Genomic DNA, 72,089 nt, shown 5'->3' on the forward strand with positions numbered 1-72,089 from the left:
TTCGTGTTTCTCCGTTCCCTTGTGGATCGCCTTAAAGGCACTTGTGTTTGAGGTGGTTGAGGTACTTGTTCATCAATATGAGGCAATACTTCAATTTTAGTGGCAGGTTCCTCCAATTGCATTGGAGATATCATGGGAATATCTTGATGCACTACACTCACTAGATGTGTGATACCCATAATGTACGATATGGTAACCATACCGCTATCGATAACACTAGTAGTAACCACAGGAGGATCACCAATACTTTTCTCAAAAGATACTTTCCTAATTTTATTACTCCCACTGTCCTCAATGAACTTGGTATTTTCCATTTCAAAGAAGAATCTATTAGAGGGATCATAAAATGTATACCCTCTTGACTTCTTAGAGTATCCTACAAAATTACAGCTAATTGTTCTTGAGTCCAGTTTCCTTTCATTAGGCTTGTAAGGCCTAGCTTCAACTGGACAACTCCAGACGTGTAAGTGCCTAATGCTAGGCTTCTTACCCATCCACATCTCGAATGAGGTTTTAGTTACTGCCTTACTAGGAACTCTATTGAGTAAGTAAACTGCAGTCTTGAGTGTTTCACCCCACAAGGACTCTAGTAGAGAAGTGAAAGTCATCATACTTCTTACCATGTCTTTTAGGGTTCTATTGTGATGCTCAGCTACACCATTTTGACTAGGTGTACCAGGCATGGTATACTGAGGCACAATTCCACACTCAGCAATGTAATTCACAAAAGGTCCTGGGCGTTGTTCACTTGATCTATCATATTGACCATAATATTCACCTCCACGATCGGATCGGACAACTTTAATTTTCTTACCTAGTTAAAGTTCAACTTCAGCTTTAAAAATTTTGAACATGTCCAAAGATTATGATTTCTCATGAATAAGGTACAGAAAAAGCCAAATATGGAATAGTCGTCTATGAAGCTAATAAAATATGTGTGTCCATTCCAAGATGCCTTAGGGAATGATCCATAAATATCCGTATGTATTAGCTCCAAAACATCACTACAACGGCTAGCCCCCTTATTCCTTTTGTTAGTGGTCTTCCTCTTGATATACTCTATACATACATCAAAGTCTGACATGTCAAGGGAATCGAGAATTCCATGTGACATTAACCTTTCTAGGCGTTGCTTGGATATATATCCTAAACGACTATGCCACAACATGGAAGAATTCTCATTAGTCAATTTACGTTTTGCACCTATACTATGCGTTATCGCGTTGTCAATTGTAGGAGTAAAGATGTTCAATTTATAAAGCTTATCAACCAAGGAACCATTGTCAACCAACACTGAATTAAAGAAAATACAAAAAATTCCATTTCTAAATGAACAAGAATAACCTAATTTGTCCAAAGAAAAAATTAAAATTAAATTCCATCAAAAAGATGATACAATAAATGTATTTTCTAAATCCAAAAAAATATTGGTTCCTAAACAAAGCCTAAAAACACCAATCGACTTAATTTTAGCCTTCTTTCCATTTCCTGTATAGATGTATCTTTCACCATCAAGTGGAAGTCGGCTCCTGAGACAACCCTTCATTGTGACACTTATGTGACTAGTAGCACCAGTATCTATGCACCAAGTGTCAGCGGGTACAATAGCTAGATTGACTTCCGAACTAATAAAGTTGAGAAATCTCTCAGAATCTGTAGTTTATTTTTCTTTTCCTTTGTTATTGATCCTCTTTCATTTCTTGCTCGTACTTTGAGAACCAGATGCTAAGTAAGCACTCTCAGATGTCTCAATCTTTAGTCTCCCTTCCTCTTGCACGCATTGAGCTATAAGCTCATTCAATGTCCACTTTTTCTTTTGAGTATTATACGATATTTTAAAAGGAGTGAACCGTGTAGGCAGAGATATCAAGATGAAATACACTACATACCCTCAGACATATTGAATTTTAGTGCTTTTAAATTTATCGCTATATTGGACATCTCCATAATGTACTCCCTTATGTTTCCTTTATCATTATACTGTTAGGATATATACTAAAAGCCTTTATCCTAGCTTTTGTATGAATATTTATTTTGTAATAAGAATCACATTGGTTAAATATCTGTATTTAGTTAAATGCAGTTGTCTATTTAATTTATACTGTAGATAACATGGTGTGTGACGTCACACAGAAGATCATGTTATCAGTTCCTTATAAATTATAAATAGTAGCTCACAACCAAGATGGATTGGGACAAACCATTGGAATGGTTGTAGTGTAATTTGGTACTAGTTTATCTTGACTATAAAATTACACTAGTACACTATGTGTGTATTGAGCAGGACCATTTGAGGTTGTTCTTTTTATACTGACTACATAAAAGAACATAACCTTTGTTATTATGGATGTGCGTACTCTTAATCCCGATATAATAACAAGCACATATACTTAGTATTTATTTCTTTAATTTATCAATGGGTGAGATTTATTCGTTAAATCAATAGGCCCGATAAGTTGGAAAATAATATTATTTATATGGTGTGTTGTTGATTATAGAAGGAAACTATGTCCTAGTTATCTAGGTTGATGATGTCCCCTTGAGGAACTCATAAGGATTGTCATGTAAACCCTGCAGGTGGGCTTAGTCCGACATGATAATGAAGTTGAGTGGTACTACTCTTGGAGCTAGATATTAATTAAGTGAGTTGTCAGTAACTCATTTAATTAATGGACATTTGATATCTTAAACACAGGGAGACTAACGCACTCATGATAAGAAGGAGCCCATAATTTAATATTGGATTGGTGCGGTAGTTCAATAATGACTCTTTAGTGGTATGAGTTATTATTGATGAACTTGAGTTGGGTGTTTAGGTCAAACACAGGAAGCTCAAGTCCATCAGGAGGCCAAAACCAATTCCTCCTCTAGGTCCTTGTTGTAGCCTCTTATTAAAAGTCTTTTTATCCACACAAAGCCCAACTTCTTACCCAAGCTAGGGGTCAGCCACATCCTTGCTTGGTGCCCAAGCAAGGGGCCGGCCAAGCCCATCTTGGTGTCCAAGATGTGGCTGGCCAAGCCTTGCTTGGTGACCAAGCAAGGGGCCGACCACTAAAGAAATAAAAGAGATATTTTAATTTTTGTTAAAATCTTTCCTTTTATAGCTATTTACAAAGGATTAAAAGAGAGATTTTAATTTTAAAATCTTTCCTTTTTAGAAGTCATCCACATGGTTTTAAAAGAGAGTTCTAAATTTTAAAATCTTTCCTTTTTTGTTGCCATTTATATTGGTTTAAAAGGAGAAATTTTAATTTTGATAAAACTTTTCTTTTTTGTAACAATGATTTAAAAAAGAAGTTTAATTTTTAAACATTTCTTTTGTAGTCATCACAATAGGAAATTTAAAAGAGAGAGATTTTAATTATTATTAAAATTTCCTTTTTTGCTATGATTGGAATTAAAAGGAAGTTTTAATTATGTTTAAAATTTTCATTTTTAGCATTCACCAAGGATTATAAAAGAGAGGTAGATGGTACCTTATGGTACAACACAGCCTAAAGTTTCCTCTTATATTTTCCTTGGTGGCCGGCCCTTCTCTCTTTCCCTTCTCCCTTTGTTTTCTTCTCTAAAGGCCAGCGGCACATCAAGCTCCATCTTCTTGTGACCAGTTTGCTTGGAGGGGAAGAAGAAGAGAAGGAAGTTTCCTATTTTGGCATTCCTTGGGTGGCCGAAACTTGTAGGCAAAGAAGAAGGTTCGGGTGAATTTCATCTTGGTAGATCGTCGCCCACACGACGTCCAAGAGGAGAAGAGGAATACATCAGAAGATCAAGAGGTCTTTAGCTGCAAAGAAAGGTATAACTACGTATTTATTTCCGCTGTATAATTAGTTTGTGTCCTTTCTATGGATCCTGAAATACCAACACAAGAGGCTATCGATTTTGTGTTTCGATTTTGTGTTTTTATTGTGCTCTCTATAGTTAAACCTAGTAAGAAGATTAAATATTCAATTTCTTTGAAATGCTTTGTTTAGGAAGTGGTGGATGATCTCATACCCAAGAATGTCGAGTGTCTCACCATATTTAACCTGGAAGCCAATCTTTGAAATAGATATTTAATCAACTTCTGTAATATGGTTTAACTTCTAAAGAACACATGGGTTGAACTTGGAGTAAAAATGTTAAGTTCCATTTGCAATCCAAGTTTAACTTCTGAAGAACAACTTGGATTAATAATGTTAAGTTTCATTTGCAATCCAAGTTTAACTTCTGTAGAGCACATGGGTTGCTAGGAAAAGTTCTGTTCTTGTACAAATTTTTGAACAAGGGAAACATATCGGAATTCCAAGTAGCACCCAACATATACCGCATGATTACCAACTTCATAAGAAGTGTGGTAGTCTCGACCTTTTCATGTGAGGTGAATCGGTCTGCTAATTAGTCCAGGAAACTCCTACCATCTCCTCTCTTTGTTATTGAGCTCTTTATTGGTACCGGTATGGAAAACTTCATGATACTCAGATACATGCGATTTGATTTTTCCCATAGCTAAAATTTCGTCCTCTGCTCTATAGTACTAGCACTGGTCAAAAGTGCGAGACGATTATTCCTTAATGCATAGTCTAAGTCCATACAGCCTAGACTATGGTCATGTATTCTTTCTATTTAGCAAAATTTGAACTAGCTAGTGTTGGGATGTTATTAATGCTGGCAGTTACAGATTGCATTGATTGAATTTTAATTATTTCTATTCAAAATTTGAGACTTGATAATCGATTGCTCGACCAAAGCAATTGATTGAACCATAATTTTACCTAAAATTAGGTTAAACAAGTCTATCTTAGTTTTCTCTTTTATGATTTTCGATCATCAAACATTTGTATTAACTATAAAAACTTGATCTAGCATACAAATAATAAATCGACAAAAAAATTTAAACTTTATTGCCAATGAAAATAATAAATAGAACCTTAGCTCTGATCCCAATTGATAGTTCTCGTAAAACCTAAGTCGTATGAATTCTAAGAACCATATAAGAATTCACATATAAGACATACAAGAACATATGAGCATGGATCTTCGTTTCATCAATTAAACATGGCATAAGAAAAATAAATATTGAAGAGCCATATCCTTGTCTTTAGTGTCATCGGCTTGATTTATGTGGAAGAAGATGCAGCAGAAAGGAAGGTCTTCCAAGGGGCTTAAGGGATGACAATGTCGTAAAGTTTATTGTCAATGGGGAATAAGAAACTATGTCAAGATGATTCCCTAAGCCCTTGAGGATCAATCCTATATATGGTGAACATATATTATCAGCTCATAGATAATAATAGATGTGGGGCTATAAGTCCATATATATACTGAACATCTATTATCAACATATAGATGATAATAGATGTGGGACTAAAGGTTCTATACATACAAGGTCTACATCCAACAATCGAACCAATAAGCCTAAGTTAGATCACTTTAAAGGGTTCAGATCGTATTCACATATATAACTTATAAATAAGTCCATCTAATAAGGATAATTATATCTAACAAAATAAGCTAGATCAATAAGGCTTCTAGTCAAAGTTAGGGTTTGAATTTATATAACAATCCTATTAGGAGGGGTTTAACCTCAATCCTCTTGCCCTAAAGGGCGAATACACCTCTTTTGTTATATATATATATATATATATATATATATATATATATATATATATATATATAGAATATCACTAAGCGGTAGTAATTATAATGCACTCTTTTATATACAATAGACTATATTACATTATTAGGAATATAATCAAAGTTTCGCATTAGAAAGGTATGAAAAAGATCGTGGATTTAAAAAGATATAAGATATATCCATTGGTATGAGACTTTTTGGGTAAAGCTCAAAAATAAAATCATGAGAGCTTAGGCCCAAAGTTGACAATATCATATCATTGTGGAGATTATGAATTCTTTTTAGACATAACAATTGGTATCGGAGTCATGATCTAAACCAAATGCTATGTGGGGTGGTTTTAAACGAAGTTGTGGGAGACCTAGAGCAGGTCAGAATGACTGGATGTGGATGCTTACAGGGAAGCCCGAGGCAGGTCAGGGTGATCGAATAATCACGGGGAGGCCTAGAGCAGGTCAAGAGTTATCATATGCTTGCGGGGAAGGTTCAGAGCAGATCAGAATGACCGGATACTCACGGAGAGGTCCGTGTTGGGATCTTAGATGGCTAGAGGGGGGGTGAATAGCCCCTTTAAAAACTTAAACAAAACTTCTACACAGATAATTGTTAGCACAGCGGAATTAGACAACTAAAGGAAAGAAAAACACAAGCACACTAACACTAGGATTTACGAGGTTCGGGGATAACTTGCCCCTACTCCTCGGCGTGTCCGTAAGATGGACGACTCCTTGATCTTCGGTAGATCGCACCCCGGATAACTTCCGGCTACAAATCCTCATTCTCGGTGGAGTAACCTCCCCACAACGTCTCAAGAAATATCAAAGTTAAAGCACGAGACTTACAGAAGCTCGGTGGCAAAGGAGAATAAAAATGCTTACAACCACGCGAGGATCAGTAGCAGAACAGAGATCGCAGTTCACCCGAGAGCTCAAGAACTTCGTACAACAGCCTTCTTAGCAAGGAGCTCACAGCTTCACCAACTTGCTTTCTCAAGGATTGATCGCAAGGAAACAGAGAATCGGTTCCTTTTCTGAACCTCTCTTCTTCCTTCTTATGTCTCTCTGCTTCACTGGCTCGAATCACCGCTGCCTGCAGAATCGCTGCTGCCAACAAGGCGTAGCCAATCACCTCTCCTCCTCATCTGGTTCTCTGATATCACAGAAATCTCTGGCATCTTCTGAGATCGAACCAATCCCCAGGAGTCAAGCAGATCGCAGCCCAATCGCAATCAGAAACCCAGTGAACGTTGATGCCTCAAATGCATCTGTTGCAGCAAATCACAGTGTAAAGAGCACTTGTCTTCTTCTCTTAATGAAGCTTAATTTGAATTCAACCATGAGAGTGTGACCTGCAACCTGCAAGCTAAAAAGACTCACAGCAGATGGTTAAAAACAGACGGGTGAAAACAAATACGGCAATCAGAAAAAGTGCATGCAAAACAAACAATACCGTGGGTCGGTCTGCAGACCGATCCATGCTTTCTGAATCATCGCTGATCGGTCTCCAGACCGATCAGATGTCGCTGCGCACAGCTTCTGATCGGTCTGCGGACCGATCAGGCACTAATCTGATCGGTCCCGAGACCGATCAGATGTCGCTCTTCCCAAGCGCTTACAGCTTCCTGATCGGTCTCCAGACCGATCAGTAAACTCACAGTAGGCTACTGATCGATTTCTGATCGGTCTGCAGACCGATCAGTAATCGATTCCTGATCGGTCGGCGACCGATCAGGTGTCCAAGGTTTCACTGGATCGGCCTGCCGACCGATCCAGCTTCTTGACTCAGTCCGGGTCGAGCCCTCTCTGACCTAGTCCGGAGAAACGAGCTCCCTAGCCCTCTCCGACTTCATCTGGTCCTAGAGAACGAGCTACCGAGCCCTCTCTGACTTCGCATGCCAAGCTTCCTTCTTGGACTTTTCAACACCAGATGTCCGATCACCCTTGATCCATCTGGATTTTCCCTTGCTTGGCTTCACTCACCAGGACTTCCAATCTGCCTGGCTTCACTCACCAGGACTTTCCAACTGCCTAACATCCCAGTTAGGACTTTTTCAATCAGGTCAACCAAGTCAACCTAGATTAGTAATCAATCTGAGTTAAATATCTGATACAAACTTAAATCAATGTCAACAGCAAAACAACATCCAGGTCAGACTGTATCAACAATCTCCCCCTTTTTGTTGTTTGACAACACGATTTAAGTTTAGATCAGAAATGCTCATATACCCATAATTTTAGGGAAATCAGGATCCTCCCCCTAAGACGGATATACCTTAGTTATCTTCTCCCCCTTTTTCATATTGACTCGATGAAGTCAATTCATCGCTTAACTTAACTTAGTCAAATAGGTACGAATTAGGTAAGAGGATTCAAAACGACTCAAAGTCATCCTCTCCCCTAAAATCAACCTTTCATTTATTTCTAAGCTTAGTTATCTTCTCTCCCTTTGTCAAACACCGAAAAGGAGCGAACAAGGTAAGATAACTTAAAGAGCTCCCCCTTAATCCATACTGTCTTCTGCTTAATCCCCCTAGAATTCCTTCTAAGTGTATTTTAGGACAGTAAATGAATAAAGAAATAAAAGACATATGAAGAGTATAGTAACAACCAAGAAAAGAACAGCAAATATATAAGGAAGAATGAGTAGCATAACAGTAAGTAGCATACAACCAGGTCAGACATAAGTATCTAGCAACCAGCATCAAAAACATAGACAGTCAAAATGACACACAGAATGTATCAATCAATATCCTCAACAGGAGGAACCTCATCATCATCTGCGGGAGGCACGTAACCCTGAGGCGGCATGCTGGAGCTCGAAGGTGGATGACCCGAGAAATGCTGCGGGGGTGGGTAGTTGGCCATCCAGCCCAGAAGCAGCTGCTGCGTCACCAACTGCTGACTGCGTAGATCGTCGTAGCGCTGGTCAATCCGTATGCGTAGTCCATCGAACTCAGCAGCCACCATCTCCTCGTGGCGATCAAAGCGACTCTCCAGCTCAGCGATCTGCCAGCGCAGATCAGGATCGGCCTCTCCATCGTCAGCAGCAGGAGGAGCAGCAACAGGAGCAACCTGTCGTCGAGGTAACTCACCTAGTGCCCTCCCATCCTTCCACCTAACTGCCCCATCCTGTCCTAAGATTCCAGACTTGGAAAATGCACGTTTCCCAAGTCGACAATCCTGCCTAACCATCTTGACCATCCTCCCCCTAGAGACGTCAACATCCAGGGTCTCAAGCCAATCAGTAATTACATGCCCATAAGGCATATAGATGGTGTAACCGCTTGGCTCGCTATGGGATATGATAGAAGTATAGACACTCGACATGACATCAAAGTCAAGACGCCTACGCAACCCGTAAAGCATCAGACAATGATACAGTCGAATCTCTGCCAATGGTTTAGAAGTAATAGGTAGAAGATAATTTGTGACAATTTTGAAAAGAATGTAATCAGGAGCAGAAAGGCCAAGGGCTGCAAATGTAGGAAAGTCGACATCTAACTCATCTAATCCATCCGGTCTCGGATGTCCAAAGAAGTACTCATAAATCGAGTCAGATGAGACATCAAGAGGATGAGGCACGGGTTCAGGCAAAGAAGGATAGAATGAGAACACCGTCCCCGAACACATACGACAGCCTAAATAAGCAAAGAAGGCAATTAAGCTGAAATCAACGGTTTGCTTAGCCACTCTTGATCTATAACTACCATCAATAGTCTGATGAAGGTTGTTATAGAATTCAGAAACTAGGTCAAGGTTGATATCCCTCTCTAAATATACCAAGGAATCAAGTTTATAGTAGGCTATGGTCTCCGAAATCGCTGGACAAAACTCATTCATGTATTTTTTATCGACTGATCTACATGGGAGCAACTTGAAGGTCCTTTCCTTAAAGGATTGTTCAAACTGTTGGTTGGGGAATCTTCCCGAACTGGATGGTTGAGGTCGGGAAGGAGCAGCAGGAGCTTTGGATTTGGATTTCTTGGTTGATTCCTTAGAGGTTCCCTCACCACTAGTGGGTTTCTTCCTAACAATTAGGACAATGGGAACAAGGAAAGAGCACCAGTCATGGGCAAACCACAGTGACAGTAAGAACATGATAACATGACCTGCCAAAGACAATAAACAGTAGAGATCAAGAGATTACCTCGGTGCCATTGTGACCTTCGGCTTTTAGAAGACGATGGGTCGAGAAGACGGGAGGAAGAGAGGGGCGTCGGCTAGGTTATGAGTCGGTCGTCTAGGGTTTTGAGAAAGAAGAAGATCGGGAAGAGAGGAGGTCGGGAGGATTTAATGAGGGGATAGTGCACAGTGTGATCTGATCGGACGGCTGTTCGATCAGGAGAAATCCTGATCGATCAGATCCACCCGAGTGAATCGGCGACACCTGATCGGTCAGTGGACCGATCAGGGATCATCCTGATCGGTGCCCGGACCGATCAGGGGGCTTTCTTCGTGCGCTGATCGGTCACTGGACCGATCAGATACCAAACAGAGAGTTTGGCTTCGTTCTGGATCGGTCGACAGACCGATCCAGACTTTCCTGATCGGTCTGTGGACCGATCAGTGTCTGATAACCCGATTTCAGTAATTTCAGTAGCTGAAATACTGAGCTATGAAGTCTGAAGAATCCGGAACTCAAGAATTCATGACTTCCCTAAGACATACCCTAGAACTTAGGAATCACCAAACACTAATATATTCGAAATATGATTTCTTATGGCCTAAACTTGTTCATAATCCAAAAGTTTCAGACTCTTATCAAACAAAACCTCACACTAACTCCAACCATATGGAGTTCTGTCTTCTTGGTCCTTAGAAGTTCAAAACATATTTTTGCTAAACTCATCTCTATGATCAGGTTCAAATTTGTCAAAATATAAACAACTTGTCCTAATTTTTCAATCAAGGCATGAAAGCTGAAATTTTTTTTTTTTATCCTTGTTATGTTTAGTTTCAAGTTTGTCAAAATATATCCAAGTTGCTATTATTTCCTTTAACAATCTATCGTTTTATCAATCAAAGTCATGAAATGAACCAACCAACAATACCAATCAACACATCAACCATCAACCATAATTAGATAATTTCTAGGCAAAAGTCCAACCAAGATTCCTTGGTTGGAATATATGAGTAAGATCTAGGAGCCAAATACACATGAATTATGTAATGGTCTTCCCCATACTCAATTTATGTCTCTTCAACCTAATTATTCAAGGGATGCATGATACATTTTGAATAATTTGGTTGATCCTAGCATCTCACCCCATATTTAGCAAACAAAAACAATTTGTTAAACCTTATAGTTTGTGTGAGATGTCCCCAAGTTGCCCAAATTAATTTCCCAATTTCTCTTATCATTTTAACGGTCCTTATTGATCATGATGTGGTCAAAATGACTTATTGAGCCAAACACATTCCCAATTCCCTCCTTAAATGACTAAATTCATTTTCCGGAAGGGGTTTTGTGAAAATGTCGACTAAGTTTGACTTTGACTCAACATATGTGAGTGCAATGTCTCCCCTAGCTACGTGATCTCTAATGAAGTGATGACGCACTTCAATGTGTTTGGTCCTTGAATGATGGACTGGATTTTTCGTTAGGTTTATTGTGCTAATGTTGTCACACAACACTTGCACTCCCTTATACGAAAGTCCATAATCTTCTAGAGTGTGAATCATCCACAACAATTGTGATACACTCTCTCCCATGGCAATGTATTCAGCCTCGGTCGTGGAGAGAGCAACACAATGTTGCTTCCGACTTGACCAACTAACTAATGATGAACCTAAGAATTGGTAACCCCCACTAGTGCTTTTTCGATCCAATTTGCACCCAGCATAATCGGAATCGGTATAGCCTATCAAGTCAAAAGACTCTGTACGAGGGTACCATAGACCTACTCGAATTGTGCCCTTAAGGTATCTCAATATTCTCTTAACTGCAATTAAATGAGATTCCTTGGCACAGACTTGATATCTCGCACACATGCCCACAGCAAAAAGTATGTCTGGTCGACTAGCTGTGAGATATAGAAGACTACCAATCATGCTTCTATATTGCGTTAGATCAATTGGTTTTCCACTCTCATCATTGTCAAGGCGAGTGTTTGTCGCCATTGGAGTGGACACTTCCTTAGAGTCACTCATATTGAATTTTCTAAGCATCTCTTGAGTGTATTTTGTCTGATGGACATAAATTCCATCTCGAGTTTGTTTGATTTCAAGTCCGAGGAAGAATGTTAACTCTCTTACTAGACTCTCGTCTCAAACTCACTTTCCATTTGAGAAATGAATTCATTCAAATAGCCCTTGTTATTTGAGCCACAAATTATGTCATCGACATACACTTGGGCTACAAAAATGTTTTCACCATCTCTACGCAGAAATAGTGTTGGGTCTATTTGGCCTCTTACAAAGCCCTTTTCTAATAGGTAAGTTGACAACCTTTCGTACCATGCTCGAGGTGCTTGTTTAAGCCCATAAAGAGCTTTCTTGAGCTTGTACACGTGGTTTGGAACTTCGGTATTCACAAACCCCGGTGGTTGTTCAACATAGACCTCTTCTTTGATGAATCCGTTTAAGAAGGCCGATTTAACGTCCATTTGATAGAGCTTGAAACCTCTATGTGCAGCAAAAGCTAGCATCAAACGAATGGACTCTAATCGGGCCACGGGAGCATAAGTCTCATCATAATCGAGACCTTCGACTTGACTATAGCCCTTGGCTACAAGTCTTGCCTTGTTTCTTACAACTTCTCCCTTTTGATTTAACTTATTTTTGAAGACCCATTTAGTTCCAATAATGGTGGTCTTCTTAGGTCTAGGAACTAAGTCCCACACTTGGCTCCTCTCAAATTGACCTAACTCATCTTGCATAGCTAAGATCCAATCAGGATCGTGCAATGCCTCATCAACTATTTTTGGTTCAATCTCTGAAATCAATGCGACTTCATTAGACTCATTTATAAAGAATGACCTAGTCCTAACCCCTTGTTGGATGTCTCCCACAATTTGGTCTTGGGGATGACTAGTGGCTAACCTAGACTGCCTTGGTGTTGGCGGTGCCTCATGAGTGGTCTCACTCGGCATAGGCAAGGACTCAATATCAGGCAAAGGATCAGATTGAGTTCTTTGTTGCCTTTGCTCATCAACATCAGAGTCAACTTCGACTCGTTCTTCATTTTGATCATTCAAACTTAGATTTCTAAGTTCAAATTGAATTTCTCCTACATCCCTTGGTTGATCATTTAAGTTAGGGATTTCTTCAAAAGCTACATCAGAGGACTCTTCAATCAATTTAGTCCTATTGTTGTAGACTCGATAGGCTTTGCTGGTAAGAGAGTACCCGACCAATATCCCTTGATCAGCCTTAGCCGTGAACTTCCCAAGATGATCCTTGGTGTTCAAGATAAACACCTTACAACCAAACACCCTAAGATGTTTAATTGTAGGCGGTTTCCCAAACCAAAGTTCATGGGGAGTCTTTCCTAAAAACCTATGTATTAAAACTCGATTTTGCACATAGCAAGCTGTATTCACAGCTTCAGCCCATAAGTAGCTCGGTAGTGAGTACTCATTGAGCATGCTTCGTGCAGCCTCTTGTAGGACTCAGTTCTTTCTCTCCACAACCCCATTTTGCTGTGGGGTCCTTGGAGTAGAGAACTCATGCCTATATCCCTTTTCTTGACAAAACTCTAAAAACCTATGATTTTGAAATTCCCCACCATGATCACTTCTAATGGTTTTAATTGTTGTCGATTTTTCATTTTCAGTTCTTCTACAAAAGGAAATAAAAATATCTATAGTTTGGTCCTTATGTTTCAAAAAGAAAGTCCATGTGTATCTAGTAAAATCATCAACGATTACCAAGCAATATCTACTTCCATTCAATGATATTACACTACTGCAATCAAATAGGTCCATGTGCAATAAATCTAAAGCAGTAGATGTACTTACAGTGCTTTTACCTTTATGAACACCTTTTGTTTGCTTACCCTTTTGACATGCATCACATAGTTTGGTCTTGTGGTACTTGATGCTGGGTAAGTCTCACACTAATCCTTGGTTGGCCAACTTCCGGATGTTCTTCATGTTTACATGTGCCAACCTTCTATGCCATAGCCAAGACTCTTCTTCTTTCGACATGAAACACTTAATCAAAGCATTAGTAGCACTTTTAAACGATACTTGATAAATATTATCAACCCTTGTGCCTACTAGTACCGTGTCAAGTGTGTCAATGTGTTTAACCAAACATTGACTTGAATGAAATTCAATTGTGTAACCCGTATCACACAATTGACTGACACTTAGGAGATTAAAAGTCATCCCCTTGACTAGAAGGACATTCTTGATATGGAGACATTCGGATATATGAATGTCTCCAACTCCTACAACCTTAAGGCTACCATTATTACCAAAAGACACATTACCTCTACTTTTGTTTTGAATGGTTGTAAACAATGATCTATCCCCGGTCATGTGCTTGGTGGAGCATCCTATCAACAAACCAAGTTGATAGATGCTCCCCCTCGACCAATGCCTACAAGACACGGAAGATAGAGGTTTTAGGTACCCAAATCTTGGGACCTAATGCTTCTACAACAAAAGACCTAGGAACCCATGCCTTGGTCATACCTTTCCTAGTTCCATGAGCCCTAGAAACATGTGATCTACTATTTTGAGTTCTAGACATTAGAGAAATGAAACTCGACTCCTTGGGTTGATACCCTAGCCCGGCCTTGTTGTAGACTGCCCTTTGGGCATTTAGAATCATGTCTAGAGTCTTAGAGCTAGTTGAGAATTTCTCAAGCATTTTCTTGAGTTTCTCAACCTCACCCTTTAACGCCTTGTTCTCATCCTCAAGGACTTCTAGATGTAGGTCATCGACCTCATCTTCCCTAAGGGTCCTTAAGGTTTTTACTTCTTCTTTTAACACTTTATTTTCTGTTTTTGACTTTTTAAGCAATGTAGATAAGTGAGTGATAGTCTTATAACACTTTTCTATATGAGAAGAGGTTACCTCTTCATCATCCGACGATGATGAAGCCGCGGTTGAAGCGTCGCTCGAATCTCCCTCACTTTCGGAGTCCGAAACCTCCCTTGCCATGAGTGCTAATTGTCGGGTCCTCTTTTCCATCTTCTCTTCTTCCTCCGATGAGCTTGATGAGGACTCATCCCAAGTGGCCTTGAGAGCCTTCTTCTTCTTGCCTCTTTCCTCCTTCTTTTTGGCTCGTTCCTCCTTCCTCTTTAACTTTGGACACTCGCTCCGAATGTGTCCTTTCTTGCTACACTCATAACATATAACATTAGATTTATCAAAATTTTAATCATTAGTTTTACCTTTTCCGTTGTATCTTCGGCTTCTTCTCATAATCCTTCTTACGAAGTTCGCCATCTCACTTGATGATGATCCACTTTCATCATCGGATTCGGAGGAAGAGGTGGATGAGGAAATCTCCTTTTCCTTCTTCTTTTCCTTCTTCCTTCTTCCCTCCTTGCTCTTTGGTCCTGCAAATAAAGCAATACCCTTCTCTTTTTGACCTTTGTTAGCAAGCTCATGAAGTTCCATCTCACAGAAAAATTCATCTAGTTTAACAATGGAAAGATCCTTGGATACCTTGTAGGCATCTACCATAGATGACCACAAGGCATTCCTAGGAAAAGATTTAAGAGCGTACCTTACTAGATCGCGATTCTCCACTCGTTCGTCCACAGAGTGTAGACCGTTGATGATCTCCTTGAATCTCCCATGAAGCTCACTTACCGTTTCATTGTCCTTCATGGTTAGATTTTGGAGTTGATTCAAGAATAGATCCCTCTTGGCAATCCGAGAATCTCGAGTTCCCTCTTGGAGCTCGATGAGTTTGTTCCATAGGTCTCTTGCACTCGAGAACGGACCTACCTTGACGAGTTGGTCCTTGGCGATTCCACATTGCAAGGTGACCATAGCCTTGGCATCGGCTTGTGCTTTGCGGAGTTGTTCGGTAGACCACCTTGACGAATCGAGTTCCTTACCTTCTTCATCCTTTGGTGGTGTGAAACCTTCCTTGACTGAGAACCACATGGCAATGTCGGTCTTGAGGTAATACTCCATGCGGCCCTTCCAATATTGAAAATCTGCTCCTTCGAAGTAGGGTGGTCGATTTGTGCTAAAGCCTTCCTTCATAGCCATCCTTGTTTGCTCTTTTGGGTGTTAATCCGAATCAAAGAGCCCCTTGCTCTGATACCACTTATTGGGATCTTAGATGGCTAGAGGGGGGGTGAATAGCCCCTTTAAAAACTTAAACAAAACTTCTACACAGATAATTGTTAGCACAGCGGAATTAGACAACTAAAGGAAAGAAAAACACAAGCACACTAACACTAGGATTTACGAGGTTCGGGGATAACTTGCCCCTACTCCTCGGCGTGTCCGTAAGGTGGACGACTCCTTGATCTTCGGTAGATCGCACCCCGGATAACTTCCGGCTACAAATCCTCCTTCTCGGTGGAGTAACCTCCCCACAACGTCTCAAGAAATATCAAAGTTAAAGCACGAGACTTATAGAAGCTCGGTGGCAAAGGAGAATAAAAATGCTTACAACCACGCGAGGATCAGTAGCAGAACAGAGATCGCAGTTCACCCGAGAGCTCAAGAACTTCGTACAACAGCCTTCTTAGCAAGGAGCTCACAGCTTCACCAACTTGCTTTCTCAAGGATTGATCGCAAGGAAACAGAGAATCGGTTCCTTTTCTGAACCTCTCTTCTTCCTTCTTATGTCTCTCTGCTTCACTGGCTCGAATCACCGCTGCCTGCAGAATCGCTGCTGCCAACAAGGCGTAGCCAATCACCTCTCCTCCTCATCTGGTTCTCTGAGCTCATGCCAATGGAAATCTCTGGCATCTCTGGATACGAACCAATGAGTAGAGGTCAAACTGAGCGCAGCCCAATCGCAATCAGAAACCCAGTGAACGTTGATGCCTCAAATGCATCTGTTGCAGCAAATCACAGTGTAAAGAGTACTTGTCTTCTTCTCTTAATGAAGCTTAATTTGAATTCAACCATGAGAGTGTGACCTGCAACCTGCAAGCTAAAAAGACTCACAGCAGATGGTTTAAAACAGACGGGTGAAAACAAATACGGCAATCAAAAAAAGTGCATGCAAAACAAACAATACCGTGGGTCGGTCTGCAGACCGATCCATGCTTTCTGAATCATCGCTGATCGGTCTCCAGACCGATCAGATGTTGCTGCGCATAGCTTCTGATCGGTCTGCAGACCGATCAGGCACTAATCTGATCGGTCCCGAGACCGATCAGATGTCGCTCTTCCCAAGCGCTTACAGCTTCCTGATCAGTCTCCAGACCGATCAGTAAACTCACAGTAGGCTACTGATCAATTTCTGATCGGTCTGCAGATCGATCAGTAATCGCTCAGTAGCCATTGATCAATTCCTGATCGGTCGGCAGACCGATCAGGTGTCCAAGGTTTCACTGGATCGGTCTGCCGACCGATCCAGCTTCTTGACTCAGTCCGGGTCGAGCCCTCTCTGACCTAGTCCGGAGAAACGAGCTCCCTAGCCCTCTCCGACTTCATCTGGTCCTAGAGAACGAGCTACCGAGCCCTCTCTGACTTCGCATGCCAAGCTTCCTTCTTGGATTTTCAACACCAGATGTCCGATCACCCTTGATCCATCTGGATTTTCCCTTGCCTGGCTTCACTCACCAGGACTTCCAATCTGCCTGGCTTCACTCACCAGGACTTTCCAACTGCCTAACATCCCAGTTAGGACTTTCTCAATCAGGTCAACCAAGTCAACCTAGATTAGTAATCAATCTGAGTTAAATATCTGATACAAACTTAAATCAGTGTCAACAGCAAAACAACATCCAGGTCAGACTGTATCAACAGTCCGGAACAGGTCAAGAATAACCGAATACTTGTAGGAAAACCCTGAGTACATTAGAATAACCGGATAGCTTGCGAGGAAGGCCAAAGCAGGTTAGGGTGACCGAATGCTCGTGAGGATGTCCGAAACATGAGAGTAATGGTGGTCATTCGTTTGATGGGTGGATTGTTGGGGATACAATCAAAGTCCCACATTGAAAAAATATGAAAAAGATCATGGATTTAAAAAGATGTAAGATATCTCCATTTATATGAGACTTTATGGATATAACCCAAAAATAAAGGCATGAGAGCTTAAACTCAAGGTGGGCAATATCATATTGTTATAGAGATATATGAATTTTTTTTGGACATAACATAAATCAGATGATAACTAACTTATTAAAAAAATAATTAATTTAAATAGTTTAAGGATTCTTATATTGTCCAACCTATTCATTAGAGGAGCATGATTTATTTTTAATAATCTAAATATCTAAGTTTTATCTAACTAATCCTAGAGATACATCACTTTCTCTTCCCTATAAAAGAAAAAAAATAAGACTTCATACAACATCTAAAATAATTTAATAATAATTTTTATCCATATCTAAAATTTATTTGAAACTTGATTTTATGATTTATTAACCTGATTCTCTCCTTCGTGTACTTTTCTAAGGACAAATGTGTCCTCTCATGATGATACGATGATAATGAAATCCTTAGTATTATATAATTTCATCGATAAAGATAGAGGATATCATCTTTTATTTCACGTAAAAATTATTCCTTCATACTTGAATTTTTAGATCAAAATTTAGCATTTTCAAGCATATCTTCTCCTATGTCTTAGCCACTACATCAATGGTTAATAGTTATCCATGATTTATTTACTTCGTGTTAACTAAAAAACATATTGACAAAAATACTAGAGACTAATAAATCATCTTTTATGCCATTTCTAAGGACAAATATAATAAATTCTTAAATAATCCTAATCTCTTTTCTTCTCCACTCTAGCACTTGTAGTCGTTCCACTATTAAGATTGCCTTGTGCAACACCCATTTCCTTCGTCGGCATGACCACTACTGCGGTCATCGGCCATCGGCCTGGTCGCCTCGTGCATCCACTCTTGCGGTCGCTGCCTTGGCCGCACACCCGACCAACTTGTGCAACCTCTGCCTTGGCTACATGCGCATCCAACTCGCACTATTATGCGCGCGATCCACTCTCGAAGTCCCTGTCACGACCATTGCCGTGGTGCCTCCGCGCACGCAACCAACTCCCACCATCTTTGTCGTGGCTGCTTGACACGACCGTTTGGTTCACCCCGTAATATTAACGGGCATAGTTTTTTTTAAGTTGAATAAGTTAATTTTTTTAATATTTATTACTTTATTAATAAAAGTATTCAAACTTGAATACTTTCTACACGGTGCATGAAACAACACCATATCAAGATTAACGTTCAACATGTTTATCCTTCTTTTTTTTTTAATATTTTGTATTTAGAGATATATGCTAAACATTAAAATTGACCAATTAAGATTAATTATCAAAATATTTTATGTGTTGAATTTATAAATAGTATTTTAATATATGTTCTAGGGAATGATTGGATAATAATAAAACTATAGTTTTACAATTGAGTGTTAAAAAGTTCTCTTATTTGGTTTATAAAAAATATTTGTATATTTTCTAAAAAATGTATAAAATATATTTACAAATAGCAATTGAATGTGGCATCAAAATGATGGTAATGGTTACCTTTTTGGTGAGTTTATTGAAGGGGTCAAAGGTTTTTTGAAGTTTGCATGCATGTGAACATCCAATATGTGTCAATGATAATAAAATAATATGTCAATGTAGTATGTGTGTAATAAAAAAAAGCTTAATGGAAAAGGATGTGCATTTTCACTTCGTCAAAAATGGATTCACTCATCGCATTTGGTTAGTATCGTTTTTTATGAGTGTACATGATTAAATCATATATAATTTTTTTTTCTATCAATCATTAGAGTAAATCGAGAAGCTTTTATAAAGGTCTATTTATGACTCACTTTTCACTAGAGAAAAAAATTTCCTAGTGTGCACCATGGTTGAGACTCAAACGACCTTAGATCCTCTAATTATTCATTAAAGGACCTAACCATTGCACCATTGCTCCAGGGACATCTATATGGTGTGTAATATTCTTTCAGTAGCTGAACATCTCTATCTTATTTAAGAAGATCATGTTATTTATTTTTATTTTTTAAATATATTTTTCTTATGAAATTTATTTTTTATATTTACTTTTTTGTTGATAAAATTTCTATAGTATTATATTTTTTATTAAATATATTAATTAAATATTTTTAACATTGATGCAAGATGTTGGTTTTAACATAGGAAGATAAAGGGGAAGAGGATTATGAAGATGACAATCTCTTAACAAACAGTTAAGTTACGTAATATTTACTTTAATGATGGTTCAGGTAGGTAACATGACACCCACATGAACTTGACAACATATCAAATGAAATAGAGTTGTATGTGCATGAATTTTATATTATGCTACAACTATATATTTGTTAAGCAGTTTCATGACATGATTGTTATTATCATTTATGTAGGATAAGTATTAATATATTTATTCCCATATTATATTTATTTATTTGCCATAGGATGAGGAGGGAAGATAAATTTCAAATAATGATGTGATTAATGATGTTTGATACGAAGAAAGTAGTTCCTGATTAGTAGTTCAACAAAGATCGATGATCTAATCAAGGGTCTCAAATTCTAGTGAACATTGATGAATGAACTAAAATAAACATGATTACGACTAAGTTATATGACCTTTACATTTAATAAGTATTAATACTTTTGTAATAAATTATTTTCTTGCTATAGTATTTTTAATTTTATTGTCTTTCAATTTATTGAAATTGAGGCTTATTGTGAAATTACAAATGATATCAGAGAAGCTATTAAAGGAATGTGTCAACTTGGAAAAATATGTCGAATGATATTAAGAATACAAATTTAAGATAAGTAATAAATTGTAAAATCTAAAAAAAAATCTAATTTTGTCCTAATTTATTCACCTTTGATATTATTTATAACTATTAATTGCTTATTATATTTGATGTAGCTGAGATATAAATGAGATAATTTTACAAATAAAGAAATGAAAAAAAAAATGTAATGAAAATGAAGGTGAAAGATATTGAACAACAATTCATTTGTCTTAAAAACATAGTATTTAAGAAAGGAATCATACTTAAATATGATAGGTAAGGACTTAAATGGATGGAAACTGATATATAAAATGACTTGGTTAAATATCATTGGAATAAAGACCTTTATAGTTTCAAATGTGAAATTATATGTAAGAATAGAATGATAATGAGGATGAGTCTATTACCAAGCATGTTGGGGGTATAATTTCTTTTGGAGTATATTGTGGAAGGCTGATAAATCACCTTTTCTATGTGTTTATCCCAATATTTTACACATCTCATTTTTAAAATTTTTATATTTAAATTTTAATTCAATGTATTTAATTTGTTATGTTTTATAAAATTTTTATATTTAAATTTTAATTCGATGTATCTAATTTGTCATGTTTTATATTGACATATGGTATATATATGATGGTAGAAATATTAAAATATTTGGGACGAGAATTGGATGTATTTAAGGTTTTTGAACGAAGAGAGTTCGTGGACAACAAATCGATCCAAGTTAGGATAAGTTAAAATAATTAATTATTCATTAATTTTTTTTATTATATTGTATATTGACATCTCACTTGTTTGTTTGTTTGTATATATAAATTATTGTAATATGGATAGAAATAATATAGAGGGAAATAAAACATTGATTATCACTATATGGATTTGAACATTGATTAGTATGACTTGCTCGCGTTTCTCTCTCGTTATTATCATTAGGGGTGAACATTCGATTAATTCGATCCATAAATTAATCGAATTAATCGAAAATTGATATAATGTTGACTAACCGAATCAAATCAAAATTTTACTAAAACTGAATTAACCGAATTAGTTATTTCAATTAACATCAAATTAATTAAATTTATTTAAAATAATAATAATAAAAATTATATAAAATTAATATTAAATTAATCAAATTAATCGAATTAATGGAATATTCATCTTAATTATCATCACATGAAGAAGATCTTTTAAAATCAGTTTACAAGTCAGCAGCCGCATTAAAAACTGCACCCTCCACCTACACCTTTCCTTTTCCCGGTTTAATTCGATGCCTGCATGGCAGTACAGGACTCATATGAGTCCTGTACAGGCACGGCCTGCACAGGTAGCATCGAACTTATCCTGTTTCCCTCTCGTATTAATTATGCGTGATCGAAGCAAGAAGACGACGTTGCCGTTCCTATAAATGCGTAGGTTCTGTCATCCATGGACACCGACGACGAGGAGAAGGAGGAAGAAGAAGGGAGATGGGAGAAGAAAGCCAGAAGAGAGCGTTGGTGGAGGAGGAAGAGGATAATAATAATAAGAAGAAGAAGAAAAAGAAGAACAAGGAGAAGGATGAGCAGCATGTGGCGTTTCACAGACTGTTCGCCTTCGCCGACACCCCCGACATGGTGCTGATGGTTGTCGGCACCATTTCAGCGGTCGCCAACGGGATGTCCATGCCGATGATGACCCTCATTTTCGGCCAAATCATCAACGCCTTCGGCGAGGCTACCAGGGACACCGTGCTTCACCAAGTCTCCGAGGTGCTTAGCTTCATTTCTCTCTCGTTAATCGATTGATGCCTTCTACTTGAACTATAACAGCAACATGGAAGAAATTAATTAGTGGTTAGTTGTGGTCATACAATCAGATCCTTAATTTGAAGTTTGATATGATTTTTTTTTTATGTTTTACACAACCCAACTGTTTATGTAAATGCCTGACAGGAGTTGGAGTTTTCGGGCATTTAGACCCTTGGTAGAGTTATGAAACATCAGGGTTTTTTTCCTCAGCTCAAGGGAAGTATTATGGGTATTAGATACTGCAACAACAACAATTATCTCACTAAGTGAGATTGATTATATTGATCCTTTTATGTTATTGGGTTTTATCTCCTATTATAACATTATTTATATTTAAATAAATTTTATCTTGTTTTATTGTTACTAACTCTTTTTTGGCCTTCCTCTTTCTTATTTGATGTGTATATTTGTCCGAGTTTCACATCGTCTAACTAGAGTCATCTAATTAATTACATATTCGTACCATATTAAATGTGTCTCTTGGAGTTTTTCCTCAACAGATATGCAATTAAAACTTTCTCTCTAATATTTTTATTTCTTATTCTGTTCATCCTCGTATGTCCACACATCCACTTTAACCTACTCATTTATGCAACTCTTATCTTCCGTAGTGCGCTCGAGTCATAACCCAACATTCAACTCCATATAACATAATATGTTTAATAACTATTTTATTTAACTTCTCTTTAAATTTTAGAGATCTTTTATCATCACATACAACACCCTTTTAAGTTTTTTACCTCAACTCAAGGGAAGTATATATTATGGATGTTAGATGAGTTGAATTTTTTTTCTTTAAGAAAGAAAGGCAAATATTCTACTAGATATCTATTAATATGTATGAGTTGGAACATGCAGGAATAAAACTAAGAGGTAGATAGTAGGATGTATGACTAAGGGCTAAGTAGTGTGTATTGATCTATGGATTACATTCTAAAGTCATTTGCTGATTTGTTCCTTCCTCGAAAGATTCATGTGAAGACAAGTGCCCACATCCATCCTAAAGCAACATATTTGGAAATGTTTGGTCTTTAAGGATTGTATGCCAGATTCCAAGGTCGCTTCAGTTTTGCCCAAGATCTTAAAAAGGTATATATGTATATAAACCAACAACCATAGAGTGAGGTTGGACAAAGAGAAGAATTAGTTAGTCTTTTGTTTCCATACAAGTGTGCAAGTGCCTTCCTGTATGATGTTGAATGATCATCATTCTTTTTTACTCTTACTCTTGTATAGCCTGCATGCCCCTTTTTTTTCAAAGTCCCAATTGATATTGTTTAATCAAAGAATTTCAACAACCATGAATTCCTCTTTTGATTCCCGTAGATTCTCATCATATTTTTAAAATTTCAGCACATATGAAGTTTATGATTTGATCCATTTTCATAATACTAAACATGCATCATAAAGAATTATTTAAGAGGCTAAAAAGAGAAATTTGCCAACTTGGTTAAAACTTAATCAGTAAAATAACTTGACATGACCTTACTTGAGCCCATAACATGCTAAACAAACAGTCCTTAAAATCCAACAAAGTGATATTTAATTGTTGAGAATATAATCAAAGTTCCACATTAGAAATTTATGAAAAAAATCATGAGTGTAAAAATGAAAGATATATCTATTGGTATGAGAGCATCCTAGTATCATCAGTCATTCAAATTCGTGCCCAAGGAAATAATTCTACCTCGTGGAAACCAATTGCGCTAAGCCCCGGGCCGGGGGAGTGATGGAGAGGGGGATTAAGGGAGTTAGAGTTGATTGTCCACTTAGGGAAGGAGAAGCCACGGGAGGGTAAGATGAATTGTGAGAGAAAGGAAGAGCCACACGTACGGTGCTATAATGGGTCTAGCCCAAACTGTTCAAAGGACCTCAAGACCAAGATTTTTACTCACTTTCCCTATGAAACGAACTAAAATCGATTTTGGTTCCACTTTGGTTTGCTTGACCAACTAGACACTACATTGAGCCAAACTTGAATCCTATAAAATATGACCTAAAACTTTAATTTTTGTATCTGACATGAATATAAACCCTCCTTTAATAATTGAACATTAAAACAATTAGCGTTTTCTTATATTGTTCAAGGATGATTGAGTGAATTGTTTCCATGAATGTTGTTGCACTAACTTGTTTGAGGTAGGGAAATAAATAATCAAACAAATGAAACTATGATCATCCTTCAGCATCTTGGTCAATTTTAAAATCATAGGAAGTATGTCTGTTTGCCATTCATGCTAGCTAGGCTTACTCTTGGAATTTGAAATGTTTTATTATGATCCTTTATTAAGTGATTATATAAATTTTTCAGGTGGTTTTGAAGTTTGTATATTTGGGTCTCGGAACATCAGTAGCTGCCCTTCTACGTAAGAATCTATTCAACTATTTAATTATTTTAGTTGTTCATCTATCTTAACTTCTTTTGTGGTTGAAATTCTCATCTATACTTATCTAAGACACACCTAATTAACAAACTCATTAGATAACATTCTCTTAAGGAGCCTTTCATCTTTTTCTCATAACTAAACAATCGAGACTTTCATTTGATCTCTTTTTTAATTAATAAGAAAACATCACGTAATAAATCCTTATTCATATTTTATTTATATTATGAGTATTAAGTTCATAACTACTTGATAAAACTATTCATATTGATTTAGAAATTAGAGTTTTCCATCATAATTTTAGATTAATTTGAAGCAACTCACTAAAAGTTGATTGTGCTTATTTTAATTGAAGCAATTAGGTGTAACTTCTTAGATGATAAAATAAGAGAATAGATTAACGATTTGGGCATGATTAAAGATATCAAATTGATTCTATATATAAATAAAATAATTGAATCTATTAAAGAAAATGTTGTATAAAGGGTAGAGGGAGAATTAAATGGGAAAAAAAACTCCTCTCACCCTCTAATCACTTGACGGTCGACTATAAACTGATCCTAAGATTTACTTCCCTTCACATAACTTGGGGACGGGCTATGAGGACGCTTGAGATGAGCGTAGTCACCTTTGCTACAACAATATAGGGAGAATTAAAGAAAACATAATCTCTTTCTAACAATAATCCCCTTATGTTGTTACACATATATAGTGGATCGATGTCTTTTCTAGTCACTGCTATCTATCTCAATCTCATGTCTTTTTACATGCACGGACATTAATTTCTTTCAATTTTAATTTTTGAATAGTGGTCATATAGAATTTCTCTTGATTCAAAATGTTGAAGTCCTCGACAACCTCTTATTGGGTTCGTCGTAGTGGAAGAAGCACTACTAGTGCGACAGACACAGTAGTCTTTGCCTTTGTTTTACTTAAATTAAAGCTAACAAATATTGTTGCAGTTTTTTAATAGAGATTTAGCTATTATGGAAGACCTGTACTTCATTCATAAGTAGAGGTGCAAATGAATTGGGCCTGTTCATAGAATTTTTTGGTTGGCTTAAAAATACTTGATTTGTATTTGAAATTATCGAATTCGAACTAAACTTGAATTGTTGGGACACTCTGGAGTTAGAGGGGGGTGTGAATAGCTTGTCTCGCTTTATTGAAGATGATTTGCAACGGAAAACTCAAAGTGAACTTCTCCGGTGCTAATATAAAGAATTTACTTGGTATCCACCTCAAGATGAGATGACTAATCCAAGGATCCACACATGAGCACACTCTCCACTATCAAATATACTCCTTAGAATAATTTGGAGGTGGAAAAACCTCATACAAGCTCACACAAGAGTACAACTTGAAACAATAAATGTATAAAAAATACAATGAAGGACACCTCTTGTTTTGATCTCTTGTTGATGAAGATGCCTCTGGACTAGTTGGAAAGTGCAGCAACACTTGTCTTCCAACCTCAAAGTCTGGCAAACAATAGTGGAGAAGAATCGTGTAAGCATTTTAGTGTTTGCACCTCGTCGTCTCCTTTATAGTTCGTGCTTTAGGGCTTCCAATCGATTGAGCTTACTCCCCAATCGATTGCCACATCAGATCCAGCCGATCCCAGTCATCCGAAACTCGCAACCTGCACAACGACCATATCCCAATTGATCGGTTGATCAATTGGGGCATCTGGATCGATTAACTGATCGATCCAGATATTTTCTGTGCTCTCACAGAAGACCCCTAGATTGATTGACCAATCTATTCCGGTTGCCTCGCATCATCGCGAGAAAACTAGCTCCAATCGATCTATGGATCGATTGGAGTAGCCCTAATCGATCAACTAATCGATTTGGAGGCCTTTTGTGCTCACATGATTTCCTCTCAATCGATCACCTTATTGATTGAGATTCTCGCATCAAAAACACACTGCCCAATCGATCCACTTATCGATTGGGCTTTGGGTCAATCGATCACCTGATCGATTGACCAACCCAAACTTGCTTAACTCAAGTCTAGGGTTCCCACGTCCATCATCCGGTCAACCGTGATCTGTTGGGAATCCTCATTGCCTACCATCCGGTCAACCTTGACCTGCCGGGACTTTATCACCAAGTGTCCGATCAATCCTTTGATTCACTTGAACTTACCGTCTCATGCCAAGTGTTCGGTCATCCATGACCTATATGGACTTCCAAACACCAGATATTCGATCAGCCTTGACCCACCTGAATTTTCACATGCCTGGCTTCACTCACCAAGGCTTTTTATCACCGACTTCATTCACTAGGATTTTCCCTCTGTCTATGGTTTTTCACCTGGCTTTACTCACCAGGATTTCCCTCTGCCTAGCTTTACTCGTTAGTGCTTTTCACTTGACTTCACTCACTAGAATTTTTCTCACTGCTTCACTCACTAGGGCTTTCGAATTTGTCTGTCTTCTCTCACCAAGACTTTCCACACCAAGTGTCTGGTTAACATTGACCCACTTGAATTTTCTGTTTCTTCCAACATTCCCGTTGGTCTTGCCCTTGCCTAACCTCCAGTTAGGACTTCCCCGTCAAGTATTCAGTCAACCTTGACCTACTTGACTCTTCTAGTCAACCTTTGACCATCAATCTCCCATATGAACAATTACACTTACAATTTCCATATATTGTCAAACATCAAAACTCAAATACCATGACTCAAGTTTGAGTCAACACAAGCTTAGTCAACCTGACCAACTTTGACCAAGGGAAAATTTTACCAACATGAATATGTTCCATAATTTTTTCGAGCTAAATTAGAACTCATAATATTTTGTTTGGTTATTCATGAGCCACTCGCAAGTCAAACTCAAACTGAACCATATTTATTTTTTATAATTTTAATGTAAATATGCTCAAATTAAAGTTTGAATAATCGAACCGAACTCGAATTTATGTCATTTTGAGCTATAGTTCAATTCTACTTGAATTAAGGTTCAAACAACTCAACCCAAACTGAAGCTCAAATTTCATTTCGAATTTAGTTCGAGTCATAATCATTTATATTTTTGAGTATATATAAAATTTGATTATGCTGATGCTTTAATCTATTGACTATAGAGGTTTCATTCTGGATGGTGACCGGAGAAAGACAAGCTGCACGAATTCGAGCATTATACCTGGAAACTATACTTAAACAGGATATAGCCTTCTTTGATAAGGAAATGACTAGTGGAGAAGCAATGCAGAGAATGTCTGGAGACACATTACTCATTCAAGAGGCTATTGGTGAAAAGGTAAGATCGATGCATACATAAGACTTTGCAATTTTAATTCCTAAATAACTAAATAGAAACACAGATATCTGAAACAGGTGTGACATGAGAAAATCTTAGTTTGAATGATATCTTTAATGCTAAATTGAATCTATTGCTCGAACATCCGATCCAGTGCCATGTTATCTCCTGATTTGGCCCTGATTCAACTGATTAATCTTTTTAATAACATCCAGTTCCATTAACTCTCTCACTCATTTTGAATCCAGGTTGGGAAGTTCATACAACTCATGTCCACTTTTGTTGGTGGCTTTATCGTTGCATTTCTAAAAGGGTGGCTTCTAGCACTTGTTATGCTTTCTTGTTTGCCTTCCATTATCATTGCTGGTGCAACCATGACATGGGTGATAACAAAATTGTCCAGCCGTGGGCAAGCGGCATATTCTGAAGCAGCCAATATTGTGGAACAGACCATTGGGTGCATCAGAACTGTAAGTACTTGCCTAAGTTTGCTTATTTATGTTGCATCCCATATCGTAGCTAAATCCTTTCTATGTTATGATCAAGGTTGTCTCATTCACTAGTGAAGAACGCTCAGTTGAACTATACAAGAAGTCCATAAAAACTGCATATAGATCTTTTGTTCAGGAAGGTGTAGCTTCTGGCTTGGGAATTGGTGTTCTTGTATTGGTTGTGTTTTGTAGCTACGGGATGGCTACTTGGTATGGCGCCAAACTGATCATAGACAAAGGTTACAATGGTGGAATGGTGATCAATGTGATGATTGCAATTATGGTCAGCGGAATGTAAGCTTGATAAATTAATAGTATATTAGAATGTTTTCTTGTCATTGGTGAAGGGCATGAACACATCTTTGTCTATCTGGATTAAGTTTTCTATGATTTTTTTGTAACAGGTCTTTGGGTGAGACGTCGCCATGTATCAGTGCATTTGCAGCTGGTAGAGCTGCAGCTTACAGAATGTTTGAGACAATCAAAAGGAAACCTGAAATTGATTCTAACAGTGCAAGTGGAATCGTCTTGGAAGATGTTAAAGGCAAGATTGAACTGAAAGATGTGCACTTCAGCTATCCAATGAGGCCCGAGCAAATGGTATTTAATGGATTGTCATTGTGTGTTCCGAGTGGAACCTCAATGGCCATAGTTGGAGAAAGTGGATCCGGCAAATCCACTGTGATTAGTCTCATAGAGAGATTCTATGATCCTCAAGCAGGTGAAGTGCTGATAGATGGCATCAACCTGAAGACCCTGAGACTTCGACATATACGAGAAAAAATTGGATTAGTAAGTCAGGAGCCTGTTTTGTTCGGAACAACTATCAAGGAGAACATTGCATATGGGAGGGAAAATGCAACACTTGAAGAAATAAAAAGAGCAAGTGAGCTTGCTAATGCTGCAAGATTCATTGACAAGTTCCCCAATGTATGCGGTTTAACCGAGTGAACAAAATTTCAGAAAAATTCATCTTATTTTTCATGTTGATGCAACATAATCTTCTCTTATTATGCTATTTTGAATTTATGACCAGCTCTTCTTCTTGCACACAGGGTCTGGATACAACAGTTGGTGAGCATGGAACACAGCTCTCTGGTGGACAAAAACAACGGATAGCAATTGCCAGAGCAATCCTCAAAGATCCCAAGATCTTGTTACTTGATGAAGCAACAAGTGCTTTAGATACAGAATCTGAGAGAATAGTTCAAGACGCATTAAGTAGGATCATGCCAGAAAGAACTACAATAATCGTAGCACATCGCTTGAGCACTGTGAGGAATGCTGACACTATAACTGTTCTGCACGAAGGAAAAGTTGTAGAACAAGGTTCAATTCTCAGAAACCTCCTCAATTTTTCTCTGCAGGTTTGAACTAAAATGTATGTTAACATTGGTTTTGTTTGACAAACTCACTTGAGCAGGTTCTCATTCAACTTTAATAAAAGATTCCAACGGTGCTTACTCTCAACTTATACGTTTACAAGCGATTCACCGAGAAGAAGAGAATTCAACTGAGAATGAAAGTCATGGACCAAAGATTGATGCTACAAAATCTAATAGTGCATCCTTTGGACGGATATCCCTAAACAGATCGTGTAGCAGAGGTTCTTCATTGGGTGGGAGCAGTCGTCATACTTTTAATTTAGGATTTGGTCTGCCTGGCTCTGTTGATGTACAAGATGGAAATTTTATGGTAGAGGAAGATAAAGAAAGGTTGACTGGTCATGATAAGCTTGGCAAGAACACCCCCGTCAGGAGACTTGCTTATCTCAACAAGCCAGAGACACCAATTCTGATTTTGGGATCCATTGCATCAGCAGTGTATGGAGTAGTCTTCCCAGTTTTTGGAATTCTCATTTCTAGTTCGATAAAGACATTCTTTGAGCCAGCACATGAACTACGAAAGCATGCGAGATTTTGGGCATTGATGTACCTGATCTTGGGCCTCATTGCTCTGCTTTCTTCGGCATTCCAATATTTCTTCTTTGCTATTGCGGGCGGAAAGTTGGTTGAGCGCATCCGTGCTTTATCATTTCAGAAAGTTGTTCACCAAGAAATTGGTTGGTTTGATGAACCTTCAAATTCGAGGTCAAATCCCAACAGCTTAAGATATTTCTATTAGAAGAATTGCAGAATTAGCTTTCAATGTAAAAGGCAAAACGCTAAGTCATCTATATCATTTTTCATTTGCAGTGGCGCAATTGGTTCAAGGCTATCAGTAGATGCTGCAATTGTTCGAAGTCTCGTTGGAGATAACTTGGCCATGATGGTGCAGAGCATATCGACAGTTACTGCAGGGATTGTTATTGCGCTAGTCGCAAACTGGAGACTAACTCTAATTATTATTGTTGTCATACCTCTGGTGGGTTTTCAAGGTTATCTTCAAATAAAGTTCTTGAAGGGCTTCAGCGCAGATGCTAAGGTACAAGCTCCTCAAATGCTAGCTATTACCAAAACTTAATTCTTGTACTAATTAATTAATCGATGTGAGTTTCCAGGCTATGTATGAAGAAGCTAGTCAAGTGGCAAGTGATGCAATTAGCAGTATACGAACAGTTGCCTCTTTTTCTGCTGAAAGAAGGGTGATGGACGCATACAAAGAGAAATGTGAAGCTCCCTTGAAACATGGCATTCGTCGAGGGTTTGCCAGTGGTTTAGGCTTTGGCTTCTCATCCATGATGCTTTATTTCACATATGCCCTTTGCTTTTACGTCGGAGCAAGATTCGTCAAAAACGGCTTGGTCGATTTTAATGAAATTTTCAGAGTGAGCAACATGCAAATATAGCACAGTTTTCTTGCTCGCTTCATTTTAATTCCTATCATTGAACTAGTTATTTCATTCGGGAATGGCAGATTTTCTTTTGCTTAACAGTGGCAACAATTGTAAGTTCGAACACAAGTGCATTAGGTCCTGATACCACCAAAGCTAAAGCTTCAGCTGCTTCGATTTTCTCAATCATTGATAGAAAGTCCAACATTGATTCAAGCAGTGGAGAGGGTGTGGTTTTAACGAACGTAATGGGTGACATAGAGTTCCTGCACGTCATGTTCAAGTATCCGGCTCGCCCTGTTCAAATCTTCACCGACTTGTGCTTGACTATTAGTTCAGGAAAGGTACACTGATTAGTTTTTACTGATAGACGTAGTATATATTGTTAAAATGTTATATTGTCCCATATTTTGTTCTCCTCTCAGACTGTTGCGCTCGTCGGGGAAAGCGGTTGTGGGAAATCAACAGCAATTGCACTGTTGGAGAGATTCTATGACCCAGATTCAGGTAGTATTTCATTTGACGGAATGAATATCAAGATGCTTAAAGTAAAATGGCTAAGGCAACAAATGGGCTTGGTTAGCCAAGAGCCAGTATTATTCAATGACACAATTCGAGCCAACATAGCATACGGCAAGGAAGGAGCTGTGACAGAAGAAGAGATTGTTGCGGCTGCAGAAATAACCAATGCACATCACTTTGTATCAGGTTTGCCTCAAGGATATGAAACGTTAGTAGGAGAAAGAGGCATCCAACTTTCTGGCGGCCAAAAACAACGTGTTGCAATTGCTCGTGCCATTTTGAAGAATCCTAAGGTTTTGCTACTAGATGAGGCAACAAGCGCTCTGGATGCCGAGTCAGAACATGTGGTACAAGAAGCATTAGATCATGCTATGGTCGGTAGAACAACATTGATTGTGGCGCACCGCCTATCAACAATAAAGGGTGCTAACACAATTGCAGTTCTCAAGAACGGCGTCATTGTTGAGAAAGGCAGCCATGAAACCTTGATTGATCGCAAAGATGGAGTTTATGCTTCCTCGGTATCACTTTATATGAGCTCCAGTTGAAAATCATTCATGGAGCTTAGTATTGTATGAGTTCGTGCTTCTCTTGTGGTTTTTTTTATCAATCTTTTAAAGACCGAGAAGCGTAGTTTCTACATTTAAAAAGCAAGAAGATTGTAATTTTTATGTATAATTTCCTTCTTGTCGCTTTCCACGAGCACAAGCTGTAAAGCATTCGTGGAGGTTAGTAAAAGCAAGAAGATCCTATAGAATTCCTAATTTTCATGCATAATTTCTTTTTGTTATTATTGTTGCAAAAATTTGCTGGGCTAATTAAATGATACTGTTGTAGGATCGAATCAATGTTAGAGGAGGTGGATAGCATCCACTTCTTTTTGTTTTCGCATAATTCTTATTTAGCAAATTAGCACGCAGCAATTAACATAAATAAATAAAATAAGACAAGAACAAATTAGGTTTACGTCCAAAGATATGCACGAACGCCATCCACTTCTTCCTTCCTTCCTTCCGAACACTTTTCAGCTGCGGAGAACCTTTTTACAAGATGGGTAAATACATAGATCCTATTCGAAAGTCGATGAGATAGAAAATTGGAGATGTGACACTCCCATTGATCGTCCGTAGACTCCGCTCTGACCTGTAACATAAATTACGTCAATGCCGAGCCAAGGAAGGGGTCCCTGACGTTGACCGTTCGACGCTCAAGTCAGTCACCGACGATGAAGTAGAAGGCGGAGGAACAACAAGAATGAACAGTAGCATGAATAGTATCTATTGCATACCTTCGTCAATGCTTGAACCCCCCCTTTATATAGAGCTCCTGTTATCACGCCCCAGAGGAGCCCCTACCAGACAAAAATCTGACAACATTTCCCCTATACCGGTGACAATCTGAATCCTGAAATACATAGCCCTCAGGGTTTCTAAATCCTTAGCCAACACGGCTGGAAACATATATGATAAAATAAGTAAACATTCCACGCAATTTAATATAAAACCTACTCCACTACAAAGAGGTAAACACAATCCACAACGGAAAATCATCGCAGCGGAAAAACATGGGCAGCGTACCAAAACTCGATATAAAATGCACGAGTGCAAGAACTACACATCACAAGTCGGTAGATCACAAAACAAGGAACCAAAGTCCAAAAATAGAAACTCATCTCGACACAAAGTGGGGACTAGCAACTGGAATCTCCTGACGGCTTCAACCTGAAATAAGAATAAATCAACAGAGTGAGTTCAAGAACTCAGCGGGTATCGATCAGATATGCATAGTAAGATATAACTATCAGTAATAATTATGCAATACAGTCTTCTGAACAATAACAGGTAATGCAAAACTGAACAACAGAATAAATTGTACTCACCAGGACCTCCTATCCGAACATAAGGGTGTGAACCATACCAACAGGTATAGGGTCGTCAGATCAAATACATAATGTCTTATGTATGCATGTCAATCATATGCAACCACCAAAATGCAGTAATCACAAGCAATAAATGCAATCCATGCATATGATGCAAATGACATAGTCACCCCTGACGTCAGTCATCCACTTCACACACGATGGTGAGGTCGAGTAGGTAGGGCTATGATAACTATGCACTCTACCACCACTACCTCTGAGTGACCGAGTGGGCAGGATGTTGTCGGAATACATCTATCCTCCTACCCCAAACATAGGGGGAGAGCCTAAGCTCTCATCTCCCAAGTCTATAAATTCATCTCCTCAAATATGCCATACGAGTTTCGAAAATTTTTTAATTTTTTTTTAAAAATTCCGTTAAAATTATTCGTCCATTAAACCTTATTATTATTTTGTTACGGTATTTTACACCTATAGCGCGTGTGCACACTTTCCAAGGTAAGCACACTTCCCAAAATTTTTCCTGAAAAGATTTGTCAGTAAAGTGTCCCTGACACGGTACCTTAACAGGCCGAGCATATATCTGAAGTGATAGTGAAAGCTTCCGTCGTACAATCTTCTGGTTGTATATGCCCGATGTCAGCAGCACTAACTCCCAAAAGGATGTCGATAGATAACAGAGGGAGTATGCTGCTAAGCCGAGCGGGTTGGCCGCTTGGCCGGAAATTCGCTGCTCCTATGTCTCGTCCGCTCAGCCGAAACTTCGCTACTCTTGTGCATGTGTCAGCTCGGTCATAACTCCGCTGTTTTTGTGTCTCGTTCGGTCGGCAGAGCTCCACTGTGCCAATACCGAGCCCTATCACAAGGCTGAGCGGGGTAGCTGCTCGACCCGACTTCTGCACATCATCTCCTCTTCCATCCGGGGTCCACTACTCCCTTGAGCGTCGGTCATTTGACATTTCCCCGTGTCAAAGGCAGGATCGGATCAGAACCTTCTCCCTCGGTCGGGGCATGCTCGCTCGACCGGACGATGATATCTGAGCGTTGACCACCTTAACTTTGACCTCCACCGTGACAGCTCTCCTCCGCAGGGTGGGGCCCCTCCTTATTACCGCATCACATGTCTCCCCCTCAAGTCTAGTCAAAGGAGGTTGCAAGTCCAATTGACTGGACAAAATTATCTGGGAAGCTTTTGACCCAATCGGCTTCGACTCTCCTTGGTTTCTGATCGGACTAATGTAGCGCAACGGTCGGCTATGTGATTGCTCTTTGTCGGTCGACCTGTTGAAGATTATCGTTCGACCTTAGGTCTACTCCCTTAAGCCGATCGGCACAACGAACATTCATACATGGAAATCTTTTGGGCTTCTTTGGGTGAGCACGATCCGTGCTTACATCACTCATATTTCTCGGGAATCGTGCAAATCCCTGCGCATTATGGTTGAGCGCGCCCCCCGTGCCTTTTAATTGTCCTCATTAAATGTCGGACCGTGGCGAGGCGCCACGTGTCTCGCTCGCTGCTGCCGCACGCCTGAAGTGACAGGCGGATATCCGTTGGCGGTGTGACCTTTGGCAGTTCAAATTCAATGGCCCAATTTTTGCTTAGGTTTTCGCAACCTAGATCGGACGGCTCCGGTCGGCCAACCCTGAGGTTTATAAACTCGGGCTTATCGCTGTCTTTGCGCACTTCCGTCTTCCAGTTCTCCGACGACACTCTGTCTCTGTGCTCCAGTGATATTCTTCCTTTCCTGCTCCTCTGGCGACCTTCTAGTATACTTCCTTCTAATCGCACCAGTCTTCGAGTTTTTTGACGTTTCTTCATCTGTGTTCCGGCGATATTCTTCCAGTAGGCTTCCTTACCCTCGCATCTTTTCGCTCTCCTTTGTTTTTGCGATGGCGAGTTCCTCACAGCCACTTGTCGGCGTCCCTGGGTTTTGGTACACCTCTACTGAGTTCAGGTTTGACGTCGATAACGCTGAGAGTCTGACAGTCGCCTTTGAGTTTCCTTCTGGCTACAAAGTTGTTCTTCCTTCTCCTTCCGATCGGCCAAACTCTCCGACGCCTAGCTGTCTTTGCTTCTTTAGGGATCAATTTACCACCGGTCTGCGATTTCCTATTCACCTCTTCTTTCCCACCGTTTGTAAATACTTTCGCATCTCTCTTCATCAATTAGTGTCAAACTCCTTTCAGCTGCTGTGCGAGGTAGTTGTTCTGTTCCGCTTGCACGACATTCCTCTCACTCGGATCTTTCACTATTTTTATTATTTGAAATTGTCTGAGTTGGGGATTTTTCTTTTCCAAGCCCAAGTGGAAAAGATCATGTTTATGTTTGTTTTAAAATCATACAAATACTCCTTTGATTTAATTGTTAAATCACAAATAAAATTTTAAATTTTTGCTGTGCATAGGAGTGTAGAAATATGATATCTGAATTTCGAATTCTGTTCCAACACTGAGGAGGGTGATGGTAGAGATTAGATATCATTATTGGTAAATTAACTTGATTATTTTATAAATAATGGAAAAATCCATTCAATAAAAATTTAAAATTCGATAAAATTTAGGAAAAGGCAAGATGGTAACGTGCTCGTGTAAAGTGAACTCAGACCTCTTTTACAACATCCTTGGCGAACTCAACCAACTCAGGATCGGCCCAGCCTACCTCTAATTCTTAGATCCGTCCCTACTAGAAGGAAGATAGCATTGAAGGCACTTATGACACTCTCAAGGAGTGTGCAATAATAAGTAAATCAGCTCGAGGAATTGGTGTTTTTGTTCACAACATTCGTGCAACTGGTAGTTATATCCGTGGAACAGATGAAGCTAGCTAGTATCCAATGGCATTGTTTCAATGCTGAGGGTGTTCAATGATACTGCTCGTTATGGTGATCAGGGGGGAGGCAACAGAAGGGTAATTTGGTTACTCTTCATTGACTACGATTTCATAGTAGCGGCCTAAATTCAAATCTGAATTTGTGTTTTTTTATTTTAAATATGTTAGGTGCATTTGCTTTACATTTAATTTGGAGCCTTGGCATGCAGATATATATATGAGTTCCTGGAGCTTAGAAAGAACCACGGGAAGGTAAACTATTCAAATTGGTTGTTGGTTTGGTTTCAAGTCCACTTATATATATGAAAGTGTCTTAAAATTTTCTACGTATTCTTCACTCCATATTGTTTCATATTCACACATGATCTAGAAAACACTCTCATCATATAAGTGGAACGTCCTTTCATATACTTAATTATGTTTGTTATTAGTCCCCTTGGGATGGAGAGTTGATTAGTATAGAGTAATGTTATCATCATGAGATATAGGAATTAAATCCCGACTAATAACTGGGTATTTGTCTTTCTCATATGTTATTCAACTGTCCAAAATTAATAGTCATCTGTGATTTTCTCCTTTTATATTGATTGAGATGAGCTAGTATTTTTGGGATGAGCCTGCGGAAATGGAAATGCGTTTTTTACTTTAACAAATCAACTTAACACTGTTGCTGCATTTTTATGTTAATTAAATTTATGGTGAGCCTGACGAAATGTGTTGGCCAATGAAAGACTTAGTACATGATTTACAACTGGGTATCTAAGGTTCAGTTTATGAGTTATTATTATTTTTAAGATGTCAGCTTCTCATCCTGATCAGTATCAGTCTCACATGCATGTAGTTAATTCCTCCACTGTCCCAACTATTTTTTCTTTATGTGATTCCTACCACTTTGCTTTTTCATTAACAAAAAAATTATCTTGGATTTTTTTAATCTATAATCTGTACTGTGTACTCCTAGATTTAGAGATTGTCCGAGTTCTTCATCAGCTGAAGTACAAGCATTAAGGGCTGAGAATAAAAAATTGAGGGCTTGAGTCATGACAATAGAACAATCCTGGAGGATCGGGTCCATATGGTGGTGGATGAATGAGTTCAGACAATAGTAGATTACCGGGTCAAGGCGGCAGTAGACCGGTCAATGCAAAGGATACAAAAAAATGATTATTATTATAAATTGCACTGAGGATACCAAAAACATAGCTGTTATTCTTGTAGTGTGGGTTAGGATACAAAGGATCTAAGAATGAGATGGCCTACCATTGTTTAATTGTTAGGAGGAGATCAAGTGCAAAATGGTTGCTAGTAGATTGATCTCAGAGTATTTGGTGAATCTAATTGGAGGTAACCTATTTTGGGTGTCCAAATCAATTCTACTTGTTAGAGTATTCTTGGATAATCAACCATACGAGATTATGATTGACTTGATATGGGTAGAATGACATGTACATGTATTTAAGGATACCCCATTTACATACAATAAAACTGTAGATATAACATGAATTTTATATTGGACGCTTAGATATAAATATGATATGTTAAGAAGATATTAGTACTTCACATTGCTTGATGCATCTTGTTGAACTGAAGAAAGTATCAAAATAGTGATCATTGCTCAATTATGGGGAAGAGCAACGTATATATTGTGTGCATTTTGTTTTAAGATCGTGATTAGATATTTTGTTTTGAAAAATACAGTTTAATATTTTCAAAGATAAGAATTCAAAATAAGAGTTTCAAAGTTGATATATAATTCCATATTTTTGATATTTTTTCAGTCTGTGGTCAATTTTAAAAATTAAAATGGTTTTCCATATAAAAGCTATATTATTACTTCATAGATTGATTTTAAAAAAAAAAAATATATGTTTACCAAATTTATTCACTTTTTAAATTTTTAGTGCATTGGCACCTGAGTGCAATTTAGTTATTAGTTGGCTGGCACTAGTAGTAATCAACTAGTACATAATATCAGTAGATTGGATTAGAGCAAAACATTTTCGTTTAAAAATTTTTAGGCTCTTTTGATGGGATAAACTTGTGATTGTGTCTTACAAAAGGTATCAAATACAAGTTTACAGTAATTTTTATGATTTTGGTAATATTTCTTTTTGTATAATTTGAATGATGCAATCTTTTTTTTTTGATGTTGTCAAAGAAAAGGAAGATAAAGGATAAGGTTTAAACTAAAAACTTGAATGAAAAACTTTAATGACAAATAAGAAATTTTAATATTCCTATTTCATTTATGTTTTATCTAACTAAAATATATTATCAAATATAAAAAATGGATTATTAGTCATTCTCTTGGTGGTGGGATCAATCATATGATTTATTGTTTGGGCAACGAAATTATCTTAGGATTGTCTTTAGTGTTGATGTGTGTATTTGAGTCGCACAGGACTTAGAGGAATACACAAGGAAACGACTCGACGCAACCAAGATTGACAAATACACAATGACTTAAGGTCCATGGAAATCAATGAATAATAGCATGGAGCTTCTAAGGGATTGTAGAATAAGAAGCTAGCATCAAAGAGTGACAGAGACGGAGAAGAAAACTTCAAAAGAAGAGAAGTCAAGAGTTGAGTGCATTTGAAGGAAGTGGGACTTGACCTGAGGCACATATAACACTTAGTGAGTTGAGTGTCAAGAGCAATTGTATCTGGACAAGGGTAGATTTTAATATAGGCGCACTAAACCTTACATTGGTTGTAGTCAGTGTTCCAATCGACTAGTATGGTATACTAGCCAACCGATGACTAGAGGTTGAGCCATCGAACAAATAACTGGTTCATGATTTTAGTTGGCTCTAGTCAATTTATGGATATGAGAAGTTTTGGTCTAGCCAACTGATGTATCAAATCAATCAACTTTGATGGATTGAGTTAATTGGCCAAGTGACTCAAACAAATGAATAAGCAAACAAAATATTTCTATTTGTGGCTAAGTATTCGATTTATCATAGGATGAGTCGACCAAAGATAAATTTCAATCAATTATTGTTGGAGGCATCAACATATTAAGAGTTGTTGAATTTTTCCACTAAATGGAGCGAACAACTAAAAGATGCTAGACTTCTTGGTCGTCCACCATGAGCGCTTCCCAATTTACCTTGTTAGCCAGTAGGAAATTTTTATAGGACTAGACTAATCACCTTAGAGCTAGTAGTTGAAACTAACTGAGTTTATCAATTTTTTTTACTAATCTGTTTCTATTTAGGAGAGGCGAAAGGGGAAGAAATATATTTTTGACAATTCACACAGTTCATTTGGACTGCTTGTCTATTGGTGCAAAGATAGAGTTGGAAAAAAATTAGAATTTAAAACTCTAGTTGGTGAAAGTTATGCGAAGCTTAGCTAATAACAATAACAAGAGAAACAAATAATCGAACAAGCACAATAGAACTAAACAAATTCATGATGAAGAGAGATTTTTAAGCAAAATACTGAAACCAACGCCATCATCTGTAAATTTCATTCATGAGATCAAACGAGCAAAAGCAAATTGCTGATCACAGTTACATGTTGTATCCAACATCAATATCTCAAGAGTAACCTAGTCCTTGCCAAAATTGACACTGTAATGAACACTAGATTCTAGTTTCTTTGTTTCATTCATTTTCCTCACAGCCTGAAGCAGAAAGAGATACAAAACATAAACTTAGCATATTGTGACAACTTGAAGGCAAAGTTGTTTTGGTTCAACTACTAAACAAACACAATGATAATTGGGAAGAAAAAAGAGAATCCAACTTGAGACAAGATGATGAATGACGGTTACAAGGAGCATTTTTGCTGACACAAAAAAAATGCAGGAAACACATTTGACTTCTCACCGCAGAAGTCATTCTGGTCCTATAAAAAAATTGAACCGTTGGGGCAAAGCAGTTTCTTACAGAACTATTATGCTTTCAAGCACAAATCCAACACATTGAAGTCAATAAAGAGAGGTGCTCCATAAAATTTTCTCTAAATATAAAATATACATTATATGATATCTACCACCATAAACAATAGTTATCCAGGCAGTTCCTTTCAGAATCATATGCAACTCCAATCTATGTCAAGTATTTGAGTAACTTTTACATTTTATCTAAACACTTGAGTTACTGAAAAAAGACAATGTTCAAAAGTTTTGGATGGGCAAGAGGCTCCAGGTACAGAAGAAACAAAATATGCCTAAGATCTGCTGCATAGAAATTTTTCCATGAGAAATATTTTACCTTCATAAAGTCTTCATGAACCACATAGTCGCGCTCTGCACAAATAGCTGACATTCCAGCTTCTGTGCATACATTCCTAAGATCTGCTGCATTAAAACCCTAGAAAAAGAAAAGAAGTTACCAGTAAAAACAGATGTTAAACCAGAACCAGAAGGAGAATTTAATCCAGACTAAATTGATCACAATATGCTTCTCAAGGATAAAAATACTTGCCTCTGCAAGTTTTGCAACTCCATCATAGTCGATATCACCATGCTTTGTTATCCCAGCAGCATGTATTCTAAGAATTTCTATCCTTGACTGTTCATTTGGTAAAGGAATCTCAATTTTTCTGTCTAGCCTGCCAGGGCGAAGTAGAGCTGGATCTAGAACATCTGGTCGATTTGTTGCCATAATCACTTTAACCTAAAACCATAATGGAAGGAAATGCTTATTTGTGTCCAATGAAACATGCTATGGAATATAAGATTTCAGCTACAAAAAAATGTGCTACATTATTGTAAGATTTTGTTGGAGTTACATTGACTCTAGAGATGACAATATATCTTATATTGTACACAGGATTCCAGTTATGAAAACCCTCTCTACTTACAAGACTAAGATTACATATATTGTTTATCCTCAAAGAAACCCAGTACAATCACTTAAACTAAACTAAGTGAAAATATATTTCAGTTACAAAACTAAGAGAAACATATTCTCAGCCTCATTTATTATAAGTAACATAAAAAATTTGATGGTTGATGTAGCCACACAAGGAGAATTTGTTTAGATAAATGGGTCATTACCAAACTGCACCATAGTTTGATGGCTTTTGCTCAGAATGCAAACAAGTTTAGTATGCAGACTTATGGATAATAGAACAGAAATTTTGCAGGTCAACCTATGACCAAGACACATATCCACCACATTAACTAACAGATTGGAACTCTAATGTAGACGGTAGCAGCCACTGTTCCTTTCATAGAATGTTCTAGTGGCATTTCCAACGCTTTGCACCTTCGATAGAGCATGCAAACCCCAATTCAGATTCACACTCCATCAATGACTTGCCCACAATTGCCGCAGTCGCCATCTCCATGCAACTACATTTTTTGAGGGGTTACTCATCAAGCGATGAGCACGTCCATTGAGGAATGAGGACAGTGGATGCCCATGTGGGTAGGGGTTATTAATTTTGTAGTTTGCTTTTATACAAATTGTTAAGACTTATTTAACTAAGAAAATTTAATCTAAATTTAAAATAATTAATATAACGGTAAATTTTGCTAAATTAAATTTAATAGGATTTATTAATTTTAGTTTCATAATTATAATATACTAATACTTGTCAGAATATTTTCATTAACATAGATTAATTTTAGTATTTTGTACTGATAATAATTTAATATGAATTATTAGTTAACTAAATTTAATTGACTTAAAGTTGAATTTTATAATTATATTTTTTAATTAATTTTATATTTTAAAATAATTTACACATTTGATATTGTAGGAAGAATAGGTTAAAAATTTTCTTTAGAAACTATCACTTATTTGAAGATAATTTTCAAATTTAACTTGTCTCTTAAAATTTTAATTTAATTGATTATCTATCTATTTACAAATAATTAAAGGAGTAAAAACATCTCAATTCATCTTGAGTTCTTGATAAAATTACGTGCAATGTGCATTAGTTGAAACCTTGCAACATGTTCCTATTTAGTTATTGAAACTGAAGAACATAGCATTAGCTTGTCAGAAAAAACAAACTGACAAGGATCATATATATAAAAGATCCATGTAGATAGAAATATCATCAAACAATTTCAAAGAGCTCATATGATAAACTCAGCAACTGTCTTCAAGGATAGAAGCCCAAGAAACTTGCCAATGTAGCAGAAGATTGAAGCAACTTTATTATACAATTTAGTCATTGAGATCATACGATTTACCTTCCCTAATTGATCAAATCCATCCAGTTGATTGAGCAGTTCCATTAGTGTTCGTTGAATCTCCCGATCAGCATTGGTACTCTCTCTCAAACGATGCCCCGCAATGGCATCAATCTCATCGATGAAAATAATGCAAGGCTAACAAATACAAAGATTTAGAATGTAAAATGTCATTGTAAAGAGTTGGATAGAATTTGTGAAAACTATAAAATTTTAATGCCAAAATGTGGTGGAGAATTAATTAGGAGATAAACAGGATTTATTAAAATTTCATCATATTTAACTTAAAATACAGGAAAAAATGGTAAGGAATATAAAGAAGAAACTTTACTTGATGGTCACGTGCATAACCAAACATCTTCCTAATCAGACGTGCGCTTTCACCGATATATTTGTCTATTATGGCACTTGCCACAACCTGTTCATAATGGTCAAGAAGTTAAAAACAACAAAAAAACAATCAAACAGAATAGCAGCATCCTATTACAAATCACAATCAAAGCACCTTTAGAAAGTTCACATCTATGTTGCTAGCAATTAATCTCGCCAGTAGTGTCTTTCCAGTACCAGGAGGACCATAGAGGAGAACCCCCTGTGACAATAGAAAACCTATTTCTGCACAGTTCATTAACTAGCAAAAACTGCAATGGCCACCTCATCTTCATGAAGGTAGAACTAAAAATACCACAATGTGGGGTCAAAATTGGGAAAATGCTTTACTCATAAGGCCCCTTTTCCTAAAAGTCCCTGTTAATGCCCCATGAAAATATAGCAATCCTACACTCAGAACATTTGAGGGGTAGGGGGAAACAAGGAATGTTTTTTCCATAGGACCTTAATATGAACCTTGTAGAAAGGGTCGACACTCTGCTTTCTGAAAATTAGGATCCTTTTATGGCTTTTGTCCAGAAAAAATCTCTAAAATCACAAGAGATTTGTACAATGTGAAATAATCTTATACTAATACGAACCTTTGGAGGTTTAATTCCTATTCTGAGGAAGAGTTCAGGAACCATAAGAGGCAGCTCAATTGACTCTCTCAGTTCCCTTATCTGGTCTGACAGTCCACCTACAGCAGAGTAACTAACATATCCTGGATCTTCATGCAGCATGTTATACACAACAGGATCAACCTACGGATAACAATATAATGTGTAAAAAATTGTTGGTAATTGCTCTTTATGAAGAAAAAGCAATAAAACAAGGTGTAAAGATTTGTTGATATTGCTCTTTAATTGAAATGAAGAAAAAGTAATGCATAAAAAATACATAATCTTAACTGAAGTAAGTTGACCTGAAACATGAATCAACAAACTCATGACCAACCTCTCCTGGAAGACAGCGCATAATTGTAAGAGCATCTATATTAAGAGCCACCCGTGTTCCTGCTGTTAGTTTCCCTTTGTGCACTTTGTTGCAGCAGTTAACAACCCACCTTTTTCCACATGTTGCCTGTACAATAACTAGAAAAAGACAAAGGTGTCCTATTAGTTCAAATAAATCTAGACAGAGGAAATGGGTAATAATAAACTTAAGAAAGAAATTAAAATGAAATAATAAAGGGCAACCCGGTACACTAAGCAAACAGGAACTTTATCGAAAGTTCCAAATATTAAATAATAGTCAACCTTTATCGAAAATATTTGATAATTTAATACTACTTAATAACATTGCAGTAATAAAAAAAAGGACAGCCCAGTGCACGAAGCTCCCGCCAATGCGGGGTCTCGAGGAAGGGTCTATTGTACGCAACCTTACCCTACTTTGCAAGTGGTTGTTCGAACCCGTGACCTCCAGTTTACATGGCAACACCTTTACGGTTGCGCTAAGGCACCCCTTGAAATTAAAATAACAAAATCATGAAAAGAAAATAGAGGATTAGGGTCAATTCATAAATAATAAATCATACCTACTATTATGGAAGCAATAAACAAAACAAATATATTGTAATAACATTGCAAAGTTGAAAGGGAGCTTTGCGTAATGGTAAAGTTGTTACTTTGTGACCTAAAGGTCACGGGTTTGAATCCTGGAAATAGCCTCTTGTAGAAAATAGGGCAAGGTTCCTTACAATGGATCCTTCCCTGGACCCGCATGGCGGGAGCTTCGTGCCCCAGCTGCCCTTTTTTTTTATTACTGCAAAGTTATTAAGTAGTATTAAATTATCAAATATTTTCGATAAAGTTTGATTGTTATTTAATATTTGGACCTCAACCAAATCAAGCTTATAAGATTTCTCTCAATTGTTTGCATTGAGCAAAAAATTTAGATGAAGCACATAGTATAGCTAGTGGCTATCTATGAACATTAGCGAGGTTGAATGATCCATAACATAAAAATCACAAATAAGAAATTTAAGTCAGCAAAAAGTTAGCTAAACCCCCAAAATCCCCAAGTTTTCTGAATAAACCTAATTTGACCAAATTTCATTCATGCTCATCATTTTCACTTTTGATTTGGCAACATTTTAATTGTTTCCATCTATTTTCTAATAGAATTTATCATTTCAAGATAATTTCTTTGAATCTTGATTGTTTTTTTTTAAATCATGTTTATCTTTATAACTGATTATTTGTCAAAGATTTGCTGATGCCAACCTAACTAGTATAACTGTACCTGTATCAATCTTAGCAACCATGGAAACAAGTCTAAGCGTTAGTTTTAGGATCAATAGAAAAGTTTGATTCTTTTAAGCACATGAACAAGCATGCTCAGTTCATGAAGGATGATTAGTATTCCCATATCAACATTCTTGAGATCAATATTCTTGCAATCCCCGATTTCTTATGAAGGACAATCAGACTAGTGCATTTGATATTAGTATTCAATTTTGATAACCATGAATCTTAGTTTGACTTGGTCTATTCAATAATCTCAATAGCATGCCTATCAATAGCCTCATGAACATTCCCATTAATAAAAATGAATATGATTATATTTATAGGCCAACAGGGATCATGTCCTTCTAGTATATAAAGTTATGGAATAAAGACTAATATTGAGTTTGATGAAGCTTTGAAGGGAGTTCAAGCATGGCTGGACCTAAGAGCTCAAGCTGATTTAGTTATGCAAATGATCCACACTGGAGCAGAGTCTTGAAGCTACAAGAACATGGTACCTCATGTCAAACATGTATGTGGAACATATGCAACCATGGATGAGATTAGATTTTGTAGTTGAATCAAACACAAGGAGTCAAGGATAATAACAATTTATCATGTTCAGCCCAAGAAAGATAAAGATGTCTTTGCTCAGTTTGTTTTGTTTGCAACCACATATATGATAATATTTAGTGTTAAGGTATTTTTTTCTAAAGTGCTTCCTATTCTTCTGTTCTTGTTCTTGGCATGGTTGGACAAGACTAGCATGTGTTCAAAGCAAGGTTGTAATCATTGATGAGGTGCGGTGGGCTGAGACATCTATCCATACACAGTCCTTCATCCTCCATTTGCTTCAATGTTTAAGAATGTACCTTAAAGTTTTATACATAAGCTAACAAATAAAAATTAGGACAAACTGATTCAAAGTCATAAAGGAAATAGAGAACTTCAATGAAAAAAGGATATAATACTTCAAATCAATATGGAGGACACTTAGGAATCTGGATTCATATATACTTACATCGCTCATTATTAAGTGGCCTAAGAACCTCTCCAATATATTGTCCTGCTCCCTGGAGATACTCTAGATCATCTTTAGTTTTAGTGATCTCCTTCTTTAAGGCTTTTAAATTTCCCCTCACTTCATTTTGTTAAGCAATAAAATACAAATAGAAAAGATCTTCAGATGGTACAAACAACAGATAAATCATTTAATGAAACAATCATAGCAATGAGGAAGAAAACAAGCTATTCATAAACATATAGTGGGTAAGGTCAAGTAAATAAGCATTTTATCAGTCGGAAGAAAATACCATAATGTTGCCAATGCTGGTCTCATTCCTAGAATTTAATAAAAACATTGATCCAATAAAAACATATCATTTTCTCATTTTTGAAATATTATAGACAATTTGAAATTACAATAATTGCAAGACATCAAAAATAAAAGGCAACAATATCATAATATAAACAAGTACTAGAAAGCGACAAGCTTGTTTTATATAAGTTTGTTTATGAATTATTCATAAGTTTTGTTTTTGAATATTAAAGAGACAAGCTCTCCAAGGTCCCAGCTTGTTTCAATATATTATTGTTGTTGTTGTTGTTGTTATTATTATTATTATCAAATAAATGTACACAAGCTCTTACCATGTTTAGTATCATGCTTGTTCATGAATATCCTGTTCACTTCACAAAGTTTGGAGGTAAATATACTTTTGTTTTTGAGGAAATTAAGTCATGTTTGATGCTCAAAGGTCCTTGTGCATTGGCCGAGTGGATATCAAAGACTACTCTGCAGATTCAGCTGTGTTCTAATTTCTTGTTGAACTTCTTCACAAGACTTCTAAGCTCGGGCAGGAAATCCTAGTAAGGACAAACTTCACAGCAATCACACCAAGAGAAAATGTCAGCAACCACATCATTCCTACCTGTTTATATCAGATTTAAAAAAAAAAAAATCAAAAATCCTTAATCTTGCTTACCTATTTCTGTTAAGGTATGGTGATGAGGTATAGTCCCAATAAATATTTTACTTTGTATAGTCATAAAAATCAAAAGCCTTGTCCAATTGATAAGAGGGCTAGTGTTTCATTGTTTTTACCAATCTGATGAGCTTCTTTTCATGCACAGGAAGGTGGCATTCTTGTAGGGTCAAAGCTTTGCCTAGTAGGTGATTGATCAACCTTCTTGTTAGAGGATGGCTCCAATCCCAAATTTGTTGCATCACATTAAATGATGAATTGTTGAGAAAGTTTTGGCAAACCATTGCATTAGAGAGAGAATGCTTCAGCTTCTCGAATGATTCTTTAAATTTCTCAAGTCAATTTAAAAGCATTTTTGATTAATGTGGTCAAGGGAGCTGCAAGCTGCAATTATGGCAGAGTTTTGTATGGATTTGAGTACTCCTGAGGTCCAAGAATCTGCAAGGATTATAGGAATACAGGAATGCAGACATTGACAAATGACATTAATCTTGCTTTCATGCAGACTTCTGGCAACATGATGTTGAACTACATTTGGGGAATAGACCATGTTGCACTACAAGATGTTGAAACTTCTTGAATGTGTACTAAGTGTTCACTAGTTGACCTGGTATATATTAAAATATCATTAAAGAAAACATACACAAATTGACAAAGAAATGGCTTGAAAATCTCATGCGTCAATGATTGGAATAAAAGAAGTTAAGGGTGCAATTGTAAGTTTAAATGGCATTACTAGGAATGTGAAAGGTCCATCATGAGAGTGAGAAATTTTCTGGATGTTTGGTTAATGCATCCTAATTTGATGGTGGCTGGAGCAGATAAAGCTTTGGAAGTGGCATGCACCATGCAATTAATCAAGCAGTTCAACAATCACTAGTATAGGGAATGTGCCTGACTGTGGCATAACTGAGAGGTCAACAGGTGACACAGTCTCCAAGTTCCATCACTAGTATAGGGAATGTGTCTAAATTGTGACCTCTCAGTCTCAAAGTTACAAGGTCTTATGATACCTTGTAATATTTCAACACATTGGCATTCAATTTCATCCTTTTGGTGAAATAGAATATAGTAAGGGTACATCGCAATTTAATTCATTCCATCGATGAGTATGATCTCGTTAGCCTAGTTCCACCAAAGGAGAGAATCAATGTGGAGTCTCAAACAAGTCGAGTATTTGCAAATGTCTCAATGTTAGGTTTTGCACATTCTTCTATTCTGTTGATAAATGAAGTGGATTTTCCTGAGCAGATACTTAGTAACTTTGCAAATTTGTCATGTAGGAAGATGTTCAGAGATATCGCCTAAAAAATCCCTTGACATCAGTTCAAGCATGCCAAGCCAATGGATTCGCAAACTGCTCCAGGTTGCAACCTCACTCTTGTACATCTCAGACCTTTGCAGTCAGTTCCTGTTGGCTACAATTACAAAAATGTTGTTTGCTGCTATGGTTCCAGGTTTAATTGGCAGGAAATGGTAGCACACACAGAGTTGTGGGTGCTTCCTAAGTCAATAAGCACCCGCAACATGATACTCCACAAGGATGCTAGCAATTGCATAGTTCTTGGGCATCGTTCTCTGATTATGGCATATAGGGAAATTTCTAGTTCACTTGTAGTGTCAGGCAAAGATTCCTCCTTTGTGTACCTTCCAACAAAAACAACTTTCAACATGGGCCCTTCAACATAACCCTTTTTATTCATCTTTCTATCAGTTTTAAGCAATTTAGGTGGTTGATGGTGATCAGATAAGGGCCTGCTTGACTCCTAGGTAATAGCCAAAGGTCAATCTCCCTAGATGTGGGGAAGCGTCGGTGTCTGGCATGATTGTCAGCTGAGTTTTGCATTCAAATAGGTAGGCCAAGATCATGTTAGTATTAGCCCTAGTACCAATTATGAGATGATTGACAAGGGCACTTTTTATTATATTTCACTTATTAATAAAAGACAGTTGATTATTATATTTACTTCAGTTTAGTGCTGAATAAATAAGTATAATAATTTCATAGGGTAGTAGATTTTGGTCTACAACATATCAATTGGTTGAATTGATAGTGGGATGTTGTCGATATATAGAACATTACTCTTAACTATTCCTAGTCAAGCATTAATATACAAGGACAATATTAATGTGTTGAGACTAGCATGTAGGTCAACGGATGACTTAATCTCATAAGTCATGGATATCAAATATCAGGTTGGCACATGGCTATATATTAGAGAATAACCCGCCATGAGAATGTTTCATGGATCGTTATACGAGTGTCATAAATATTCTCATGTGACTATTAGTATGAATAGTCCTTAGATCCGAAGTCACTACGGTTCCCTACAAAAAAAAGTTGTATACTTTGGTATCGACAAACATCACCTGTAATAGGGTGGATCATAAATTCGATCACTGGTATACAATAAGTTAGGCGGAAGGATGTGAATGATGTAGATGAGATCTATCCCTTCCATATGACGGAAGTGATATCTGTGGGCCCTTGATTAGTAGGACACAAAAATGTATGACCATACTTAAATGAGTCAATATACGATATTGAGCTTATTTGATTGAATGTGTCTACTTAGAGATCAAGAGACACAAAGATTGATAAGAGGATGTCACGGTCTATGCCTCATTGATCAATCTAGATATCAAGGATAGAAGGATTGAGTCATACAAGATAATAGATACGGAAAGGTTAAGTCGGATCTCGACATTCTTGCGACTTGGGTAGCAATGATGTCTTGCTAGATGTCACTCATTGTTTATGTATCTAAAATAGTTTTAAAGACATTGCTAACGTTACGAGAACCTATTAGGTCACACACAAAGAACAAGTCAATGGAGATGGATTCATATGATGGATTATTGGATTAAGTCTAATTCAAATTGGACTCATTGAGTTAGACTCAATTAGATCCAACTATTGGATTGAGTCCAATTCGAATTACTCATTGAGTAAATTTAGATTGATGATCAATGAGTTACATTCATTTAGTGAATTAATGAATTTGGATTCATGAAGGAAGAGGAGTGGTCAATTTGGAATTGATCATGCATTGGATGAAGAGTGATCAATTTGGAATTGATCATGTATCGGATGCAATGGATGAAAACAAATATTAATGTCATTAAGGCAATTACATTAAGGCTATTTTTCATGAATGGGTACAAAAGGGGTTTTTGATTCATTTTCATGAAGTGGATGTGTTCTTGCTCTTTTTCCTCCTCCTCTCTTCACTTGGCCGAAACCTCCAAGAAGGGTTGCTAAGACAACCTTTGGTTGTTTCTTTTCTCCACTTCTTGAGTTCGTGAGACGGACGGGGAAGACTTGTTCATGTGGATACCGAAAGAGGCACGAACATTTGATCGTGCTGAGATCCTAGCCACCGGGAGTTCGTGTGTTACGCAACAAAGATAACTCCCTTTTAACAAAACTTAGTATATGGTTTCCTTCGCATGTATCTTCTAGAAAGGAGTTTATTTTTCCGCTACGCTTTTCGGCGTGTTTAGCGCTATAGTTCCTTACAGATCATTACTTTTATGAAAACCTTGGTCGTCGTCCTTCTACTTCAACCTATAAGGAAGGTTAAAGTCTGCTATGTAGCTCTTGTTCCATTGTCAAAATGTCATATGGAGACAAAAGTCTTTTGAACGATAATTGATAATTTGAACTGATCCTCTTTAACACATCTTTGCAAGCTGTCCCATCTTGGTGATCCTATATGGTGGCATCAAGCACAAATGGCATTGATCCTTGAATTGTGACCATAAAAGTGACATGGGCGATCTGCTGCAAGCTTCAAGGACCATAGTTGTGCATCATCAATTAGGTGTAAGGACATAATGTTATCATGCTTGGCGTTAGCTGATAAAGGAAGTAGAACTCAAATCATCTGATCCAACAGATCAGGACCTCTTTGTCCTCCATAATTTGAAAAATCCATTATGGAGAACTGAGATGTAGTGTGATCCCCATATTGGCTGAAGTGTTAATTCCCAAAATTTCATTGGTCAATCTTCCTCAATCGAGTGAATAGTTTCCTTTGCCCAAGGTTTATGAGATCCCTTGACTTCCTTGTTTAGTGCCTCTATCTGTTGAGACAATTCTTGAAGTTGTTGCCAGTCATACACGTTGTCATCATCATATTGCTTCATGAAGAAACCAAGTAATTGTCTTACCAAACATAGCTCTCAAACCAAATTGATACAAGTCTGGTTACTAGACCATGTCATAGATGATCCTTTAGCGGTCAGTTTCATCTCTAGAATGGAAAGAGTTCGTGAATTAGTAATTTTATTCAATCTATAGTTGCAAATGGTGCCTCATTACGGAGGAGAGAACACTCTCCTCAAAAGTGAGAATGTAATTTGAGATGATAACAAGAAACATTTCATTACATTACATAGCATGCCAAATACAACAAAACACATACCATCATTCAATCACGTTACTTGTTCTATTCTCTACCAGAGAAGAAGCAACACATCTGAATGCGTAGAAAAGAAATAAGTATAATAATTTCATAGGGATTTTGGTCTACAACATATCAATTGGTTGAATTGATAGTGGGATGTTGTGGATATATAGAACATTACTCTTAACTATTCCTAGTCAAACATTAATATACAAGGATAATATTAATGTGTTGAGACTAGCATGTAGGTCAACGGATGACTTAATCTCATAAGTCATGGATATCAGATATCAGGTTGACACATGGTTATATATTAGAGAATGACCCGCCATGAGAATGTTTCATGGATCGTTATACGAGTGTCATAAATATTCTCATGTGACTATTAGTATGAATAGTCCTTAGACCCGAAGTCACTACGGTTCCCTACAAAAAAAAAAAGTTGTATACTTTGGTATCGACAAACGTCACCTGTAATAGGGTGGATCATAAATTCGATCACTGGTATACAATAAGTTATGCGGAAGGATGTGAATGATGTAGATGGGATCTATCCCTTCCTTATGACGAAAGTGATATCTGTGGGCCCTTGATTAGTAGGACACAAAAATGTATGACCATGCTTAAATGAGTCAATATACGATATTGAGCTTATTTGATTGAATGTGTCTACTTAGAGATCAAGAGACACAAAGATTGATAAGAGGATGTCACGATCTATGCCTCATTGATCAATCTAGATATCAAGGATAGAAGAATTGAGTCAAACAAGATAATAGATATAGAAAGGTTAAGTCGGATCTCGACATTCTCGTGACTTGGGTAGCAATGATGTCTTGCTAGATGTCATTCACTGTTTATGTATCTAAAATAGTTTTAAAGAAATTGCCAAGTTATGAGAACCTATTGGATCACCCACAAAAAAACAAGTGAATGGAGATGGATTCATATGATGGATCATTGGATTAAGTCTAATTCAAATTGGGCTTATTGAGTTAGACTCAATTGGATCCAACTATTAGATTGAGTCCAATTCGAATTACTCATTGAGTCAATTTAGATTAATGATCAATGAGTTAGATTCATTGAGTGAATTAATGAATTTGGATTCATGAAGGAAGAGGAGTGGTCAATTTGGATTTGATCATGCATTGGATGAAGAGTGATCAATTTGGAATTGATCATGTATTGGATGCAATGGATGAAAACAAATATTAATGTCATTAAGGCAATTACATTAAGGCTATTTTTCATAAATGGGTACAAAAGGGGTTTTTGATTCATTTTCATGAAGTGGATGTGTTCTTGCTCTTTTTCCTCCTCCTCTCTTCACTTGGCCGAAACCTCCAAGAAGGGTTGCTAGGACAACCTTTGGTTGTTTCTTTTCTCCACTTCTTGAGTTCGTGAGACGGACGGGGAAGACTTGTTCATGTGGATACCGAAAGAGGCACGAACATTTGATCGTGCTGAGATCCTAGCCACCGGGAGTTCGTGTGTTACGCAACAAAGGTAACTTCCTTTTAACAAAACTTAGTATATGGTTTCCTTCGCATGTATCTTCTAGAAAGGAGTTTATTTTTCCGCTACGCTTTTCGGCGTGTTTAGTGCTATAGTTCCTTACAGATCATTACTTTTATGAAAACCTTGGTCGTCGTCCTTCTACTTCAACCTATAAGGAAGGTTAAAGTCTGCTAAGTAGCTCTTGTTCCATTGTCAAAATGCCATATGGAGACAAAAGTCTTTTGAACGATAATTGATAATTTGAACTGATCCTCTTTAACACATCTTTGCAAGCTGTCCCATCTTGGTGATCCTATATGGTGGCTTCAAGCACAAATGGCATTGATCCTTGAATTGTGACCATAAAAGTGACATGGATGATCAGCTGCAAGCTTCAAGGACCATAGTTGTGCATCATCAATTAAGAGTAAGGACATAATGTTATCATGTTTGGCGTTAGCTGATAAAGGAAGTAGAATTCACATCATCTGATCCAACAGATCAGGACCTCTTTCACCTCCATAATTTGAAAAATCCATTATGGAGAACTGAGATGTGGTGTGATCCCCATATTGGCTGAAGTGTTAATTCCCAAAATTTCGTTGGTCAATCTTCCTCAATCGAGTGAATAGTTTCCTTTGCCCAAGGTTTATGAGATCCCTTGACTTCTTGTTTAGTGCCTCTATCTGTTGAGACAATTCTTGAAGTTGTTGCCAGTCATACACGTCATCATCACATTGCTTCATGAAGAAACCAAGTAATTGTCTTACCAAGCATAGCTCTCAAACCAATTGATACAAGTCTGGTTACTAGACCATGTCATAGATGATCCTTTAGCGGTCAGTTTCATCTCTAGAATGGAAAGAGTTCGTGAATTTAGTAATTTTATTCAATCTATAGTTGCAAATGGTGCCTCATTACGGAGGAGAGAACACTCTCCTCAAAAGTGAGAATGCAATTTGAGATGATAACAAGAAACATTTCATTACATTACATAGCATGTCAAATACTACAAAACACATACCATTCAATTACGTTACTTGTTCTATTCTCTACCAGAGAAGAAGCAACACATCTGAATGAGTAGAAAAGAAAAAAAAAACAAATGATAAATAACAAGTAACCAAAATCACCTTCAAGATTTTCCAGCTAGTTCCTACAAACATCTTTTTGCACATGAGAGAAAATTCTCTTCTAATTCTACTCAAAAAGTTCCTTTGCTCTAAGTTGTTTAATATTTTAGACTATTAAAGATGTGCTGCATAGGCCTGATACACAATGGCTCTCTCTCAACAGACATGTATTGCTTCAAATAGAAACCTTTCCTGAACACAGGTACAAGAATTCAACCAAATTGGCTAACTCTTATGTTTACGCTATCCCATCTCATTTCTAAAGTCACATTAAAAGCAAAACTTATGAGCACTATGTGATCAATTCACCAGTACTTCCTATGGACATTAGTTAACAGAAGGACTTCCACATACAAGGCTTCCTTTTCTACGGAAAATAACCAACAAGCCCTTGTTTTCTCCTAGCAGATACGAACTGCGTCACCTTAAAATGATCCAGCAGTCCAACAAGAACAGAAACTAATTCTAGAAAAACAAGTCGAACAGCATATGAAAGTAAAACTACCGATTTCATATGGAATTAAAATGAGAAGAAGTGGTAGAAAATGGAGATACGCACGCGTCGTATGCCTGGAACTGAGATCCTCGTGACATAGCAGCCTCTTCCGGTAGTCCGCCACCGCCTTCTGACGACTAACAGCATCCCCTCCGCCGTCGCTCATCTCGTTCCTCCTTTGCAGAGGGATCGCCGTCTTCCCCGGCGCTCTTTGCTATTCGCCGTTTCTAGGTCGGCGGATTTTTCCAGAAGGTCGGAGAAGGAACCGAGTGGAGAGGTGCCACAAAACAAACAAATAAATAAATAAATAATCGAGTAACCGCTGCCGCGTAAGATAGAAACAAAATCCGTACGCACATCAGTTTGAAATTGTCGGTCGAAGGAGGATGTCCACCTCTGGTCCTTGCTTAGCGATTCTTTCCCGCTTCAAGCTTTCGGCTGCTCCATCAAGATTCTGTCAAGCCTCAAGATTCTCTGGCAACTCTTTCGTTCTTCGAGCTTCTATCGACCCCATCAAGATTCTGTGAATTCTTGCAACTCCATGCTTTTAGATTCTAGCAACTCTTCCTTGTTTCAAGCTTCCAGCAACTCTGTTCATCAAGGTGCTTTTGTGAAGCTTCAAGATTTCAGAAACTCTGTTTAAAAAAAAGTCTGAATAATTACATTTTTGCAAAGATATGATCTGTGTTTGTTATTTGTCAATCTCTCTCTCTCTCTGAACTTGTTCTGTTGTTCATTTGACGATGTTGATATGATATAGAGAATTTCAAACACACACCCTCAGGAGTTGCTGAATTTGATTTATGAAGTCTTTTTACTAATGTTACTTCTTGTTTGAAGTGAGGATTTCCTATTAAACATTGGAACATCTTCAACTACACCATCAAAATTAACTAGACTTGTTTGATGAGCATGAAAAGGTAAAAAATGCTTTGATGGGATTGGTAAATGAATCCAACTTTATCAAATCCAGTGTCATCAATCTGATTACATTGTGTCAAATTTAATATTATAATAACAACAATCAAATTTTATCAAATTAGATGATGATGGACCATATGAATCATTATATGTTATTTAATATTTAACTTAATATTAGATGATACATGCATGTGTAGAAAACTTATATATATTTTATATTATATTTCTCATGATTTATTTGTCTTGATAAATTGTCATACATATAACTTGTATGCTTTTTGCACTTACCTACACAACTATAATTTTATATTAATTATTAGATTTGCATATTGTTTTTTATTTTTACCGTGATAACCGACATTATATCATGTTCATTTACATATATCATGCATTAATTTAATTTCATTTATATAATTAAGGATAAATAACATCATTTGACATCCTAAATAGAATAATTAAATTAGGTAATGTATAAATAGATAGGCATAACTAGGACAACCTTTTGTTTTATTTTTTATTATTTATATATATATATATATATAAAGACAACCTTTGACTGACATAGATAGACCTAATTAGATGGCGTAAATAGCAATTGAACACTTGCAAGTGTGATTCGATGAACTCTCGCTCTTGGTAGCAAGGTTATAATGTTAAATGTAATGAAAAATTCAAACATAAAATTAAAAGAAAAAGAATTCACACTTAGTAAAATCACTAATGCCTTTGTTTTACATAGTTCGACAACTCTCGTGTGTGAAGTGCAAAGTGTGCACGTGGCGGGCGCTCGCCCCTGAGAAGAGAGCACCTGGTCTTTTTCTGAGTTAACTTCATTAACACAGCATCATTAATAAGCAAAGAATGCACATCGAAAATTTTCGATGTGAGACTATTCTCCCATGCATTTCCTTATATATATCATTAATGAATAATTAATGTTTATTTGGGCCGACTTTAAACAATTAATTTCTCATTCACCTTTAATCGGTTTTGAGCAAATTAATAGTCTAAATTTATCTACTCGAAACGTAGATTTCAATTTTGAAGTCAATTACGACTTTTATCTATTGATGGCATTCCGATTTTTCCACAAAACTGTATTGGTCCATTAAAGCCCCAATATCCAACAATCCCCCACATGAATGAAAATTAATGCAATGCGTGTATGCATGCTGACACTTTACAAGAGTCTAATCGATAAGTCACTGCATCGGGAGAGGTAGCTTGTGGCTTTGAACCTTCCGTAGTGGAATGCTATCGAGTATACTAGGCTGCGCAGTGAACGTGATGTTTTGAACTGCTCAGCTGTAGATGTATACTAAGACAATAACACCCACACAGAGACCTATCTCACCTACTTTAGGTTCTCATGGTTGGTTCCGTTTCGGCCATGGACATCATCTTGGATTTATGAATGTTTCATTGAAGCGGCCTGTCTTCACACTCATATAGGTGACACTTCTATCAGGAGTATCCTACCATACTCCACCTTATAAGGTATAGAAGTCACTAAAAGCATAAGTTTTACCTCACTACATGAGGTAGGACAGCACAAATTCATCCTAGGATTGGGATAGAGATAAAATATCTCATGTGTTGTAACACAACTTCTGTAACTTCGTTGTCCCATTGAACCAAGATCTTGGGATCTCTAGTCAACAAGGTTGGGTTACTGCTACAGTCATTTTTTAGTTGTAGATTTTTAATCTCATTCCTCTTGATGAGCAGTATACTTGATCTCGACTCAACCCTTTCGTAAGAGGATCTGCCAAATTATCTTTGGACTTAACATAGTCGATTGCAATCACTCCATTCGAGATCAACTGCCTAATGGTATTATGTCTACGACGTATATGTCGTGACTTCCCATTGTACATATTACTCTGTGTCATTCCAATTGTCAATTGACTATCACAGTGGATCAGTACGACAGACACAGGTTTCGTCCAGCTCGGAATATCTTCCAAGAAATTCCGCAGTCATTCAGCTTCCTCAGTTGTTTTGTCTAGTGCTATAAACTCGGATTCCATAGTTGACCGAGCAATGCACATCTGCTTAGTGGATTTCCAAGATACTACTCCCCCACCGATCGTGAAAATATATCCACTAGTGGATTTGGAGTCTTTTGTATCTGATATCCAATTAGCATCATAATATCCCTCCAGCACAGCGAGATATTTTCCATAATGTAATTCATAGTTCATAGTATATTTCAAATATCTAAGAACTCGCATCAATGCTTTCCAATGGGTGTCATTTGGATCACTCGTTAAACGACTTAGCTTATTGACCGCATAGGCAATATTCGGACGTGTGCAGTTTGTGAGATACATCAAACTGCCTATTATCTGAGAATATTCCAACTGCGATAAGGTCTCACCATGGTTTTTCACTAAGTGTTGACTTAGATTCATAGGTGTTTTTACTGTAAAGAGATCGTACGCATTGAATCTTTTCAATACTGACTCTACATAATGGGATTATGTCAGAACTATCCCTTCTGATGTCTTGAGAATTTGAATTCCCAATATAACATCTGTTTGACCCATATCTTTCATATCGAAATTTTTGGTCAACATTTCCTTTGTAGTCATGATTATATCATGATTACTGCCCATTATTAGCATGTCGTCTACGTATAGACAAATGATTACATAACCTTTAGGTGTGTCTTTGACATAAATACATTTGTCACATTCATTTATTCTGAATTTGTTTGACAGTATTACTTTGTCAAATTTTTCGTGCCATTGTTTGGGCGCTTGCTTAAGTCCGTATAATGACTTAACAAGTCGACATACCTTTTTCTCATTTCCTGGAGTCACGAACCCCTCGGGTTGCTCCATATAAATTTCTTCTTCCAACTCACCATTTAAGAACGCAGTCTTAACATCAATTTGATGTATTTCAAGGTCATACAGTGCTGCAATAGCTATTAGCACTCGTATGGACGTAATCCTTGTCACCGGTGAGTAAGTATCGAAGTAATCAAGGCCTTCCTTTTGCTTGTACCCCTTGGCTACAAGTCTGGCTTTATACTTGTCAATTGATCCATCAGCTTTATACTTGCGTTTTAGTATCCACTTACAACCTAATGGTTTATTACCGGAAGGAAGGTCTACTAATTCTCAAGTATGATTATTCATGATGGATTCGATTTCACTGTTGACAGCTTCTTTCCACATTGGAGCATCGGGACTAGAGAGAGCTTCACTTAATGTTCTTGGATTCATTTCCGACATAAAAATCATGAAATCTGGCCCGAATGATTTCTCAGCTCTAGCCCGTTTGCTACGACGTGGCCCTTCGCTTTGATCGTCAATAGTCCTTTTATAACAGCTAAGTTCGGTAACGTCATTTTCGTTTGAACTTCCGTTGTTATCATTTTCAACGTTTTCCTTCTTATTTGGGAATTCGTTTTCAAAGAATATCACATTCCAAGATTCTATGGTTGTTACCACATGAATATCAGGAATGTCTGATTTGTGAACTAGGAAACGATATGCACTACTATTATGGGCATATCCGACAAATACCGCATCGAATGTTTTAGGTCTAATCTTTACTTGCTTTGGTTTATGTACTTCGACCTTTGCCAAGCACCCCCACACTTTCAGGTATTTGTATGATGTCTTGCGGCCTTTCCATAGTTCGTATGGAGTTTTATCACTTTTCTTATGAGGGATTTTGTTGAAAATGTGATTTGCCGATAATATTGCTTCCCCCCACAAGTTTTGAGATGAGCCTGAATTTATCAACAAGGCATTCATCATCTCTTTTAGTGTCCAATTTTTACGTTCAGCAATATCATTCGATTGAGGTGAGTAAGGCGCCGTTGTTTGATGGATAATGACAGAATCTGAACAAAATTCATCAAACGGTGCACCATATTCTCCACCTCTATCGCTACGAATTATCTTAATTCGTTTGTCAAGTTGATTTTCAACTTCTGTTTTATAGGTTCTGAACACCTCTAAGGTTTCGTCTTTACTTCTTAAAAGAAAGACATAACAAAACCTCGTGCAGTCATCGATAAAAGTAATGAAATACTTTTTACCTCCTCTAGTTTGCACAAATTTCAAGTCACATAGATCACTATGTATTAACTCTAGAGAAGTCGTTGACCTTTCCACCGAATGAAAAGGTAGTTTCGTCATTTTAGCTTCTACACACATTTCACATTTGTGTGTTTCGTCAACATTGACGTTCGGTAATAAATTTAGTTTGACGAGACGTTTCAGAGTATTATTATGCACATGTCCGAGTCGATCATGTCACAAATTGAAACACTCAACCACATAGCTGGAAGCAATTATTTTATTACCATCAAATTTTCGGAGTACAGTCATTACAACCATTTTGAATAGACTTTATTCTAAGTACCCCTTTCCTACGAAGACACTATTCTTCGTAAGGACAAAGTTGTTGGACTGGAACACTAGTCTAAACCCGGCCTTAACAAGTGTCGATCCAGAAACTAAGTTCTTTCTGATGTCGGGAACATGAAGCACATCAATCAGAGTTAGCTTCTTTCCAGACGTCATCTTCAGAACAATTTTTCCGAGTCCGACGATCGGAGATGTCGTGGAATTGCCCATACAGAGCTTCCTTCCATTTATCGGAGTATACTTGGAGAACATCGCCTTATCTAAACAGATATGACGAGTTGCTCCAGTATCGATCCACCACTGCTTCGGGTTATCCTCCACTGTATTGGATTCAAACACGACCGCGGTGAGATCCAAGTCCTCAAGAGAGGCTGCGACGTGGTTTGCAGCATCTTTTGGCCCCTTGGTTGGCTTCTTCGGGTGTCTGCAGTCCTTTGACATGTGTCCTGACTTTCCACAGTTGTAGCAAGAGCCCTTGAACTTCTTTACTTGAGCCTTCTTCTTGAACTGCTTCGGCTTTTTGGAGTTTGGCTCGACCAGGTTGGACATTTCGTCAATAGTTCGCTTGGTTCCTCTAGAGTCGGATAATTTTCGATTATCCTCCTCTATTCGTAGCCTCAGGATCAGGTCTTCCAGTCTCATTTCCTTTTGCTTGTGCTTGAGGTAATTCTTGAAGTCCTTCCATGACGGAGGGATCTTCTCAATTACCGCAGCTACTGCGAATGACTCGTTCAGCTTCATGCCTTCGGCGTCCAGATCATGCAGTATTAATTGCATATCTTGGACTTGAGCTGAGACGCTCTTAGAGTCCACCATCTTGAAATCCAGAAACCGGCCGACGATGAATTTCTTCAATCCGGCATTTTCGGTTTTGTATTTCTTCTCAAGTGATTTCTACAAAGATTTCGCCGTCTCCAATGAACAATACACGTTATACAGCGTGTTGTCCAAGGCGTTGAGAATATAGTTGTGGTACAGGAAATCTACGTGTGACCACGCATCACAAGCAGCCTTACTACCCTCCGTAGCGGCTGGCGGGTTTTCCTGCAAAAACCGTACAAGGTTTAGCGTCGTTAGATAAAACAGCATTTTCTGCTGCCATCTTTTGAAGTCGGCTCCGCTGAATTTCTCCGACTTTTCTCTGTGCGGAATTGATGTTGGCGGAATGGCGTGGCGGTCGGAACGACCGTCGGAACGTCGTTGGAAGTAGCCATATCAATTTACAGAATATCGTTTACGACTGTTGTTCCCGGTATCTCCCGGAGTGCGCAAACTGATACTGATCGTCGAGGCTAGTGTTCAACACTATCTCCGTAAACGATATTGCTCCACTACGGTGCTAATGGATAGCAGCAATTCATTTCCAAGATACAACGACGAACGTCTCGGAATCGTAGCACTCCGAATTCCGAGACCAGCGAACCTTCTCGTAGGCTTTTTGGACTCTTAAATGCACAAGATGAGATGAATGCTCAAGAGAGAGTATAATAGATGAATTCGATGATTCGATTGATTTTTCCAGCATCTGGAGGGTTCTATTTATACCAAATGAAGAAGTTGAATGCCTTTTTGAGTGAGAGGATATGTTCTTTGGGCTGGATCGATCTGGATCGTCCATTCTGAACAGTTATAACCCTTCACATATCCCACTTTAATCTCATCCATCAGATCTGAAGAGTTGTGACCCTCAGATCTCGCCTATTGTCATCAGCCATCGGATCTGGATCTACTGATCCATTCGATCTGACGCTTCAGATCAAGTCTCATCCCAAGCGGTCAGATCGTGACTCTTCGCGATCCAACGCTCTAGATCACATCACAAGCGATCCATCACACCTCTTTGATCAACGGTTGCCATCCATTTGCCCAATCAACAATCCAATCATCTCTTCTTGCCCACGTGGATGCCACATAGGCATTGCCATGTAAGATACGAGCCTGATACGTCACCCGAAGTGCAAAGTGCGCCTACAAAGCGCCCATTGCGCACGTGTGCACGTGGCGGGCTCAATGCCCCTGAGAAGAGAGCACCTGGTCTTTTTCTGAGTTAACTCCATTAACACAGCATCATTAATAAGCAAAGAATGCACATCGAAAATTTCCGATGTGGGACTATTCTCCCATGCATTTCCTTATATATATCATTAATGAATAATTAATGTTTATTTGGACCGACTTTAAACAATTAATTTTTCATTCACCTTTAATCGGTTTTGAGCAAATTAATAGTCTAAATTTATCTACTCGAAACGTAGATTTCAATTTTGAAGTCAATTACGACTTTTATCTATTGATGGCATTCCGATTTTTCCATAAAACCGTATTGGTCCATTAAGACCCCAATATCCAACAAGTATCAATAAATGGTCAATTATTGGAGGTGAAAATCCTCTTGTAATACTCGAGAAGTACGAAGAATACAAAGAGGAAGACTACATGAGAATACAACACTTCTAATGATATTTGACCTACACAATTTCATCAACCTTCAAACTTCCAATCGAACCTTCTTTTATAACCTTTTAATCTTTTGATATAAATACCTCCTTTTATAGCCTTTTAATATTTTAATATTAAGTGTCTATCATGCAATCAACTAGTATGTCCCCATCAGTTGATTACTTCTTCACAATCCAACTATTTGTCTCAGAGAAGGGCTCATGAATGTTTTCCACATCAACATGTTGTCCTGTCGACTCCGTCATAAACAAAACTATTCTATTCATTGGTTCCTTGAACCTAGTCACTACCCTAACTAACTAAAATACACATATCAATCGACTAATAAAACCTTAAACCCTAAATCAACTTGGAGTATTAGGTTTCTCAACCACTAAATTGGTAAACCTGACTACGACCTCCCAAAGTTGAGTCCAACTAAGTTGAGTTCTACCATTGTTCCCATGGATGTAAGCCACTCAACTCTCACAACTTACTAAAAACTTATCCTTACAACTTGACCTCACTTTAAAGCACTCTTCCTTCAGGTCCCACATCTTTTAGATGCACCATAGCCCAAGCTTCTCTTCATACCATTCTTTCGAAACTCGAGGATATTCTCCCTTTTTTTTACATAGTTCTTAATTCAATTCCTTATTTTTTCATCTTCTTGTAATTAAACTTACAAAATAATTTTTTGGTTTCTCGAACCAAAAGGAATGACGATGTTAAGTTGTACCAAGTCTAAAATCAAGTGGATTTATTTTTTGTCTCATATGTTTCTATTATATCTTTTCACCATATATTTGTAGGATCGGTATAGTCGAGGGGGGGGGGGGGGAATCTCGACTTGTCTGTGTGCATCCAAGGTCTATGCACTCAAGCGTGAGTCCGCTAGTGGTCTCTTTTCTGGAAGCTTTCTAAAGGCGGAGAAACTCGTCTTACAATTTATCAAGTACAAGCATAAAAGATTAATAAAATAAATATATCTTATAATAAAAATACAAACAAACACTTTGGTAATCCGATCCGAAAGTCTTAAGTGCAGCGCACCCTTCCTAGAGCTTCCCAGGTAGTAGAGTTTCGCGTCGTAGCTTTCCTTTTGAGCGCACAGAGTATGAATAGTCGAAGAATAGATGTCTTGAACGTAGAGCCTTCATCTCCTTTTATAGAGTTGAATTAAATCCTTATCTAGATCAAATCTTATCTGGATAAAGCCATATCTAGATGAACTCATATCTGGTTCAAGCTTTATCTCTATTCATATCATCTAGCTTATCCTTATCCTCTTCCAAATCATAAAGATGAGTCACATCATCTTTCATGTCAATATTTCTGACAACTCAGCAATCTGGATCGAACTCAGTTGGTCTGCCAAACCACTGGTTTAGCCTACTAAATTCGTTTGGGCCGAACCAGCAGTTTGGGTTCGGTTTGACCCAAGTCAAGTCCGGTTCACCCATTTGCATTTGTCTGCTCTTTGTTTTGCTTCTAGCTCTAGGTTCCTATAAAACAATCATATAAACTATAAACAAGCAACCTAACCTATATCTGTAAGTCTACCTAACCTACTAGACTTACTTTTTACTTAGAGGTCCCTCCTCCAAGTCTACCACCTAAGGGGTAATCCCTTAGAAATAAGTCACACTCCTATAAGTCTATCTAACCTACTAGACTTACCTTTTACTTGGAAATCTCTCCTCTAAGTCTATCACTAAAGGGACAATCCCTTAGGATTAAATTATACTCTCGTAAGTCTACCCGACCTACTAGGCTTCATACTTGGATTGTATCTAAGAATTTACCATTACCTAGGGTTATCTCCCCCTAGAATTTCTATTGCCTAGCTTCACTCACCAAGACTTCCACCACCTAAGGTTACCTCTTCCTAGGATTTCCACTGTCTATCTTCACTCACCAAGACTTCCACCACCTAGGGTTACATCCCCCTAGGATTTTCATTGCCTAGCTTCACTCATCAGGACTTCCACCACCTAGGGTTACCTCCCCTTAGGATTTTCATTGCCTAACTTCACTCACTAGGACTTACCCTTGCTTAACTAAGTTAGGACTTTTTCTTGTTTGTCATCTAGTTTTGACTAGACTTTTCTCTTCCAAACATCAAGTCCTATTTGGATCAACCCTTAGTCAAACTGACTAGACTTAGGTACATTGTCAAATATCAAAACCCTAAAAGTTGCTTGCACTAACAATCTCCCCTTTTTTATGTTTGACAATTTTCTTAAGTTAGGTATTTGGTCTTTAAGGTTTTATACCAAAGTTAGGAGTCAAAATATTTTTAAGTTAAGGTCACTTTTCCCCTTTGCCACACATAAAAAAGATTACCTAAAGTTCCCTTGATTTTACACTAATAATTTTAAAAATATTTGAGAAATCTTTGTTAAAGCATTTGTTTTCAAACATTATTTTGAAAATATCACTTTTGAAAATGTAGTTAAAAATTATAATAAATTTTAAAAAGTTTTCAAACATGGTTTTAAAAAATTTTGAAAATTAACTTTGAAAGAATTTTGAAAACTATATTTGATCTTTCAATCAGACACTTTCTTGGGACCTTGTTAACCACAAGGAATGCATCCTATGTGTGTTTAGAGGTTGATCCAAATTAAAAGAATAAAAAAAGTATTTTCAAAATATTTTCTAAAAATTTTAAGAAAATATTTTCAAAAGTTTTTAAAAGCATTTTTAAAAAAATATTTGAGGAGTATGAGTTTCAAAAATTTTCAAAAAGATATTTTAAACTTTTTAAAGAATTTTTATAAGTATATATGTCATCTTTCCATCAAAATTCCCCTCAATTAGACATATCCTTAGAAAACCTTGTTAACCACAAGGATAACTACCTATATGTCTAGGGGTTAATGTAAATCAAAAGATCAGTTAAAATATATTTTTCAAAACATAAATTTCTATAATAATTTTTCAAAAGATTTTCAAATGTGTTTAAAGATTTTTCAAATATTTTTCAAAAATATTTTTAAGAAAATATTTCTAGATTTTTTACAGATTTAAAAAGAATTCTAATTTTTTTAAAGCATTTTCCTAAATTTTTAAAGCACCTCCCCCTTAACCTAACACACCCTGTTTATCCTTGTTAAATACGAGAAAATTTGCCAAAGTATCTAGGGGCTAGTGTTGACATTGAGATATAGATTTCTAAGTACTCATCAACAATCAATATTTTTTAAGTATATATATTTTTAAAAATTTATATATAAATACACTCAATCAAGCAAGAAATTCATTAAAACATTATTATGTTAAATCACTATTCTAAAAATAATTTTTAGAAAATGATCTATGAATTTTGAAAACTTTTTCAAAATATTTTTAATTTAATAGTCCTTATTATTTCACCCATTCTAAGTGTTTCAGCACAATCAATCAGGGTACCCTTATGGGGTTTGTTAGATATTTTGTTAGTTTTATCTGATTTAAATTTTAAGTGTAAATATAAGGATTGATTTGTACTTGAGTTAGACTAAGGTTTGACAGTTAGTTGGTTAAATATCTTTTCAATAATTGACTCCCAGGTTGTGGCGAGACAAACCTTCTTGGGTATTGGAGTAGTAACCACTTTTAGACAAAGTCTTTTAAAGAAATTGAATATTTAAATTTTTTTTTGAGAACACTTAGTCTAACTAATTAACTCTATTAAGTAGAAAAAGTAACTTAAAAAGTACGGTTAAAGGGATACCCTTTATCACAAGGCCCCTGGTTATACAATTACTAAATTACACAGGTTACTTCCTAATGTTAATTTGGGGTAAATCCATTAAACTCTAATTAGCTTCCTTTTAGAGTATTGATTTCTATTTTAAGGAAATACTATAGAAAGTAAGGATACCTTGTGTCACAAGGCTCCCGGTCATACAATTCAAAGCACCATCTCTATATAGTGATCAAAACTCTACATCTAAATGTATTGATATCACACATATTTTGTCAAACACATACAAGGCATAACTCATAAGAACAAGTTCATAAACATATCATTGAACAAAAAAATAGGTAATTACATAGTTCATACACCAATAATACATAATAACTACTTCCTACATTCTAGATCTAGAAATCTACTCTATTACATAGGAATACAACCAAGAGATAATAAATTAAGCATTCTACAATCCAAAATATGAGATAGAGAAGAGAGGAATGCTTATCTATGTGTCACCGATATTCTTGGATGGAATCCTAGCTCCAGAGGTTGATGGATTGTGTGGATTGATGAAAATGGAAGCCCTAGAATTCCCCCAATGGGAGACCCCTTCCCTGAGGAAAGGGGAAGAAATCCCAATCCAACGATGAATCAAAGAATAAGTTTTTTGACCCTTTTATACCACCTCCAAACTATCCAGATCTGCTAGGTTTATAAGGCTTCATGAAAATAGATTTTTTTTACCTCTTAAATCTAATTTTCTCATGTTTCACCCTGAACTAAAGTTGTAATCTTTGAAATTATCTACATTCTAATAGTTGGATCGACCTGTGTCTCCATTTGAGCCAAAAGTTATGATAGTTTAAAGTTTGGTCTATAATCTAGGTGGAGGAGCCAATGCAGTGGTGCCTTTTAGCATGGATTCGAGTTGTTTTCTCTATTTAACTCTAAAGTAAAGTTATAGATCTTGAAGTTAGATACATTTTGGTATCTAAAACAATTTGTTATTTCCACCGAGCACAAAGTGATGACCTCTTTGCTTTTTCTCTATAGTGTTGTCTGGAATTCAACATGATCGTGCCTAAAATGCATGTCTATGCCATGTTACACATTGGAAAAACTAGGAAATTAGCATGGTCATGTTCTTTATCTTGTCCTGGTCATATGGGAGAAATTTGGCTCCATTTTAACATCACTTGAACTCTCATTAGGTCTAAGGAACTCGGGCGTGTCAGGGGACAATTTATGTGTTTAGCTCTAGAAGAAGCATGACCTCGCTTGCCCCGTCACATGGTCGTGCTAAGGAGGCATGATCAGGGTGTGTGTCACCACACAATGAAGGGGTACGACCATGTGATTTCACACGGCTACACCTTTCTTTGGATCTAGACAAATGGCATGATCATGTCATTTGGCACGACCAGGCTGTGTGCTCCACGGGATCTTAGGGGGCATTGCCAAGGGAGAGGCACAACCATGCCTTTTAGTATGGCCTGCCCATGACTGCTCTCTAGTAATGGGGCACGATCGTGCCACGAGACACGACCAAGTTGTTGGTCTTCTTTTAGAGTTGCTCCAATGTGCATCTTTGCTCCATTTCCACTCTAAATTATGTCCTGTTAATGAAAATAAGCAAAGAGTATATCTCTAAATAAAAGAAATAGAAATAAGATATAATAATAAAATAGGGTATAATAAACATAGATTATACTCATGAAATATAAGTATAATCTATGCACATCAAGTAGGTCAAGGTTAATCGAATATTTGATAGTAGAGAAATCTAAGTGGGTCATATTAACTGAACAGTTGGTAGTTGAAAGTCTAAAAGGAAGTTGTCAAGAATAGAGTTGAAGTGTGTCATGGTTGACTGGATACTTGGCGGTTAGAAGTCCAATAAGAAATTGACATGAGAGGCAAAGTCCAAGTGAGTTACGGAAGACTGAACACTTGACATAATATGTGAAATCCAATTGGATCAAGGTTGATTGAACACTTGATAATAAGGGAAGTCTAAATAGGTCATGGAGGACTAGATGTTTGGCAATAGAGAAGTCCTAATAGATCAAGATTAATCAGATGTTAGGTATAAGATGGGAAGTCCTAACAGGTCCAAGTTGACCTAATGCTAAGTGATAATGAAGTCTTAAAAAGTCAAGGTTGATTGGATACTATGCAAAGGTGAAATCCGGGCAAATCAAGGTTGATTAAATGCTAGGCAAAGGAAGTCCTGACAGGTCAAGGTTAGCTAATTACTAGGAAAAAGAAGTTCTAGTAGATTAAGATTAGTTGAATATTAGACAAAGTGAAAATTTAGTCTTGGTTAGGTTGAAATAGAGGTATCAGTCGATTGCTATAAAGTAACAATTAAGTGATGACCTCCTAAATATTGAGTTTGAGATTTGAGGGGGTTTAAGGGGATTTGTTATAGATCAATCCACTATTGGTATGAGCAATTGATTGATAACACTATTATAGTGAACAAAATATCTGAAATTCTTCTAATCATCATCAGTTAACTAATGACACTGTTGTAATGAACATAATGTTTTGAACTTGATTGTGACACTCAATTGATGCAGCAACTATCAACTAATGGTAATGAGCAGTCCATTATTGTGGCCAAAGTTGAGCTGAAAAGAGTGGTTCTGCAAGTGAAATGGTCAAATTCAGAGGAAGTAATCTATTGATGGGCGCAGTTGACTAATAAGCAAAAAGTAGTCACGACTTGAAGCCTATAAAATAGGGTTTCATGAAGGATTTTGTATATATGTTCTTAAGGGTTTTGGAGGAGAGTGATGCTATATTTCCAAACCTTCAAGAGGTTATTCAAAGCAACTACAAAGTGAGCAAAGCGAGAATCATTATTGTAAAGTATTTCATTTGCATTGTTTATATTCTATTGTATCTTTGTTTTGTTTGTGTTGCTTGTAAAGAATAGAGATTGTAAGAGGTTTCTCCACTGCTAGAAGGTATCCCAAGAATGAGAAAGATAATGGTGTTATCATTAGAACTTTAAGTCATGGAGTAGGAACCAAAGATTTTGAACCACATAAAATCAATTTATTATGCTTATGTTCTATTTTACGTTTTGTTTATTTTATTTTCTACTACATGTTAACACATTATAGACGAGCACATGATTGATGAATAATAATGAAGCAAATTGCTATTCACCCCCTCTAGTGATGTCACCGATTCTAACAAGTGATATCAGAGTAAGATTTTCTTATGGAAGGGCTAATCACCTTGAGAGTATCAGAGGAAGAAGAATGGTGATTTTGACCCCTTTGATACCCAACAAGTGATATTAGAGTAAGTCTCCCTCTTCATCGACCTAGTAGCTAAAGGAACATAAAGCTAGAAGAGGAAGAAAGTTTCATAAGTGTCCTCTGATACCTAATAAGTGGTATCAAAATGGATCCCAAAGATGGATTTAGATATAACACCCGAGTACCTCCATCATTCGGAATAAAAAATTTTGAAGATTGGAAATTAATGATGGAGAATTTCTGTAACGACCCACCTTCTATTGACTAGGCTGTAAGGCCGGGGGTTACATTATGCTAAACTGAACTGGACTATCGGTAAATGTCCAGGTGCGGAAATGCTGAACTAATTAAACTCACTGCTATTTACTATAAAGTCTGGAAATTATACTCAGAATACACTTCTGAAGTTGTACATATGCTAAAGAACGATGACTAACTTTCTGTTTGATCAAAAAGCTGAACTTAGACATCTTTAGTTGAAATCAGATATTCCAATCGATCGGCTGATCGATTGGAGGGGTCTAATCGATCCACTGATTGATTCAACAGGCTACTGTGCACGGGGTCAATTCTGGATCGATCGACTGATCGATCCAGCCTGGCCAATCGACCCGATGATCGATTCAGAGGCTCTCTGTTCGTGGGAAGTAAGTTCCCGATCGATCGGCTGATCGATCCATGGTCAATCGATCAGCTGATCGATTCAACAGCTCTCTGTATGCGGAAGTCGCGTCTCAATCGATCGGCTGATCGATTGAGGATTCCTCAATCGATCAGCTGATCGATTCAATAGCATTCTGTGCACGGGGAGTTTCTCCCAATCGATCGGCTGATCGATCGAGGATTCCTCAATCGATCGACTGATCGATTGGGGTTCTGATTTCAGCAGAAACCCACCCGAACTCATTCAGAACCTTCAGAAATCACTAAACTATGAAACAATACTACTAGACATGACTTTATATATATTTTACTATCTATCAGCAAGACAACTAACCGTCTACGCATGGCATAATTCATAGAATCACAATTCATGATATTTAACATCCTAAGAGTGAAGAAAGTATCTAAAATAGAAATACAAAGTCTTTAGATGGGCTACTCCCCAAGGGTCTTTATTCCATGTTCCTTCGCACACACATCACATCGCATTGTTCTCCAGCCTCCGCTAATTCATCTTTCCTTTGCCTTTATCTGCAGTATAAGGAAAATGAAACTATAAGCTTGGGAGCTTAGTAAGAAACCATCTACCTCACAAAAATATGCATTCGAAGAAATCATGCTTTCAAAAGATGCTATTCGAAATACATACCGATAATCATGCTGAAAATACGAAAACATGGCATTTCGACAATTAAGTCATGCTAACAAATACTGAACAAGTAGGAGCTAATCTTTGTATCAACAAGCTAACTAAATCGATACATAAGCTAAGCTAATTGTTATAACATTAAGCAAACTAAACTGGAGCTAAGCTATATTCACATATCTGAGTGTGAAGTTTGAAAGCTATTTTCATAAGTAGATAAAAATACTAAACATGCCGCTGATGGGCCCGGCAACTTACTTGCTGTGCGCGCATCCCTAACTAGCCCCGAGGTAGCAAGTCCCGAATCTAGTAGGGTACTAGGTTATCTAAACCTAGGGACGACTATGGGAGCCCAACCCAAGGACAACTGAAGTCCAGTACAGTGCCACTGATAAAGTAAAATACTATTTATAAACTGATTTATCATAACTGGCTTTTACTAGGTTATCTGAACCTAGAACTAGGTTATTTGAACCTAGAGGCGACTATGGGAGCCCACCCATTGGAACGTAGTCCCATATCACTGAAGCAAGGCTACATATATGCTAATTAAAATGCATCTAGAGCATTTAACTGAGCTATTAAAATGCTTACTGTAGCATTTAACTGTTCTAGGCATTTTATCGAGCACTTGGTGTGCTCTAATTCTGCTATGACTAAACTAAGAGCATAAAAGCGAACTAGGACCACAAAAGCATGCAAATAGCTACTCATACTGCAGGTGAGGGGTTACTTACATCCTGCACTAGTTTTCTTACAAATCTGATCACTAGGTTTCCGGAGGAGATGATCTCTTCGGCGATCCTCTCACGTCTATGCGTTCTTTTCGCGGAGAGGAGCGTCCTCGTATCCGAGATGTCGCCGGAAGGTGCTCCTACGACCCTAGGGATGGAACCCTAGGTCTCCTTGGCTTGTGCGCTGAGAGGATGAAGAGAAGAGAGGCGGCGTCGGGTGAGGGTGAGGGAGAAGAGAATTGTCGATCAAAAATCACAACTCTCCACTTTATTTCCCTATTTATATTAAGTGATTAATACACCCCTACTAAACCTTAAGTATAATTGTTCTCCTCTTCTTTCAGCACACCCCTGCTGGGGCCCCTTGGTTACTGAAGTTATCTATAAGTTGTAAGGTTCGGTAGGTCTCGGGTTCAATTCCCGCTTAGGCTATTTTACGTTTTTATTTAATTTTGCTACTTCGGCTATTCTAAAAATTCCAAAAAAATATCCTTAAATTCTAGAAAAATAATAGAATATTTCTAAAATTACTTTGAGAATTTTCGGGCGTTACAATCCCCCATACCTTATAAAAAGTTCATCCTCGAACTTAGAATAATTCTGGGTACTTCTGTCTCATACTAGCTTCTGTCTCCCAA

The 72,089-nt window shown here is 37.3% G+C and overlaps 2 protein-coding genes across 4 annotated transcripts; one reads left to right on the plus strand and one right to left on the minus strand.

The window, feature by feature from the left end:
• Positions 1–21,922: 21,922 nt before the first annotated feature.
• Positions 21,923–32,489, plus strand: LOC122045526 (ABC transporter B family member 4-like). Its single transcript, XM_042605776.1, has 12 exons — positions 21,923–22,238; positions 24,589–24,643; positions 27,751–27,926; positions 28,175–28,396; positions 28,473–28,711; positions 28,822–29,347; positions 29,473–29,746; positions 29,841–30,507; positions 30,613–30,841; positions 30,918–31,184; positions 31,274–31,534; positions 31,616–32,489. The coding sequence occupies exons 1-12, from the start codon at positions 21,957–21,959 to the stop codon at positions 32,258–32,260; spliced, it is 3,843 nt and encodes a 1,280-aa protein (XP_042461710.1). The 5' UTR covers positions 21,923–21,956; the 3' UTR covers positions 32,261–32,489.
• Positions 32,490–39,840: 7,351 nt separating this feature from the next.
• Positions 39,841–55,027, minus strand: LOC122045527 (26S proteasome regulatory subunit S10B homolog B-like). 3 transcript variants are annotated; one of them, XM_042605778.1, is made up of 10 exons: positions 54,770–55,027; positions 46,205–46,324; positions 43,910–44,046; positions 43,555–43,716; positions 43,089–43,175; positions 42,915–43,001; positions 42,584–42,721; positions 40,863–41,054; positions 40,650–40,748; positions 39,841–40,057 (listed from the first exon to the last, which is right to left on the minus strand). In XM_042605778.1, the coding sequence occupies exons 1-10, from the start codon at positions 54,870–54,872 to the stop codon at positions 39,983–39,985; spliced, it is 1,200 nt and encodes a 399-aa protein (XP_042461712.1). In that variant the 5' UTR covers positions 54,873–55,027; the 3' UTR covers positions 39,841–39,982. The 3 variants fall into 3 exon arrangements, with proteins under 3 accessions (XP_042461712.1, XP_042461711.1, XP_042461713.1); XM_042605777.1 differs by lacking the exon at positions 39,841–40,057 and having other exon boundaries at positions 40,434–40,748; XM_042605779.1 differs by lacking the exons at positions 39,841–40,057; positions 46,205–46,324 and having other exon boundaries at positions 40,434–40,748; positions 54,770–55,026.
• Between the last annotated feature and the right edge of the window lie 17,062 nt (positions 55,028–72,089).

The sequence above is a fragment of the Zingiber officinale genome, chromosome 2B (genome assembly GCF_018446385.1).
Source record: "Zingiber officinale cultivar Zhangliang chromosome 2B, Zo_v1.1, whole genome shotgun sequence".
Classification (NCBI taxonomy): Eukaryota; Viridiplantae; Streptophyta; class Magnoliopsida; order Zingiberales; family Zingiberaceae; genus Zingiber; species Zingiber officinale.

Excerpts from the sequence above, each read along its gene's own strand:
- LOC122045526 (XM_042605776.1), top strand. The coding sequence starts at position 21,957 with ATGGGAGAAGAAAGCCAGAAGAGAGCGTTGGTGGAGGAGGAAGAGGAT. Across the intron at positions 22,239-24,588 it reads TGCTTCACCAAGTCTCCGAG|GTGGTTTTGAAGTTTGTATA; the intron begins GTGCTTAGCTTC and ends TAAATTTTTCAG. Across the intron at positions 31,535-31,615 it reads TGACTATTAGTTCAGGAAAG|ACTGTTGCGCTCGTCGGGGA; the intron begins GTACACTGATTA and ends TTCTCCTCTCAG.
- LOC122045527 (XM_042605777.1), bottom strand. The coding sequence starts at position 54,872 with ATGAGCGACGGCGGAGGGGATGCTGTTAGTCGTCAGAAGGCGGTGGCG. Across the intron at positions 46,325-54,769 it reads CAGTTCCAGGCATACGACGC|TGAGGGGAAATTTAAAAGCC; the intron begins GTGCGTATCTCC and ends AACAAAATGAAG. Across the intron at positions 40,749-40,862 it reads GAGTTGCAAAACTTGCAGAG|GGTTTTAATGCAGCAGATCT; the intron begins GCAAGTATTTTT and ends TTCTTTTTCTAG.